At 34.7% G+C, this 72089-nt stretch overlaps 1 protein-coding gene across 3 annotated transcripts; it reads left to right on the plus strand.

The window, feature by feature from the left end:
• Positions 1–16284: 16284 nt before the first annotated feature.
• On the plus strand, positions 16285–47982 carry LOC149533059 (putative galacturonosyltransferase 13). Of its 3 annotated transcripts, XM_089803485.1 has the most exons (7): positions 16745–16884; positions 16976–17111; positions 17348–17403; positions 20848–21003; positions 46245–46832; positions 47072–47374; positions 47467–47982. In XM_089803485.1, the coding sequence occupies exons 4-7, from the start codon at positions 20851–20853 to the stop codon at positions 47749–47751; spliced, it is 1329 nt and encodes a 442-aa protein (XP_089659611.1). In that variant the 5' UTR covers positions 16745–16884; positions 16976–17111; positions 17348–17403; positions 20848–20850; the 3' UTR covers positions 47752–47982. The 3 variants fall into 3 exon arrangements, with proteins under 3 accessions (XP_089659609.1, XP_089659611.1, XP_089659610.1); XM_089803483.1 differs by having other exon boundaries at positions 16285–17111; XM_089803484.1 differs by having other exon boundaries at positions 16770–17111; positions 17245–17403.
• Positions 47983–72089: the final 24107 nt, after the last annotated feature.

The raw sequence follows: 72089 nt of genomic DNA on the forward strand, positions 1-72089 counted from the left end.
TTTAAACCATTCAAACATGTGGATGACAGATCATAAAATATGAGATATGTATTTTTAGCTTGTAGAGAGTATTCATGAACCAAGATTTAAGCACAAAACATGAATAAATCCTCTTTTGAATTACATATGGTAGATGACATAATCAATGCATTGCTCTCACTAATTATGTGCTCAACTAAATAAACTACAACTTTTGATTATATTAGAACTTAATGTTTTTTCAATTTTTTTTGTTGGTAATGAATCATTGCAAAGATAGAGTTATAAAAAACTTACACTAAAATACAATTATAACTTTGTTTTTGTTGGAGGTTTAGACTTGTGAGCATGGATGCTCAATAGTGACACAAATTTTGTGAGCAAACCAATCCAATGAGGGTCACCACAAAAGTTTTTTTTATCCAATAGGAGAGGACAAGTGCGCAAGTCAATCAACTAACCTCTTCAACCATGAGCCAAGGGTTGAGAGGTATTAATTCTATCAAATTTGTCTAAAACATGACCTGACATTATCTCTTATAATGTCAAAGCCTCACACTCAAAGAAACTTGATTGACATAGATTTATTTGAAACCATTCAACTTCTCGCCACCTTAAAAACAATAAGACCTAATTAATTATTTGAATTTCTTATATATTTCATGCATCATTTTGACTAAACTACATTTAAAGCTCTGTGTATATACCATCTATTATTCTAATTCTATTAGAGTTGTTTGAACTCTATAAAAGATATAATCAATGAATATCATTATTGGCATCACCAATTGTACTCGATCAATTAAGCTTTGACTCTTTCATTATCTCAAACTTAAAGCCACTAATGCCTAATTAATCGAGTTTTTTTATGCTTTTGCAACATTTTAACCAACCTGCATTTGAGGTCTTCCCACATGTATACATATATGTACTATCAACTGTAACTCCTAATTGAGATTCGTTGGAGAGGTAGCACATAGGCATATGAATTTCTTTCCATTATAATCTCATCGAAAAAGTAGATTAATCTCTTCATCAATGTATCTACATATCTTGTAGTACAATTATTGATTGATGCCTTGAGGTTTTTATGAGTGAAACCCAAGAAGGGAAGATGAACTTTAAAGATGTGTTGTATGCTCTATTCAATAGTAATTTTACTTAATTGGATGCTAGAGCCACTAGAATAGAAAATAATGAGGTAAAAGCACAAACCTGTGTCACCTTTTATAAATGAAAGTGATATCATAATTTAAACTTTTCAACTTTAACGACATAAAAGTGGCATTTGTGTTTAGAATTTGAAGATGATGTAAACTAATGAAATGTGTAAAATTGGATGAATTTTAGGTCTGTAATTTTTTTTTTTTAAATTGAGGGAAATTTTTATTTATTTATTATTTTTAAAAGTTTTTTTTTTTTTTGCTTTTAAATGCTAAAAATATAGAGTTATTTTCCCTATCAAACAAATATGTGCAAATGATCATATTTTGGTCTAATTATGGAATATGTTAGAGTTGACATGTATACCTAGTGCACCAAAAAAGAAAAATTGAAATTCTGCTAATATTTTTCAAGTTATAATTGGTCAAAGTCAAAATTATCAGAAATTGACAAATTTTTTTCTCCCGTCAAACTTTTTCCATCAAATCTACATATTTTTCTAAAACAAATTACATATTCTTGAAGAAGACTCTCTCCTCTAGTGCAACATTAAAAAATAATAATTTTTTAACATGATTGACAATTTTTTTTCTATTTTTGAACAGACATCTTCTTGTATCTTAAAATTCCTACTTGTAATATTTTCAAATTTTAACACATTATCCATAATCAAAATATTAAAAAAATTATATGATCATAATCTTGACTCCGAGACTTACAAAAGTATATTTTTAGTTTAAAAAAAAACTTCATCTTAGTAGGTTAAATTGGCCTTCAAAGTTAGATGTTTACAGAAGTTCTTATTTTGCTTGTGTGGCTGCCACTTAGGATGCCACATAGACAGTTACAGCTGAAAGGGTTTCAGCCGTAACCCCTGTGGGCCTATCAAACTGCCAGCGGTTAATTTGGTGGTTTCATATAAAATATATTTTTTTTTTTCAATAAATATAGAAAACAACGAAAAATAAAAGAGCGTCTTTGGAAGACAACGATTTTTGAAGCCATTTTCAACAACTATTTCGTGGATTTAATCAGAACTGTAAAGGATCAAATATTTTAAAGGTGTTTTTTCCTATCTACTTATTTTTATGTATTTATATTGAAGCATTAGCTAGTATTTAGTGAAATCTAAATTAAATTTTTTGTTCTATAGATTAAAGTATTCAATGGGTAGTAAAAGGAAAAGATCAAGGAAATATGATAGAATAAGAGATGACAAAATGAAAGGTTATACAAAACGTAACCAAAACCAACCTACTAAAATTCTTGAAGAGGATCAGATTCATGAAGAGAATGAAAGTAATGAAGAGGAAAAAATTGGCACTTCTCATGATTTAAAAAAATTAGAAGGCATAGCAAATTTGATGGATTTGGATGAGGAACTACTTTTAAACCAAATTCCATCTAAAGATATGATAAATGATAACACTATTAGAAAGCGTTATCAAAACTTGTGGGATGAATATTTCAAAGATAAAAGTATATTTGGACAAGCACAATTATTTGTCAAGTTATTTAGGAGAAAAGATATGAGACCTGTTTTGGAGTTGTTGGGTGTTGATAATAGGAAAAACCATGCGCATAATATTAATAAAACAATAGTTGAAAACTTACAAAATGCTTATAACAAAATTGACAACACAACTCGAGGAGGTGATTTGAGTAATGCACATAGAGCATTGATGACTACTATATCTAGTAGAAAATTGACACATAGAAAATAGGTACGTGCAATTTCTAATGTACTACATATATCTAGAAGAATTGTTCAGAGATACATCAAGAGGAGAAATATGCTAGATGATAATATTGAGAATAACTGGGTGAATATTTGTAGTGTTCCTCAGAAAGATAGAATTTCTAAAGATGTAAAAAGACAAGTTATTGAATTTTGGACCACACATTCTTGTGTTTCTTCCAACATATGTGATACTATACAAATTAAAGATCAAGAGACAGGGGCCAAAATTGAACATCCAAAACATTTCATAGATATAACTCAAAGTGAATTATTTCAAACATTCAAGCAAGAATTTTTAAATGTCAAAATATGTCAGAGAATGTTTGAGAGTTTGCGTCCTTCCTTTGTATGCATAAATAAGATGCGTGAAACGTGTTGTTGTCGAAATCATGTTGAATTTGGTCTACACTTGCAATAATATAAAAAAGTTATGGCAGTAATTGATCCTAATTTGGTCATCCCTAGCAGTACAACACAATTTGTGAAGTCCATATTATGTGATAAATTAGAAGATTCAGATGAGTTCAAAGTGAAATGCATCAAAAATCAGTGTGAAGATTATGGAGATTTATGCAAATTTTCAATGCAAATTAAGAATATTAATGAACCGACACCAGTTTCATGGATGAGATATGAATATGAGACATATCAAAATAAGACAGGAGATGAATCCAAAAAAATTGTATTGAAGGAGAGTGAATTGCGTTATGATGTGTTTATGACCAAGTTCTATCCATTGATATAACCACATATCCAACATTGTCATGGTGCACGATGGCAAACTAAATAGTTTTGTGATTCCAAAAATTGTTTTCCACCTGGTTGTATACTTTCAATTGTAGATTTTTTTGAGAATTAAACATTTGCACCTTAAATAGAGCTTCAAGGGCAATATTATCATTCTGAATAGGTTGCAATATTTGTGCAAGTGACCTATAGACATGCACAATTTGAGGTGGATGATATAGAAAGGTTGGATGAAAATGAATGCATCATCATCAAAGAGGTTCATTTCTATATTAGTGATGATAGAGTTCATGATAGGAGTTATGTGGTTCATTGTTTTGCAATATTCTCTGAAGATCTTAGAAATCATGGAATAAATGTTTCAGAGCACTAGATTTGGTCTGATGAATGTGTAGGTTAGTATACATGAACTTACACATTTATTTAATTTAATTTTAACTTATATTTATTTGTACATGCATATTTTGATTTGATACATATACACAGATAATTGTTTCTACTTATCATTTCATGTTCATAGGACAATTCAAATCTGCAAAAGCATTTAATTAGTTAGTAATGCAACATGTTAGAACCAATGTTAGGTTTTTATGGAATTTCTTTGAAAGTGGACATGGAAAAGGGGAGCATGATGGAGCAGGAGCATGTATAAAGCATGCGCTTTGACAACATGAACTTGCAGGTAAATATGCATTTATTGTGCATGTTTAATACTAGTAGCATATATTTTAAATTATATATATGCATGTTGTATGTACATACAAGGAATAGGATAGAGAGTGCAAATCAAATTGTTGAATGGTGCAAAGTTCATTTTGCTACTCGAGATACTAAATATAATAAGCATTACTTTTGGGAAGTGAAAGGTGAACTTTATGTTTATTTTTAATGTATTTTTTAAATTCTTGAGTTTTTTATTAAATATTTATTTTGAAATATGACAATTACTTTTCGTTAGAGAATCACCTCATGGCACAGATCCAATGAACAAGTCCTTCGATCCTTAGTGTTGATCACTTTCAGGTGTCAAGAAGATAGGACAATATAGCTGAAGCTTGAGGATGGGAATTACATCCCAGATTACATTAGCGATGATGGGCAAGATAGGATCTTGTTAAACTAGAGTCGACATAGCATTTTGGAGACGTCTTCTACCTAGGTGATGAACATGATGACTCAAATACTGAGTGATGTGATAGACTTGTAGAGATCCTTAACCAGTGTTTGAAGGCCATGGAAGGATGGACCTAAGAAGACCACAAAGATGTACCCTACGAATCTTTCAGAGATCGTCTTGTCAGGATGGCATGATCCCTTCTCACAGAAGAACGAGAGAATGACACATGGGATAGTAGGGTTCCTGAGACTATTCAATCTAATCATAAAGGAGGTGAGGTGTGGACCAACATTGATCAAAGGGATCATTCTCCAACATTCACTCCATCACCCATTATTTTCAGTCTGATAGGGATGAACATGACTCATATTGAAATTGATTCGGTTGACACATACCCAGACTTCACCAAATTCAACAACAATTTTCAAAGAGAGGAAATCATCAAGACTTGGGATGGACTCGAGTCAATACAGGTTGAGAACTCGCATTTTGGAGGTATTCCAATTATTTTTTATTTGGAAAGTGGCCAAGAAAAGTTGATCTCACAATCTAAGCAACAAAGAGGTTTGGAAATCTTGAATTTGTATGAACAAGTGGTGCGGGACTAGGAGTTCAACCCACCTACTCCTACAACATCACAAGATCGAGTTGATCATACAGACAAGTCAAAATGGAAATTGAACGAAGGCATAATCAAGACCTTCTTAGATGGTGATGTTGGGTTTCTTCAGGAGAGGAACCCCAACAAATTGAGCTAATTCACACCACCCTAAACCTCCCAGTGCAAGCAGGCAGCACAAGTGTTGGGACACCATCACTTGTGATGCACAACTAACCACCGAGGATATATAAATGGAGCAACGAGCTGATCTGTACACTTTGTCACTGAATAACCTCTAACCCTAGGCCTTTCTGTATAAAAGGGAAACATAGTCTTCACCATAGCGGTGGAGACCTCACCATCAATCTTTGTATACTTCGTAGTGCCAGTGACACTATGAGAAAGGGAAGAGTAAAATGTCTCAATACTAATATCATCAAATGGGTTGTACATAGAGATCGTCTTGATCATCTGGCACAACTCATCTCTAATAGAAATAATCTTCTCCCTATTAGCCCTGAGAGTGGTAGAAGCCAATAGTGAGGACAATAATGAAGAACAAACAGAGGCACTTGTTGATGCTATGGTTAGAGAATCACCACATCCTTTTGTGGCCACCTATGATGTGCAACTAACCACCGATGATATATAAATGGAGCAATGAGCTGATATGTACACTTTGTCACTGAATAACCTCTAACCTTAGGCCTATCTATATAAAAGGGAAACATAGTCTTCACCATAGCGGTGGAGACCTCACCATCAATCTGTGTATACTTCACAATGCCAGTGACACTGTGAGAAAGGGAAGAGTAAAATAATGAGGACAATAATGAAGAATGGATAGAGACACTTATTGATGCTACAGTTAGAGAATACTCAAATGTCTCAATACTAATATCATCAAATGGGTTGTACGTAGAGATCATCTCGATCATCTGGCACAACTCATCTCTAATATAAATAATCTTCTCCCTATTAGGGAGAGTGGTAGAAGCCAATAGTGTAGAATCAAGATAGTCGAGAGCACGAGATACCCTAGCAATAATATCTGCAAACAAACGTTGTCTCTCCTCAGAGGATGATGTCGGTCTACATGTTGTGCTTGACTCAACACTATGACCCCCTCCCTGAACACTAGCCTCCCCTGAGGACATAGGTGCTCCACCAATACCAAATGCCATAATAATATATGCAAAGATCTCTATCTATAAATGCAGAGTTAAAATATACATACATAAGTACATATAAAACTGAAAGTTAAATTTAATTTAAAACATGTATGTATATAAATATGTACAAAGTTGAATGTAACTAAAAATATGCACATGTTATTTAGTACATCTAGCTCATGTATGTGAACATCTAGCTCAAATATGCACATCTAGTTCATGTATGTGAACAAAAAATATGCATGTATGTTATTTAGTACATATAGGTTTACTATGTCAATGTTTTCTAAAATGTAACTATTTTTTAGCTACCTTGAGGTCTTAACAAGTTTTCAAAGTTTCATGTACATGTTATTATAGTTTCCAAGTTTTCTAAGTTTGAAGTTAGTTAAATCTTAAGTTTTCAAGTTTGAACAACTATAACTTATTATAGTTTAGTTCTACCTAATGTTTCAAGTTACATTTTAGTTATCTATATAGGTTTGTACTATGTTAATGTTTTATCAAGTGTAATTACTTTAGTTATCTAAGTCTCAACTTGAATTTTCTATGTTTGATCATGTAAAATCTACATTTTATGATTAGATGTACATATTTAATTAAAAAATACTATATAGTTTTTTTTTATCTTTAACATATCAAGATCTAACTATGTAAAAAAAATTAACTAGTCTAAATAATCAACTACTAAAAAACACTTAAAATATAGTTAATCTAATTACTAAAACACTTAAAAACAATTAATTTAATTAATGCTAACATGTAATAACTAAAAAACATTAAAAAAATAAAAAATAAAAAATAAAATATGCACATACTTGTTACGGCTAAAACACTCTAACCACTTGAAAATCGCAACAGTGAAATGACCGTCGACAAGCGATTTTTCAGTTTTTATAAATCCACTGGGGTTACAGCTGAAACCCTTTCGGTTGAAAGGGTTTCAGTTGTAATCCCCCCTACCACATCGGTGCAAAAATGTGCCACGTTTGGACATTCGTGCTCATTTCGGCCAAACCCCTTTCGGTCGTAACCCTATCAGATATCACAAATGATGACACAAGTTTGTGCTTTTACCCAATGGGAAGGAGAGACATGGGTTCAATGTACTTCAGAAGACCATTGTATTATCAAGCAAGCCAGCTGAGTGTGAGTACTATGATCTCATAACATTTGATCTTCCTTATGTTTTTTTCACTACAACCAAAAGGTGATTATCTATTCCTCCCTAAGCAAAGGGTTTTCCTCCATGGTGGAGGCTCTAAAGAAAAGCCTCTCAGAAGCTCTGGCCTATTTCTACCCACTTGCTTGGAGATTGTGTGCGAAATATGGGATTCTTATGATTGAATTCAATGATCCTAGAGTGGACTTCATTCAAGCTTCATGGAATGTTGTCACATTTGGTGATCTAGCAGGGGCAGACTCTACTTCTTTGATAGAGGACATTGTTCTTTTCAATGATATTATTAACTTATATGGGTTTTTCCTTCCAATGCTTGTAGTTCAGGTGAGATTCCTAGGAATGTTTGTGACCACAAAGCCATTAGGAAGAATGAAATTTTATAAAGAAAATAGTATTATAGGGAGTTGGAATATACATACTATTGTTTTTTTGTTACCATGCATTACCAAGGAGAACTCATGTAGGTTAGGATTCGTAGACTATTGTTGGAATTATAAGATGCGTAAATATTCAAGTTGATTGGGAATATGTTTGGGAGTATGTTACTTCTGATGTGATCATTGAAGCCAAGTCTTTGCTAGGTTCTATGTGAATATAGTGATTAATATTACTCTCCCTAACTTCATTACTTTATAATTATAACTTATAAACTAGGCTTTATGGCAATGTTGTAGTTCACTGTCAAAAGTATTCTAAATTGGGCCATGTCATAGTTGATTGTAAGGTATAGCTAGCTGATGCTCCAAAGTTGAAGGAGAAATTCCCTACTCCATCTTACAATGAAAGCCACAAGGGAGAATTATTTTAGAGTGAAGACTACACTTTTGCTAAAGAATTCTTAAAGCTAATTAACTCCATATTTGCTATTTAAAAAATGAGGCCTTTACAAAAACAAGATTTCTTGCATCTCTGTAAAAATTCAACATAAAAGGTAAACCATATTTTATTTATTTTTAACTCTCATAAAACCTTTCCTTGAGCAATTTAATTTCACACACACACACACACACACACACACACACACACACACACACACACACACACACACACACACACACACACACACACACACACACACACACACATCTATCACATAAGCCCATGAAGAAACAAAAAAAAAAAAACTATGTACCCTTCCTAAACCTTATAAGGCCTATACAAATTTAAAATTTTGAATATTATAATAATGTACCATACAAATGCAAACCCCATCTCCTTCTCGAATAAATTTGTAATATGTTCACATAGATTGTCCAATATAAATATACATTAAATAAATGATAGTTATATTTTAATTGTTGAACCTTAGGGCTTGACATGTCATGCACGAATCTTAAAAAAATAACAAGCAGTGGAATGGAGAAAATGAATAACTACATACAAACTCACACCAACATGGTATGAATAGAAATGAACAATGAATATAATATGATTTTAAAAATGACCAAAGATCACATGGATGTCTTTGTGATAATAAAAAGGTAGGGAGAAGAAGAAGATAAAGAAACAACAAAGCATGATGGAGATTTTCTAGGTTCGAGTCTCATCGGGGCCAATTTTTTAGGGAGACTAGGGTTTGAAATTTAACTTGGTCTTAGGTTCGAATCTCATGGGGGGCAAATTAGAGAAGGGGGTGGATTATTTTGATAGTGGAGATTAATTACAGAATCAGATCCTTCTGACAAAAATGACTTCTACCTTCTCAAATAGAAGTAAATGCATTAACAATAATAGAAGAAAATACAACAATAGTAGAGAACATAAACATAAACCAACATAAACCCTACAAGAGCAGAGTATATAAACAAATATAGAACATTTGAACGCTATATTAAGAATTAAAAATGACTCCAATGATCTACATTTTCAAATAGAAGAAACCCTACAAGAAGATTCATTCAATGCGATGAAATTTGACATACCCGAATGCTGCAAAAATAATTTTGTATTACAATTTTTGCAATACTCCCAGGTCAAAGAATGTCAGGAGGATGGTAAAGATTTGAACCTTATCATCGATCTTCAAGAGCTCACTGATCTTGGAGACGCCAAAGGAAATTGCAGATGGGAAATAGCCTTTTCTATCCAAATGATTTTTTTCACAGCTCTACGAGACTACTGGCACAAAATAAAAAAATTTAAAAAGTTAGTTGTCGATCATTGCACCACATATTGTCACCCAAATGTTGAAATAAAAAAAATTATGCATGGTCTAGTTAGTTAAACCAAGGTTTAATTGGCTGCGAGGTTAAAAATTACACGGTTACAATGCAAATGGTTGCTAGTTCACGATTGGAGTTGATGATGGTTACGATATCGTGGTTGGGGGTTAGTCCAGTTGGGATTTTCTGGTGACGACAACGTGGGATGTCACATCAAAGGTACTAACAAACATACAAACTACTGAATATACTTAAGGTACTAATTTTTATGTATGGGTATGTAACACTTAGGCATGAACGATTTGTCTGGAGCTTAGCTTGTCCCAAAAATAATCGAATCAAATAAATTTAACTATATACATATATACATGCACACACATATATATACATATACATACATACATACATACATATATATATATATATATATATATATATATATATATAATATGTATATACACATACACACACACATACAAATATATATATATATATATATATATATATATATATATATATATATATATATATATATATATATAGTTCAGTGTCTATTTGGGCAAATAAGTGTAACCCCCTATTATGGGTACACTGCAAAACCAACAACAATAATTACATTTCTTTAATCAAACATACATTGCACAAAAGATGACTTGTTTGTGTACTTTCTTGATATAATTTAGGTTTAGCATTGACATTTGTTTATCCTTTTGGGCTTTGCTAATCTAAATTGGATTATATTAAGAGTTATGTTTGGGAACCCCTCTTTCTCTTGTATTTTGAATGTTAGCGTGAAAGTGGTTAGTTGATGAATTCATCTCACATGGTTTGTATTGTTAAATTCATTAGCCTCTATTTTTTCCCTAAACAAAAGGAAAAGGGAGATATGATCTCCTTGGTTAAGACCTCTTGATATTTCAAAGAAGCCTTCATGGGAATCATTAAACTAAAGGAGACATCCTTGGTATAGATATTCATCCAAATATCAAATTAATCCATTATCTATAAAAACCAAAGGAATCTAAACATATACATAAGAACCTTCAATCAAATTTATCATAATCCTTTTTTATATCTAATTTAATAAGTACATTGGGTTACTTATTTTGTTGGACCGGGTCAATGGTTTCTTGGGAAATAATAAGCCTATCGTAAATAAACCTACTCGGGATAAAATATGTTTATTCTTCAACTATGATAAAGGGTAGAATAATTTTCAACCTATTTTCAAATGCTTTTGCCAACACCTTATATGTGCTATTGCATAATGAGATAAGTCTAACATTCTCCACATTTTCATTTTGTTGTTTTGGTATTAATACGATGAAATCATTATTAACCTCTCTTAATAAACTACAAGAGTTTCTCACATTCTCTAAGACTTTGTAACCTAAAAAATGCCAACATTTTTGAAATAAGCATGCTGGAAAACAATTAGGCTTTGGGTCATCATCTAAGTGGAGCATTTTGGGGCAATTAATATCTCCTCATTGATGAATTTATTATTTAATCTCTTATTTTTCTCACTAGTTATCAACTAAGTTATATTTTCAAGAATACTGTTATGAGCTCCCAAGTTAGATCCCTCTAGATTATTAAGAATATCTTTGTAGAAATTGGTTATGTTAATAATAATTTGGGTTGATCTTCTACAAATTGACCCGCTAGGTTTTTAATTTTAGTGATCCTTTCACTATCATATTTAACTTTTAGGTTATTGTAGAAGAATTTAGTGTTGTTATCCCCTTCTACGAACCAAGTCTCTCTCAATTTTTGTGTCCAAAAGATCTCCTCTTTAGCCCACACCTCTTCATATTTTTGCATTAGCTTTGTCTCCTTTGGATACCTAGCTTGATCCATTCCTACTATGAATACCTCTTCATTTAAATTTTTTGTTTATGTCTCTGTATCCTCTGTGGCAATAAAGATGTTGCCAACCTACTTCTTAGTCTAGCTTAATGATTTCCTCTTTATGTTTTTCAATTTGGTTGTAAATTGGAACAATTTTGATCCCTTCATCTCATCTTCCATCCAATGTTCTTCAACCATTTCAGAGAAGTTCTTGTTGTTCATCCACATTTTTTTGAATTTGTAATGACATATTTTGGGCTCGACTTCCTACATAATACCCAATTCTGTTGGATATTAATCAAAATCAAAGTAGGTAAGCACAATTGCTACAAGGTTGTGATTAAAATCAACTAATTAACCTTTAAACAAGAGTATATCCAACTTTTCAACTATCTAGCTAAACTAGCTAAACTTAGATATCTTATTATTCAAAACAAATTTCTACTTTTAAATTTTAAATGTTTTTAGGAATTTTCACAATTTCTCAATCTTATATATTTATATCTTATGGATGCAAATTTAATTTATTCTCTAATTAATTATTTTAATCACAAATTCTCATATTTAACTTTTTCACCTTTTCAATCATTATGAATACTTATACAAAAAAAAGATTTCAATATCATTAAAAACGTATAATCTATAACATCAGTACATAAGTTTTAAAATGAAAAATGTCAATAATGAAATGAAACAACACAATGAATTTAAACATGATACCAAATTAATTTAATCACAATATTATAAAACCATTCATTTATACTGAGTAATAAAACCTTAAAAACTCTAATAAAAAGTTTCCCATATTTTGCATTCTTTGATTAAAAAGAACAAAAACTTCCCATATAATATTCCACACTTAAAAATACCCTCTCTTGTGTCATGCCACTTGGGCCTCCTATGACATACAAAACAATGCAAACCTAAATCATTCCATGCATGAAAGCAAGAGGAATCTACTACCAATTATCAATCCCCTTTCAATGTCAAAACCTAAGGAAAGTGGTGGGACCTCTAATTGTCTAGAATACCATGTCCTCAATAATTTGCCTTGAAATTGTCTTAAAGTCATCAACATTCTCTATACATATTAAATATAATAAAGAAATTGCATTTAATTTTGTCCCACATTGCTAATTACCCACTCTCCATTTTTAGGCACCTTAAAGTCTTCCTGAATAACAAAAAATAATTGAAAAGGAACTTTACTAATTGGTCGACTTTAACTAGATAGGATTAAGTTTCTGTAACTATAGATGTATCAATTATATTGACTGTTGCCTATTAAGATTGTTGTTGATCACCAATCTTTTGATATTCCTTGATCTACACAATTATTGGAATGGTTTCCATCAATGCATCTTTGTTTGATTTAGGAGCTTGCTCCTTCTTTGCTAGCTCAGTAGACACAATCCTAACTAACTCTTGATCAACACTAGTCACATCTGGCAATGTATTTTCAAGAATTTCATCTTTTATGGTGATAACTTTTGTCTGTTTCCCGCTCTCCTTAGCAATCTTATGAATTGTCTCAAACAACTATTCAACATCATCATAGATGTCTTCCTTATTGTCTAACTCCACTTCTCCTTCATCCTTCTCTTCCCTTTCTTCTTGCTCCTCATCTCCAAGCATAAGACCAAAATCATTCTTTCATACTATTTTACTTTCTTATACAACCTCTTCAATTTTATTTTTCGAAATTTTATATGCCCTTCACTTTGGCACAAACTTCCTAGGATAATCTTTCATGTCTATTGACATACGATTTTTGTCTAAATTAGGCATAACTTAGGCTAATATAGCCTCTCTCATCTATTTTTTAGTAGTTAAGGCCCATTTCCACTTTGCATCTATCTTATTATACAACTCTTTTGGTAACTCTTGGCCTAGCTCAATTGGCGTATACTTAAAATTCACCATCATGTCAATAACAACTTATTATACTTTCTCTTTATGTACCGTTCTAAAGTTTCATATTTAATGTATTGAAATCTTGCTAAACTTCTCAAGTTCTCACATACCTTATCAATATCCTAGGGTTCTTTCCTTGGCACAATTTGAAATTGACTCAAGTTATCAGACTCAGTCCATTCATCCTCATTATCATCAAGCTGAACAACCAATTTTCTCCTCAGGTTCTTCTTCTCTTGGCCTTGCTCGACCCCTGTTGCATATGATGTCCTCTTCCAAGGACTTTTGGCCTTAATTAGTCTCGTGATCTTTAGAATTTCTTTTCTCATTGGCTCGGTAGCTGTAGGACTTGTTGCCTTATATCTCTTCCTTGTGATCCTCTATGGTGTGGTTATGGGCTTAGTTGCCACTTTCTTCAAGCTTTTCTTCACTTTAGGCTCAACCACAACAATTTTTTTCCTTTGGTTACCTTAGGCTTGGAAACAACTAATTATTTTCCTTTTCCTTCATCTTCTTCATCATCACCTTCGTCATTGTTGAGATCTTATCCTTTACCTTCAGTTATCTACAGTGGTGCCTCTTTAAGTTTTCCTTCCAAATCTTGGATATCTTTTTCCTTTTTTTGTCCATCTTGAGGACCTTATTTTGCATCATCATTTTGATTTTGGTTGTCTCATATGTGTCAAAGGGTTTGACATTCTTCATAATACAATATACATAAGAACCTTCAATCAAATTTATCATAATCCTTTTTTATATCTAATTTAATAAGTACATTGGGTTTCTTATTTTTCTGGATTGAGTGAGTAGTTTCTTGGGCAATAATAAGCCTATCATAAATAAACCTACTCAGGATAAAATCTTTTTATTCTTCAACTATGATAAAGAGTAGAAGAATTTTCAAAATATTTGTGAATGCTTTTGCAACACCTTATATGTGTTATTGCATAATGGGATAGGTCTAACATTCTCCACATTTTCATACTTCTCATTTTTTGGTATTAATACAATGAAATCATTAGTAACCTCCCTTAACAACCTACAAGAGTTTCTCACATTCTCTAAGATTTCCCAGCCTAAAAAAAGCCAACATTTTTGAATTAAGAATGCTAGAAAACAATTAGGCTTTGGGTCCTCATCTGGGTGAAGCATTTTTGGGGCAGTTAATATCTCCTCATTGGTGAATTTACTATTTAATCTCTTATTTTTCTCACCAGTTATCAACTTAGGTATATTTTCAAGAATATTGTGTAGAGCCCTCAAGTTAAACCCCTTTAGATTATTGAGAATATCTTTGTAGAAATTGGTTATATTAACAATAATTTAGGTTGATCTTCTACAAATTGACCCGTTAGGTTTTTAATTTTAGTGATCCTTCCGATATTGTTTCAAAATTTTGTGTTTTTATGGAAGAATTTAGTGTTCTTATCCCCTTCTACGAACCAAGTCTCTCTGGATTTCTATGTCCAAAAGATCTCTTCTTTAGCCAACACCTTTGCATATTTTTGCATTAGCTCTGTCTCCTTTGGATACCTAGCTTGATCCATTCCTAATATGAATCCCTCTTCATTTAAAATTTTGGTTTATGTCTCTGTATCCTCTTTGGCAACATAGATGTTCCCAACCTGCTTCTTAGTCTAGCTTAACGATTTTGTCTTTATGTTTTTCAATTTGGTTGTAAATTGGAACAATTTTGATCTCTTCATCTCATCTTCCATCCACCATGCTTCAACCATTTTAAAGAAATTCTTGTTGTTCATCCACATTTTTTCAAATTTGAAATGACATCTTTTGGGTCCGACTTCTTATATAATACCCAGTTTCGTTGGATATTAATCAGAACCAGAGTAGGGAAGGACAATTGCTATAAGGTTATGACTAAAATCAACTAATTTACCTTTAAACAAGAATATATCCAACTTTTCAACTATCTAGCTAAACTTAGATCTCTTATTATTCAAAATAAAATTCTAGTTTTAAGTTTTAAATGATTTTAGAATTTTTCACAATTTCTCATTCTTATATATTTATATTTTATATGTTATAGATGTAAATTTAATTTATTGTCTAATTAATTATTTTAATCACAATTTCTTATATTTAACCTTTTCACCCTTTCAATCATTATGAATACTTATACATAAAAATGATTTCAATATCATTAAAATCACACCTTTTCACCCTTTCAATCATTATGAATACTTATACATAAAAATGATTTCAATATCATTAAAATCATATAGTCTATAACATTGATACATAAGTTTTTAAATGCAAGATGTCAATAATGAAATGAAACAACGTAAAGTATCTAAAATTGATACCAAATTAATTTAATCAAAATATTATAAAACCCTTCATTTGTTAGTGACTAATAAAACTTAAAAAACATTAATAAAAAGCTTCCCATATTTTTCATTGTTTAATTGTAAAGAACAAAAACTTCTATATTTATTCCACACATAAAAATACTCTCTCGTGTCATGCACTTGGCCTCGTATGACATGCAAAACAATGCAAACCTAGATCATTCCATGCATAAGCAAGAGGAATCTACTACCAATTATCAATCCCCGTTCAATGTCAAAACCTAAGGAAAGTGGTGGGACCTCCGCTTGTCTATAATACCATGTCCTCAATAATTTGCCTTGACATTGTCTTAAAGACATCAACATTCTCTATACATATTAAATATAATAAAGAAATTGCATTTAATTTTGTCCCACATTGCTGATTACCCACTCTCCATTTTTAGGCTTCAAAAAACTTAAGTCTGCCTGATAACCAAAAAAAATTGAAAAGGGACTTTACTAATTGGCCGTCTTTAACCGGATAGAATTTAGTATACGCAGTGTACAAATGTTCCAATCACGGGGGAGGAAATTCATTCCGTCGATTCAAGAACCTAGATAATCTCGACCTATTTCCTTAAATAATCCGTTTTTGTTACCCAAAGCTATTTCCTTGAATAATTGCAGATTCCAAATTCTTTCCCTGTTATTCATTTGACCCGATTCATTTTCCTACCAGATCTTCGACTAGTTTTACAAATTTAGCCTTTGATTTTGACTTGACATCACTAAAAAGTTTTACTCACTGGATCCAATTTCCAAACCTTGGAGTGGAGCAGGGAGATTTGATCCAATGCTTGTGTGGGTATTGTTGAGATTAATGAAATGGCATATTCACTGGCCAGATCTGCAGCAGAGAATAAGTAGCTCTGCAGCTGGATCGGAGGGTCCAACTGGCCTAGGTGCGAGTCTTACAAGATGCTGGTACAAGTGTCTCCTAACATGACTCGCATCACCATTTCTACTAACAATGGTTTCTTTGATCTTATGAAGTTTAAGGTCGCTGCACGCTATCTGTCCTATAGGACCTTGTTATATATCGTGTTGTTTTTGGCATTTCTGCTGCCATTTCTGTTCAGTCTTACTGCTGTCATCACTTTGGAGGATGTTGAGAACTGCACGTCTCTGGGTGAGTACTCTCTTTCTTGTTTTTGGCTATTTGGGTTTTGTGGGTTTTGACACTACTGATTTTCATTGATTGCTCACGTCATATTTTATTGTTATTCTTAACGGAGAGTATGTGTACCCATTGTGTTTCACAGGCATTTTGAATGTTAATATGCTCAGTTTCGATGACCTTGCCTTACGATTTTTTTTTGTGCGGAGGCATTCATTTTGGTGTTGGGGTTTATTCTTGTGGTACAGATTGCTTGGGGAAAAGGCTGGGACCGAGGCTTTTGCGGAGGGCAGATGCTTCACCTGTGAGTCACGCCATCTATCCTATTAACTGAACTGGCTTCAAACGTACAATAGTTCAGCATAATGAGTTGCTTACATATGTAGACTATTATTCTAGTTGGTTAAAAGAAAAAGGGACGCTTCAGGGGCAGCCTGGACGAACCTGAGCTCACCCTTCGGTATGATGACAAAGACGACTAATGTGGGTGTGAGAGAATGACATTTGTAGCATGACAAATCCTGCCAATCGCGTGATGGTGTTTTATAAGCATGTGGAGTTTCGGCGATGCAAAACTTTCACATTTCTGTTTTGGGATCAACAGCATACACTATATAATATTGATTTCATTTCTTTATCGGCCCATTTATTCATGGGTAGTCATTCTTTCAGTGACCCATCTTTGATGAACTGGAACGGTCTCCCTGACATTCTTGATTGATCACGGAACTTGGTTTGTGTTGCCTGTTTTGGATTGTGATTTGGTTTATCCGGACTTCTGCAATCAATGGTTGATATAATGGCACGGAAATTACTAGATTATTGAACATTTAAAATTAACTCCAGCAATGCACTCTGTTTTATGCATCAAGTCCGGGGACGAGAGAGCTTGTTGGACAAGTTGATTCTATATTCTAGTTGGGATAATCCAAATGACTAGTGATTTGTCTTCTCATCAAGCTTCGAGGGCACCGAGCCCAGTTGATGTGTCAAGGATACATGCTTCTTGTGATCATCAAGATTATATCATCCTTTATTTTTTTAATCGAACTCAAAACCATAGTCACCAGGACAATACCTTCATTTTTTGCGACTATATTTCTATATATTTTAGCCATAGTCTTATTCAGCTTTCTCCGTACTTCAAATGAAACTTCATCTTTATACCTTTATGATTTATCCTGTGCTTCCAGTTGGCCATGGTTGAACGTTACGGTTGCTTTTGCTGATCGGTATCGAATAGTCAGATTTTACACGGAGTCATTTACCTCAGAAAACATCAATTTCAAGCCAGAAATATATGAACTTAACTTTAAATGCTTTAACCTCAATGTTTCTTCATTCCTATTCCCTCTTTTAGATATATTAGATGCAGGTTCTATGGGGGTCCATGCTGAAGGATAAAACGTAACTACAAATAGGCTAAAAAGCCTAAACCGCCCAATAAGGCAGAGAAGATGCAATATCATATCCAAAACAGAACGAAAAACAGACAACAAAAAATAGCCAGCACGAAATTGCTTGGGAGCTTGGTTTTCTTATGAGATATCAGATACATCTGACAGGAAGCTTTATTTCCAGATAATAGATTTCATATAACAAACAGCAGTCCAATCATCCTCCAGGATAATTGCTTCGGAATAAAAAATTACATCCATAGGTCCTCTTCCGTATGATCTGAAGGATGAAACACACCCTGAAAGGTTAGCTCAGTGGATACAGTAACTGCATCTGTAGAAACTAGAAACCATACAAAGTACAAACAGAAGAAGAGAGTGCAGACAGATCATCATCCATAGCCCTAACGATATTGTCTGTAAAGGCAACATTTTGATGAAACAAATAAACTATATGCCGCCTCATGATCTGTGAAGCAGGGACTTTGAGAGATGCTGGCATAGCAGCCAAAGAGGAAGCAATAGTCAGCCTCTGAATACCTTTGCATAATGGGGTGATACCCTCAGGAAGCCGTCCTAAGACACCCATTAAGGAAGCAAGAGGAGAGTTATCAACAATCTGATGATAAACATCTTGCATACTTCCAGTAGGATGGCATGCCAGGAAACTCAGGCTTCATACCCATGCAAGATTCCAATAAATGACCAAGCCCAAAACAATCACAGCATAAAAAAGCGAGCCTCTCATAATCTAGCTGCCGTTTCCCAATTCAGTTCTCCACATTGAGTCTAATATCAGCTGGAAGGACCTCAGAAGTAACCATCTCAACCAGAACGTAAGCATAGGTTTGATGAGACTGAGCAAATGTTTCAGAAGAGATTGAAAAAAACTTTCTGAAAGAGGTACTCTCCAAACAAGGAGGCAGTCAAAAATTCACAGGGAGGTTAGGTAATCTAATATAGATCAGTAACACAGAGAAGGCTCTGTCAGACGACTAAATTTTGGGCACTGTGGCTTCACAAAGGGACAGGCCCTTCCATAGAACAAGAACACACTAAAAAAATGCATTCCCTACCTGCCACTGTTTCACAAACTATTCTGAAAAAGCCTTGAGCACACAGATGGATAACAACTACATTATGAGAAAGGGACACCCACGAATGCAATTCTGGCAAACTAGGCTAAAATTTATGAAATCTGCAAATCAACCCCATCTTTGCATGATGTTCAGGTTCTTCCATACTAACATGCCTTCCTTCCAATGCACGAATATTCTCTGAGGTTTATAGCAGCAGACCCTTTGGTTGAGATTAAAATTTCAAAGCATGAGCAATAGCACCATTAGACAATGAGTCACCCTCTGAATCCTGACAGAGCATATACCACCACTGGAGAGTTTACAGGTTTTATAGCATCTGCGCCCAAATCTGTAACCACATTATAGAGATTAAGGGAGGACTGAATACCAACAAATGATAGACCTAAGTGAACCGCATGCAAAAGCTTTTTACTGGAAACTGTACCTGTTCATCAAGTAGAAATAACAGCTGCTATTACACTCCAGATGTATCTCAGAAGGGTTTCTCACAGGACGGGTAGCGAGCCCCCACAGAAATTGCTTTATTTTCCTTTATTTATGTTATAAATGTGAAGAATCATCTCTGCAGTCATGTAAACTATAAGTTTCTCTTTTGAGCTTGTGATTTTGTAATTCCAATGTAATTTCAATACTTCTCCCAACTGAGGTAAATTTGCCTGAATCAACTCAATTTTTTTAGGCAGAACGAGTGGTGTAAGCTCTTTAAAATGTCATTATTGAGCATCAAGCTAACTATGTTGACATTGGAGTTAATAATTATGTGTAATGATTAGCAGCAGGTACTGAAACAAATATTTACTCCTCGACAATGTAGTCAACTGCTACAACTTGACACATTTTTGAGAGATCTAGCTAGTCTGTCCGAGAAGATGATAGGTTATGTTACAAACATACAAGTCCATGCCGAGTTTTTCATATTTTGTCTTGTGTCAGGACAAATCTTATACCTTGGCCTGTCAATTCTTACACTTTTGGCTTCTAGCTTCATATTCCCTAGGTCAATTGCGCTGTTTAGACTTTGGAGAGCTTCATTTTATTCATCTATCTTAATATCTAGAGTTAAGTGCAGTTGAATTCATTTTTTCATGCTTTAAATTTAAATGATCGTTTGTTCTATTGCAGTTTATTCTCAGTTGTGATTGTGGGTCTGGAAAAAGATATGTTATGTAATATATCTTGTGCTATATATTTATGTTAATCATGGAAGTATCCCATTTATTAAAATTTGAAGACGAGACATGTCTGGTGCAGAAAATGGCTGCAGATGTGTTTGGTGTCCTTCTGCAAGCAAGCAGTAAAGCACTTCCAAAAGGAATGACCATTCCAGAGTCATTCAATGATCTTGTTGCTGAAATGAGAACTCAACATTACAATGCCAAGACATTTGCCATAAAGCTGAAGGCCATGGTATGCCTTCAAAATTGATTTTGGACCATCCCTCTTGATTGTCATATGTTATGTTTCATTACCATTTTTGGGTTCGGAAGAACAATAGGATTTGAATATGTACAATATATAAATTAATCCAAAACACTCAACTGACATATTAGTTCTATATTTATAATTTAACCAGTGCCCTTAATAAAAAGATGAAAATATAATTGAAATCTTTCTATAAGTGTTATTGCAATGCTATGCACTTCCGTTAATGCTAGTTCTTCATAAATTACATTTTATCAAGTTGTTAAGTATTGTGTATGATTTCTTTACATACATGATCTGTCAATAACTTGCAGACCAAAAGACATGGTAAATCCCTCTATTAGAGATTTATTTATTCTTTGATATTTTAATGTAACACGTATCATTGTGAGTGGGAGACTACTATACAGTGCCTTACTTTATATTAATGGCCTTTTCTTCCTCAAGTGGCTATTATAAATGTTTTTTCTCCTCTTCAACTTCAACAAAAGCCACCCAACATATATGCATCTGCTTGTTCTTGTTTAGGGGAAAGATATATGTAGAACCCAACATGTATGCATCTGCAATCCCTCAAGATTGTACTTTGTTGGAAATTTACAATTGTGAGTACAATTTTACTTAAAATTGATTAAGCTTGAATAAAATTAATGTTGGAATATTTTTTAAGTTTTTTTTAATGGAGCTGATATTCTACTATGACACAAAGATAAAAATATCTAAGAATAACAACAACAGGGCCATTTACATGAAGATCATAACCTGGAATCCAGTGTAGGAAATCCAATGGAGTCTCAAATGCTCAAATTATTCTTTTTCTTTTGGCTAAAAGAAGTACAAAGAGCCCAAATAGAGCATATATGGCATTCTTCCTACTGTCATGCTCAGCTAGCTGATTTGTCAACCAACAAATTTTATTCATGCAGCCATCGAAACTCTCTTATTCTCTCATACTCTTTTGCTTTGTGAGTTTTGATTTATTACCAATATTGCACATTACTTGTTTGCTTATGTGTGCTAATAGACTAACAATTGTTGAGGAACATGAAAAGTTACATGTGCTAAAAGACTAACAATTGTTGAGGAACATGAAAAGTTACCTTTCCTCTTATTACTCGGCTTTCTTGTATAGAAAAAGGAAAATGACCATAGACAGTTTGATGAAATTATTATTAAACAGATGAAACTGCCATCATACTAACAGAACTGCTATTGCTTATCCATGACCGCCACTATACTGTTTGACAGTGGCCTGACAATAACACAATGGTGTATGTGTTCCAAGGCCTGCTTGCACTTCTACTAAGAGACCTAGCTTGTCTCTTCTAGGAACCTAGTCTCCTCTAGGTCCTAGTGGTAGATAAATACCTGCATTTGAAGAAGTGCCCTTGGCTTTTTGACAAATAACACAACTTTCCACATACCTTCTAACATCAAGATTCATCCTTGGCCAATAATAGAACCTTGAAACAAGTTCTTGGGTCTTAGTGATCTCAAAATGACCACTCAAAGCACCATTATGCTTTTCCTGTATCAAATCCTCTCTAATAGAGCCTCTAGGGACACATAACTGATTCCCTTTAAACTCATTTTGCAAAGTATATTCAGCATATCTACTATGAAAATGATTCTTGTATTCAGCACATACCTTGTAAATGTCTGCAAAATCCTCATCATCACTGTATAGATCCTCAAAGTGATCTATCCCCATGCTCTTCAACTGAATTTCTTGAATTGTGAGAGCTCTTCTAGACAATGCATCTGCCACTTTATTGAGGACACCGTTCTTGCACTTGATATTAAAAGTATACCCTTGTAGGTATTCAACTTCTCTTGTGAATTCAAGAAACTAAGTGCTTGATTGTCTGAATACACAATGAATTCCTTTGGGAGCAAATAGTGCCTCCATTTCCTTAGAGCTTGCACCAAGGCATACATCTCAAGGTCATATGAAAAGTACTTCTTCTTGGCTTCGCTTAACTTTTCTGAATGAAAAGCTACTGGTTTTCCCTCTTGGCTTAGAACAACCCCAATTGCTACATTGCTAGCATCACACTCGATAGTGAAAAGCTTTTCAAAGCTTGGCAACACTAAAACTAGTTGTGTAGCTACCTTCTCCTTCAATAACTCAAAGCTCTTGTTAGCATGCTCATTCCATACAAACTTGGTTTTCATTCCCCCCTTGATAGTATCTAACATAGGAGCACAAATTGCACTAAACTGCCTTATGAATTTCCTATAGTATTGTGCAAGGCCATGAAAAGTCCTTACCTCTGTTGCTGATGTTGGAGTAGGCCAATTTATGATAGCCTCTACTTTGCTCTCATCCATTTTTAGTTTGCCATGTGATAAGACAAACCCAAGGTACACTTGCTCTGTTTTGATGAACTCACACTTCTCCAAGTTGATGATCAACTTCTCATCATGTAGCTTCTTGAAAACAATGTCAAGATGTTCTAGGTGCTCACTCCTTGCATTGCTATAGATTAGTATATCATCTAGATATACAACTACAAATTTGCCTATGTAGTCTTTGAGAACTTCATTTATGAGCCTCATGGATACGGAGGGAGCATTGGATAATCCAAATGGCATGACAAGCTATTCATACTGCCCTTCGTTGGTCTTGAAGGCTGTTTTCCACTCATCTCCTTCATGTATCCTTATTTGGTGATAGCCACTCTTCAAGTCTATCTTGCTGTGGTATTTAGCTTCACTTAGGCAATCCATTAGGTCTTCAATCCTAGGGATAGGGAACCTATACCTTATGGTTATCCTATTGATAGCCCATTGAATCAGTGCAAAGCCTCCAAGTTCCTCCTTTCTTAGGTGCAAGTACGGTGTGTACAGCACATTGATTAATGCTCTTTCTAATTAGGCCTTGGTTTAGGAGTTCTTGTATTTGTCTTGCTATTTCCTCACTTTGTTGAGGGGTTATCTTGTAGGCTGCTTTGTTAGGTAGGGTATCTCCTGGGATAAGGTCTATCCTATGGCTTATGGCTCTTTTAGGGGGTAAGGTTGATGGTTGTCCATCACTTACAATACCTTGGTAAGTTTGCAACATTTCTTGAATCTCTTTAGGTAACTCTGCCTTCTTAGTCTCCTTGCCTTCATCTCCCTCCTTTTGTCTTAACACCAATGCAAAGCCTACACCTTCACTTTCTTCCATGGTTTGTAGGAACTCCTTTTCACTCACCATAAGTACATTTGGACCTGTTGTCTTTACTTCAGCATCCAACAGTGACTGAATTTTAAAAGTCACATTGTCTTTTTTAAAAGTATAGGAGTTATTTCCTCCATCATGGATAGCTTGGTGATCAAATTGCCATGGCCTACCTAGGAGCAAGTGACATGCATCCATAGGTAACACATCACACAAAACTTTATCCTTGTACCTTCCAATTGAGAACTCCACCCATGCTTGTTCATTTACTAGCACATGTTGGCCTTTATTTAGCCATGTGACCTTATAAGGATTGGTGTGGGGTATTCTTGTCAATTTCAGTTTGCTGACTGCTTCCTCTGACACAATATTGTCAGTAGATCCTGAGTCAATGATGACTCATACGCACCTTGCCCATCATCTTGCACTTTATTCTAAACAAGGACCTCCTTTGCTTGGCTCTTCTTTCACTGGCTCCTTGATCAAAGTTCTCCTCATCATGAGGTTCTCCCGTTCTTCTGAATTCAATGGTATCTCAGCATGCTTCACTGCTGTATTAGACTCATCTTGGACTAGGTTAGTTCTTTTGTCACTCCCTTTTGATGAACCACCTTTCTCTGTACATCTATAGGCAGGGTGCCCCATTTGATTGCAATGCTAGCTCTTCATATTGGCAAAATAATTGCCCCTTCCTCCTTGTCCATTACTCCTTCCTCTAGAATTAGAGTTTCTTCCTCTACCACCTCTACTTGAGCTTCCTTCTTGCGTTTCACTGAATTTTATCTCACCTTGAGCCCTTGAATTTGAACTTCTTCCACCATAGCTACCTCTTTGCCCTCTACTATCCTTGGTCTTAGCTTTACCTTTAGACGTTTCTTGTTTCCTCTTGCTTTGTCTTGGACTTCACCCAAAAGTTGCTCCATTTGAGCTAATATTACTCTTAGCGACTTGTTATCTTCTTCCTGTTCCTCAACCTTCTTGGCTGACTCAACGTTAGTCACCATGGTTGTGTCTTCTATTTCTCCACTTGGTGTATTTTCTCCCACTGATTTAGTAGACTGCAACATCCACCACAAGTCTGATCAAAACTAAGCTCTGATACCAATATGGTGTATGTGTGCCAAGGCTTGCTTGCACTTCTACCAAGAAACCTAGCTTGTCTCTTCTAGGGACCTAGTCTCCTATAGGTCCTAATTGGCTTAGGTGATTAACTAAGTCCAATTCCAACTCTTCCCAAAGAGTTCTCAATCCTTGTGCTTAACCTTGAAAGACTAACACCTTTAGATAGTACAATCCTTCACCTTCACTTAGAAAGCTCTAAGTGCTACTTTCTCACCAACTCCTTTCTTCATTGCAGGGGTATCCATCAACATGAGAACATTCCATTTGCTTCCACTTGAATCCATTTGGAAAGATCTTCAAGTCTTTTTCCCATCGATTTCAAGATTTGGTCTCTAAGAAGCCTATTTAGGCCTAGTTCCAATTAGCCCTTGAAAATGACTAATTCCACTTTTGCCAAAACTTTCCAAACAACTTGGAAAACCAATCGCAAACTCAAATACCCTTTTGGATTCTCTAAAAGATTTTGTAGGTTTTAAGGTCTGACAACCTCCGTACACTGGCTTCCTATGAACTAGGGTAAATAGGGCTAATAGACCTAGTTTTTAGGGCTGACTGTAATCTTGTAGAAAACTTGTTCAAAACTTGGTCTGATGGATTGGTATGGGCTCAATCTTCTTAGCACATTAAGATATGATGAAATCCCACCTAGAACTGTGCCTTTGCCGTACAGCACCTCTTTACCCTGCTATAAATCTTCTCTTTCTATTATCCTAAACCTCTAACCGGCTCTGTCTGCTTGCCTAGGGCTTAGTAGTAAACATAGCTCCCCAAACTTCCATGACTCCTAATCCTAAATATATATACACTAATGACTCCCCTAACATTTCCATCTACCCTTGGGTGTTTCCCATGGCTAGATTTCATGGGGGAGCCATAAATGTACAGATTGGTCAGCACAGAACCAGTAAGGTCTCTAAAACAAAAACAATTTATTCAACACTCTATAACTACTCAAATCAACTTGCTTATCAAATGAGAAACTTTCTAAACTAATCAGAGAACACTATCCAATCGTCAGATTGAGTCTTTCACTGTCACTGCTAAAACTCCAGAAATTGCTGAAAATGCTGTTGCAGAGCTATATTTCACACTCAAACCTATTACAATAATCACTCTCCTTCCTTGAGATTCGAGTCTGAGGTAGTATTTGATGCCATCTCCATCATTCTAGGGCCTGTTGGTTGATCTCCCACTTTTTATCCATAAGGTAATCCAAGGTAACTAAGTTGCATGCAACATTTGCAATAATTTGTCATGACAACTTCTTGACAACATTTCGCATCTTCCTTAATTGCCATCATCCTAATTCTTAGGATTACTAACCTCCAACATTTCGAGGATCCAAGTCCATTTATGACCCTATGGCATCTTTACAACATCATAATGTGTTCAGAACACATTTAAGACCCTAACCTCACCTTAAGCTTCTAACACTAAGAAAATTAATCATCAGCAACTAACATTGGCTATTTGTGTGATCTTAGTCCTAATGACTAACTCACTTAGCCCACATAGCAAATGACCTTCTTAGGTCTTAAAACAACCTAATCTATGCCCTTGACTTGGGTAGAGTAAAAAACAAGCCAAAATACTAGACATGGAGAGGTTAGCCTAGGTGTGGTCCTACACCACACAACTGGCACCCTATTGTTTTGGGTGGTTGGTTGTCACTGTGCAAAGAACTCTCAATTTTATCTTTGGTTAAGTTGAATTTGCAGTTCTCTGATGAAGGGATTTCCTTTTTATGATTTGTTATGGATCTTAGCACTGCTTTCCTCAGTGTTTCCTTTGGTTTCCAAGAGCTTAATAGTTTAGTAGATGTGGGAAGTTCCCTAGATCCCTTCCACTTCCTTCTTGAGTTATCCTATTTGCCGTTTCTCTTGATGCTCATCTGCCAAGAATCTTAAAGTTGGATTTAATATCTCTGATCTTCTTCTGCAGCACTGCCTTCTCTTTTAACTCTTCTTGATTGTGTAAGACCAAGTCTTCAATTTGGGGTGGTAGTTGTCTTTCCTCATCTTCGTCCAATATGAATCATATTGACATAAGTTTTCACAATTGATTTTGAGTACATCATTACGAATGAAGGTAACTTAACCGTGAAATCTTTTTCTCCAACATAATCCAAGATGGTAAGTGTCCTATATCATAGCGGTTTGAGCTTTCTAGCTTGTCCTTGGATTCTCTCTTTGTTAACAACAGGTTCCCTTGTCTGCCTCTAAGGATGTATGTTCTTGATGGTGCTGGCCATATATAGCAAACTCTCCAAGTACTCTCTGAGTTGCCAAGTTCTCACTGTTTTATTTTTGCTGGGTGAGTTTTCACAATTTTAACTCCTGTGATTTTATAGATGCAAAAAAATTGTGGGCGAAAAAGTTGAAAGAAGTAAAACACTAGTTGAAATGTGTTTTTCACATGTTCTTCTTGCTATAAAACCATGCATTTCTCTTTCGATATTTTAATTTCTAAAACAATACATTTTTTATGTGAATTCCACAAAAGATATATGCCTCTTTTAGAGAATTTAATTTTTAGTGTTCTCTAAGTTAAGTTCTGGCCAAGTTGGAAATTTTGGGCTTGCAGAGAACTCTCCGAATCTGAGTCCGGGAACTGTGGTGCTGGCAATGCCTAGCTTTATACTTCTTGAGACTTCTCTGACTGTTATTAGAATATAAGATTGATTAGTTTATCCTCACAATGAATTTTGTTGCCCTTGTGTAATATCCCCAAATAGGGTTAGTACTGTAGTATCAGATCTGAAAGTCTTGGCAGCCTATTTGGGTTGGTTATATGCATGGAAAGGGTAGCCATAACTTGGACAAACAAAACGGCGCTGCAATCAACCAACATCCACAAGTGGAGGGAAAGAACTAGTTTGCAGATATGCTAAGATAATTGCAGAACACCAATCTTTATTTGAGTCAAATGGCTTAGCACAATGAATGGAAGAAATCTGGTGCATATATAGAGAGATGAAAGTAGCAAAGCTACAGAAAACAATGAACATTCTACTAGCAAACCTTTGGGTTCATCACAATCCATAACTATCATGCCTACCTTTATACAAAAGGACGAGCCTACACAAGAGGAACCCATGGAGGACAGCAAAATTATGGGATCCAGAAAAGGTTCGGCGTCTATCATTACAGCTAGAGCTTGGATTAAAAAATTGGACACTTGACTTAAATCAGATGGAGGAGATTGAGGCAATCAAAATTTCTATTCTTTACCTTGAAGGAGTTGAACATCAATGGTGGTATCATGGTTTAGTGACACAGGGTCATAGTGTGATAAATTCTTATGATCAGTTTTGCACTACATTGATAGAGCAGTTTGAGCACAATGATTCAAAGGAACACTCTAGAGAGTTGGCTTTGCCGACAATACTAACCCTTGATTGCTGGCAAGTCGGATAAATTCCCAAATTGCCTTACCTTTATAGTAGCGTAAAGCATCAGAACAATTGCCAATCACTAACAATACAACATTGTTGTGCTAACTTCTAGGTAACCGGCGAGTTGGAGTAATAATTAAACCTAGGTGTTGTGAGGTTTTCACACCATCGCCCCATTGCAAATGGGTTACCCTCTTTTTGCTTTGGCAGGAGGAGTAGTAGTTTTAGGTGGTCTTGGTAGTAATTTTCAAGTCTCCAAGTCGAAGAGATGAGTTTGAGCAACTTTGACTCATTGGGTAGTCAAGTCAGTCAAGGGTGTGAGCAAGAGCTATGCTAAGCTAGTCAAGGATATAGAGTTGAAATCAATGGATTGGTGATGAAATGATTTAAAACCTTTTGAAAATCCTTGTTCTAGTTTTAATTTCATCTTAGAAATTTAGGAAGGGTTGTCAGAGGTAACATTGTTAGAGGTGTGTTGAATCCTAAAATTTGGCTAAGTTTGGTATTATTTTGGAAACTCACAAAATCTAAAATCTTTATTACAACTTCTATGGATCTAAAATCTATCTCAAACATCTTGGTAGTATTTATAATACAACTTTAAGTATAAGGAAAAACTCTTATATTTAAATGTAAATATTTTATATAAATTATCTCACCCTTCTAATCGATGAGATTGAAGTGACAAGTTGGGAGTTAACTTGCAAAATGAAAAATCTTGAGAGTAGGTCAGATTATGACCACCTCTCAAGATTCCCAACCCAAAACTTCGCCCAAGTCTAGATGGTTTCCAAGTGATTACAAGGCGAGTTTCAAGTGTGAAATAATGGAAAGAACAAGTGAAGAGAAGCAAAATGATGGTTTTGGGTAGTCAAGTAGCAAAAGTAAAGTAATCTTGAGAATAGGTTCGATTTTGACATGATCTTAGGATTCAAAACCTTGACTATCATCAAATTTTCGCTCTTTCCCAAGACAAGATCCCAAGTTCCAACACACCATGAATATCTGCCCATGTATTTCATCTCTAAATCGATGAAAAGGGCCAAATCCAGATGGTAAAAGATGAAAATCAGTCAAAGACTTGGACAGAGATGAACAAACCTTGTAGGAGGGCATGGATGAAATTAGGTATCAGTGAGTTTCAGTCAACCAAATTGCAAATCAGATTAAACATACATGGAAATCAACCTAGAAAGCCATATTCAAGTGTAAAATGTAAATGTGGGGGGTCGAATTCACAAAGTGGAAAACTAAGTGAAAAGATAAATTATCTTAAGGGGCAATGTTGGTGTGCATTTTGTTCCTTCTTATTGTTGACTTCACTCAGTTTTAATGATGTAATATGCGGGTTATCACAAAGGGACTTACTCTATTCATTCAATGGATATCAACTTTAACTTCTTCCAGTTAGTTCCGACCAATCAACTTACAAAGGAAAAGGTCTAGAGGTGTAATCTACTCCTAGATTGTAAAAAATTGTGGATGTCTTTGTGACTCCACTAGACTTAGTTTAGCCATCGACATCAACCAAGCTAGTGCATTCTCCTAAGGTAAATGTAATATGTTCAAACTACCACCATTCCATTAACAACATCCATTGTCGAATATCAATTTGCAAGCAATAATCAAAGTTAAGTTCATAAAAATGCCATTCAACCATGTACGGCAAATTTACAATCAGCAAGCAACTAGTGGTTTGGTGTAAGCGAGTTCACCAAAGATGCATCCAGAGTACCTTCCATTCATCTAGTTCTACTTCAACTTAACATGAAATGGAATCTACTCCAATTGAGGAATTGGAGAAACCATGCAATACCCCAAAGCAACACAAGTAATCCACCATGAAGACCAACAATGAATCAACAATTACTTTGATAGCATTATGCCAACAACTTCAATGAGTCTCCTCTCCTACTCTCTAGTCTATTCTCCTCTCTAATCTTTTAAATGTCTAACCCTTTACAAATGAGAAGGCCTTGTCCTTTTATATAATTCAATTACAAAGAAGGGCCAAGATTGATCCACTACAAACCCTAATTAGGGTTGCCACAGTATCATCCAATGACATGAAGACACCACCTTGTGGGCCAACAAGAAAATTATGATGCTTTTGAGATCCAATGAGAAAATTGTACACGTGGTATAATATGATTGAATATGCTTGAACATGTCTAACTGATTTTTTTTGATTAGTTGAAGACAAGTGGGTGCCACCTCAACTTCCTTGTCTTGTAGACTTGATCAATTCTTTGGTGATGAGAAAACATCTCTTGATACTCAATTTTTTCAAGCCTTCACTTGTGATGGCATATTCCTAAATGTTTCATCTTCTCAAAATTTTGTCCATATTCGTTTTTCAAAATCTTCTTCTTGCACTTGTTGATTTTTTAAATCTTGATTTTCTTGGCCATAATTTTCTTTGCGATAAAATCTTTGTGTGGCTGAAACTTTCAAAGTATGCTTGGATTTTTGGAGGAAATTTGAGTTGATGATAATTTTCTCACTTGTAGGCTTGTAAATTTGTTCTTTCTCTTTCTTTCTCTATCTTGATCTTAATCTTTGAATTTGCATTTTCAACTTGGAGCTTCACTTTTCTTGTCATATCTTCTCGCTTAAAGTTTTGAATTTTTCTTGTAGTATCTATTTTTGTTGGCATGAAGGTTGAGGATTTGCATATTATCCATGTTCCGATCTTCCAAATTGCTCCAATGAATGAGTCTCGATTCAACCTTCCCTCCTTCATTGTTATCTCGCAAAAACAAAAGAGAAATTGCATTAAGCTCACAAAATTGATAAGAAATAATCGAAATGAAGGAAATCTGAAAGCTTGCATGATGTGAGGTTACATCTAACTTGTTTTAAATCCACCTTTTCTCCAAGTAGACCAACTTGATCAGGGATTCATGTCAAAATATGGAGGCAAAATGCATTTTATCATGATTTTTCTTCCCAGATTTGTTCCTTTTCAACACACCTCAATTCCAATTTCTTTGTTTCTCGCTCAGATTTCTTTCTTTTTGCAAATTTTAAGTTTGAATTTTGATATATAATGGCCTCAACTTCTGATTTGAAATGAATTTTCTCTATGTTTTGGGTCTAATAAGGCTTCGTGTTTCTATATATGCCCAAATTTGGCCTCTTTTCAGCACCTTATATCTGCGATTTTCATGGAAAATCACAGATGTTTTGCGTTACATGGACCCTAAAATTCACCCCTCTTAATGATAAAATCACTGCTAAACAAGAAGAAATCACTGCCTTTCATAGTCAATTCACTGCCTAGAGGAGAGGTAAATATGCTCAAGTCTGGTGAAAGAGTGAAATGATCCCTGTTTTTATATAGACTATCTCTAAGGTGAAGGGGCATGTGTGTCGATTTTGGCCAACTTGCTCCATTTGAATTGATCTTTTTACTCCATGGATAGGCCGACTTGCTCAAGGATGAAAAGTGAGTTTTAATCCACCAAATTATGTGTTATGCAATCTTCTTTTAACTCCCTCCATCGATTAGATCTTGACCCCAATAACTGTGGGTGGAAATCTTATGGAAGTCAAGATTAGGAATCTCTATGAGGTGGTGGATTCCGCCCCTTAGTCGAGATTATAATCTTGACCTTTTTTGGTGAACTTAAACTCTCCAATTTTGTCCTCAAATATCCTTTAGTAAAGGCAACATGTAATTTTTCCACTGTCAAATTGCTATATTGTTACATCATGGCAGAGTTTAAGATGTTTTCAGGATTAAGAACTCCTGACTAGGGGTTGGATTCTGCCCCTTATTAGGATTAGTTCACTTTTGTTGATAGAATTCAAATGGCCATTTTATCTCCCAACCTCCACTAGGATTGGTCTTCATTTTGTTTCTTGTAATCTGCATTTGAGACATTCTTCAAGCCATTTTAATCTGATTTTTGCTCATTCTTTGCTCAAGATTTCATTCTTGTTCATCAAACTTCACCACCATTTCTACCATAGACTTCATTTTTTCAATTTTGAGCACTTGGGAGCTTGGGATTCATATCAATATTTCACCAAATTTGGATGGAAATCCTATAGGTGTTGAGATTTTCATCTAGTGTTGTGGCGGAATTTTCATTTAGGTTGATATTTTGAATCCTAAAATGGGGTAGGCTTCCAACCTCCTCTTGGGAGCATCCCTTGTTTCATTTAGTTTTACCAACTCCCTTCCAACTCTATGTTTCCATTTGCCTATTTTCCACCTCAATTTTAATAGATCTGCATTTTTTTTGGAGTTGTAAAATTTTCCCTTGTTGCCTTGAAACATCAACTCAATCTCACATTTGAGTCACTCCCATCTTAATTGCTTGGCACTAGCCTAGACTCTGAGGCGAAATATAAGGGCAAGTCAAGATACGATCCAAGAGAAGGGGTTGAATATGATGTCCCTTGAGATTGAGAATCCTTAGAGGTGGTTACCGACGACCTCCCTGGATTACTTTACTTTTGCAAGTTGAGCTCCCAAGATCATCATTTTGTTGCTTTTCACTCGCTCCCCTTAACTCTTTTCATCATTTCGTACTCGAAACATGCTCTGTAATCACACGGAAACCCTCTATACTTGAGTGGAATTTTGGGGGTTGTTGAGATTGTCAATCTTGAGGCATGGTCTATAGAGGTTTTTTATTTTGAAAGTTAAAACCCAATTTCGCAAATCGTTTTCTTCAGCTCGAAGGGTGAAGTGATATATTTTTAAGTATAAGAAATTCCTTTCTTACGCTTTAAGTCATAGTTTGGAGACTCAGACTCTGAGAGTACTCAACAAATTCAAATTTTTTGACTTGGTAAAAACTCGGTAAAAACATGGCAAAAACTCAACAAGTTAGAGAGCACTAGACAATAAAAAAAATTTAAAACATTTTTTTGGCACATTTCAATTAAAAATGTTTTTTGAAATTAAAATTTAACATCTTAATAGAGAAAATGCATGGTTTTATAACAAAAAGGACATGTGAAACTAACTTTCTTACTTACATTGACTATTTTATCCATGTTTTTCTTGTGCCTATAAATGCACGGGAGTTAAAACTTGTAAAAACTTGTGGTGCAAAAGAAATAGAGAGGAATCAACAACTCGGAGAGTACTTGCAGAGTTTGCAAACTGTGCTTTAAGTTATATACTATATAAATACTGGCATGATATTTGAGACAGGCTTTAGGTTTATAGGAGTTATAATAAAGATTTTAGATTTTGGTTGTTTCTGAACAATTTCAAACTTAGCCAAATTTTAGGATTCACTATGCCTCCAATAGTGTTACCTCACACAACCTTTCCTAGCCTTCTATGATGAGATTGAATTTGGAACAAGGATTTTCAAAAGATTCTAACTCATTCCATCACAAATCCCTTGATTTCAAGTCCACCTCCTTGAATGGCTTAGCTTAGCTCTTGCTCACACCCTTGACAAACTTGACTATCTAGCAAGCCAAAATTGCTCAAACTCATCTCTAAGACTAGGAGACTAAAAAAATGCCACCAAAGCCACTTAAGACCACTACTCCGATTGCCAAAGCAAAAAGAGGGGGATCCCCATTTGCAATGGGTTGATGGTGTGAAAACTTCACAATAGGTGGAATTTGTCCCTTTGTCAAGATTTCCAATCCTAGCACATCCCAAAATTCTGTCTCTTAGAATAAAAAAGTTTCAAGTGACAAAGTGGGGGGGGTGGGGGGTGTGGGGGGGGGCGCGGTAATTCAAATGCAAGTTGAACCAAGGATAACTCAACAAGAAATGACAATTTTACAACTTCAGACCCATGACAAAATTAGATCAAAATCAAAGTATGCGATGGAAATCAGCAGAGCAAGTCATGAAATTCAAAGGATTTGTGAAGTTTGAATCGATGGCGAAGGACTGAAATCTTGAACACCTAGTGGATAAAAGTTATAATAAGTGGGCTTCCAATGAGTCAAACTCAAAATGCTATTGAGAAACTCCAAGGAGCAATCCTTGAAGGAAGTTTGGAAGGACAAATTGAAGTGGAAGAATGCTTTAAAATCAGTGAGAAAAATCAGAAATAATCCTGAACAAGGGGTGAAATCCGACCCTAGTTAGGATTCTTATTCCCAAGACTCTCTGAATTTCCGCCATGATATGTTAAGTCAGCAAATGTGGTTTGAGGGAGTCAGATGGACAAGCTACCTAATGCAAATGGAAGCAAAAGAAAAGTTCATAATCCTGGCTAAGGGCCAAAGCCCGCCCCCTTGTTGAGACTCATAATCTCGACTCATATAAACCTCTGCCCCTTTTGAAAATCTGGGCACTTGCAAGGAAAATCAATTTCTGCCCAATTGGAGATCAATCAAAAACAATGGAATTCAATTTGTTTAATTTGACAAGGGGCTGAAACACTTGAGGTCAACATGATTGATCTATATGGCTGAAAAGGTAAAATATTCAACTTGAATTTTTCAACAAATAAGTCAGCCTCCTCATGAACATTAGATTGATATATTTAAAATGATTTGATTGGTCAAGCATAGAGGCAAGTTGGCCCGGCCTAGTGTCATGACTCTTGGCCTTGAGTGAACTATTTGAGGGGTGCTTCAGTTTCATTTTCACCACTCAAACCATCATTCTCAAGCAGATCAAACTTGCCAAAGGAGAGCAGCGAATTACCTAAGGAAGGGCAGTGATTTATTGACTAAGGGGAGGCGATTTCAAAATAGTTTAGAGGGAGAAAGTCACCGATTTTCCCAGAAATCAGAGGTGTAGGGTGCTGAAGAAAAAAATCTAGGCAGATGTACAAACACCAAGCCTTATTAGACCAAAAAATTAAAGAAAATTCATTTCAAATCAGAAGATGAGGCCATTCTATATCAAAATTAGAACTTAGAAATTGCAAAAAGAAAGAAATCCAGGCTAGAGAAACAAAAAAAATCAAAATTGAAGGGGAAGAAATGTGGGTAATGGATTCATGATAAAAATGCATTTTGCCTCCTTATTTTGATGGGAACTCTTGATCAAGTTGGTTTACTAGGAGAAAAGGTTGATTGAAGGAAAATCTAGATGTAATCTCGTATCATGCAAGCTTTTAGATTTCCTTCATTTAGTTTATAGTACTTATCAATTTTGTGAGCACAATGCAATTTCTCTTTTGTTTTTGTGAGCTAACTATGAAGGAGAGAAGGTTGAATCGAGATTCACCCATGGAACAATTTGCAAGGTCAGAACATGGATGGTATGCAAATCCTCAATCGTCATGCCAACAAAATGGATGATACGAGATCAAGTTCAAAATTTCAAGTAAGAAGATAGCTCAAGGACAAGAAAGATGTTCAAAGTTGAAAATGTAAATTCAAGCCAGGATCAAGATGGAGTCCAAGAAAGCAAAGAACAAGAAGAAAGAAAAATCAGTGAAAATTATCAACTTTAATTTCCTCCAGAAATCCAAGTTCATTTTGAAGGATCCAGCTACATGAAAAATTTCATCACTTCAAGAAGATCATGGCCAAGGCATCAATGAGACATCAAGTTTGCAAGTACAAGCAAGTTGAAGATCATGGCAATCAGAAAATCTCGAACGAGATGGAGAAAATTTAAAAAGATGAAGCAATTCAGGAATATGCTATCACAATCAGAGGGTTGATAATAGAGTATTAAGAGATGTTTTCTCATCACAAAAGGATATTGTTCAAGTCTACAAGATCAGGATGCTGAGGTGGTGTGCACATGTCTTCAACCAATCAGAAAATTCCAGTTACACATGTCCAAGCACATTCAATCACCTAATTCCAAGTGTACATATACTCTCATGAGCTCTCAAAAGCATTATAATTTTATTATTGGCCCATAGGGTGGTGCTTTAACGTAATTTAATGATAGTGCTGACAACACTAATCAGGATTTGTAATGGATTAATCTTGGCCCTTCATTTTAATTAAACAACTATAAATGACTGGGGCCATCTCATTTGTAAGGGGGCTAGAAATTAGATTCATTAGAGAGGAGATTAAGATTAAAATAGAGTAGGAAGAGACTTGTTGAAATTCTTGCCATAATGCTATCAAACTATTGTTAGTTCATTATTGGTCTCATGGTGGATTACATGTGTTGTTTTGAAGTATTGCATGGTTTCTACATTTCCTCACTCAGATTAGGTTTCATTTCATGTTAGTAGAAATTAGTGTTTACTTGAATGGAAGTGATTTTGGATGCATATTTGGTGAACTCGACTTGACCAAACCAATAGCTGCTTGTTGATTGTAAGTTTGCCTTGCATGGTCGAATAACATATGTATGAACTTAACTTCGATTATTGCTTGGACATTTATCTGCATCGATGGATGGTGTTAGTGGAATGGTGATAGTTTGAACATCTTACATTTAGCTTAGGAAATTGCACTAGCTTGGTTGATGTTGATGGCTAAACTAAGTCTAGTAGAGTCACAAAGACATCCACAATTTCTTACATTCCAGGAGAAGGTTAGCTTTCTAAGCCCTTATCCTTTGCATGTCATCTGGTTGAAGAAGTTGAAGTCAATTTGATATCCATTGAATGAACACCGTAAGTCCCTTTGTGATAACCAACATATCAAATCATTAAAACTGAGTGAGAGTTGAAAATAAGAAGGGAACCTTGGAGTTGTTTTATTGGATCACACAATCTATCTACATTGTTTAGCATATGAGCATCCTTATTCAAGAGAGTTCGAAATTTGGTATTTCATCTGAGGATATCAAGACTTCAGTTTTATGTTGCAGTGGAACAAAACATGCATCAACACTAGGCTCTGCTGATTGGAGAATGAGTTCATACCACCCACCAACCCTCTGACTATATTGTGTGGCACATCTTTCAGAGCAAAATCTCTACATTTCCTAGGCAAGTACAACTTTTAAAATAGCAAGTGTAATGAAATAAATTTTCTGAGGTGGTAACACGATTTTACAGATTAAAACCTACTATTATTTGCTGCTGAAATTTAATGAGCTTAAAGCCCTGACTGCAAAGAAAGGTGGTGCCACATTTGAACTCAATCTTTTTCATAACAAGAGCTAGAGAATTTTTCAGAATAGAGCTTCCTGCAAATAATGAAATTTGGAATGAAGAACCAATGTTCATTGTGCAACTCAACTTGAATTGGCCTCAGGTAGAACAAGTTAGCATTGTCTCTCTGCTCCTCTCAGTTGAGTGGAAAGAGAAAACCAGTTATGCAGAATATTGCAGGGTGACCTTTGTCTTTGTAGAAGAAGAAAGCCACTCCAAACTCCACAATCTTTTTATAGAAATTCAGCTCAATGTAGGTAGAGATTCCACGCCCAGGACAAGGTAACTTTTTCTTGTTTTGAGATGCAAGGAATCTATTTGTAAGTAGTGGCAGTAACGGCAAATGTTGACCACTATAAGTGTTTTCGTTTCAAGTCCTTATCTTAGCACTGGTTACTTTCAATGACTTATGAAAACAAACGGTCTCATTTTTGTATATATAGGCTTTTTGAAAGGCTTAAAAAAGAGTAAGGAGAGAGATATCTAAAAGGAAATATGGGATATAGCCACTTTTGTACTAAGCATACCGGACTTTGTGTCATTTTGTTTTGGTATCTTTGAAGCATGAATACAAATAATTCAAAACCATACCTTTGTTTATATTATTTCTTGACTGCAAATTAGCTTTTGAGCTATGGTGGTTGTTCAATTTGGTTATAAATGTGTTTATTTTGGTTCTACAATGTTTATTTACCTGGGATCAAACTGTTAAATCTTGTTTTTATTCATAAATTGTATCATGAAGTAATCTTTGTGTTATTTTACCTTTCTTTTTCCTTTGTTCACAAATCCAGTTCTTATCTGCAGTATGCCAATGCTTAGATGTTAGTTAACCTTTCCTGGTTTCTGGTAAAAAGCATACCTCGAAAACCCCAGTTACATTATAAGAGGGAGTTGTACCTCCAAAATTCAGAGGAAAGTTGTACCTGCTTTTAGGAATTATTTAGGAAAGGCAAATTTTACAACTAACAAATGGTCATGTAAGTCGGTCATTATCCAAAAAAAGTATTTTGTCTTTTTTCAATTGTTTCAGTTGTAGACAGATCTTCTATTATCTCTTACTTAATCAGTAGTCCACTCCTTTGTTTAATATCGATTTTCATTTCAGGCTAAGTATTTATTACCTCAATTTTGTTGGATTGACTCCTTTTTTTATCCTCTTATGCTCCCCAGATAGGCTGGTTATTGCTTTGTAAGTTGTGACGTTACACATGACACAAGGGTTGTTTTTCTTGACACATGCAAGATTTGCTTCAAGTGAATAAGACGTTCCTCCCATTTAGCAATGAAAACCAAAATTTCTTATTAATGGCATGGCACTTAAATATCACGACACATGCATCTATAAATTACCTCCAGATATCATTTATCAGCCTCATAAATGTGTCAAATGCATCCTGTAAACCTAAAAGAAATACCAGCAACTCATGATAACCTTGTTTTGTATTGAAGGTTATTTTTCATATAACCTTTTTCTAACAAATTTGATACTTTTTGAACTTGAGATCCAACTTATAATTGGCATGCTGAAATTGGTTCCAAAATCATTAATCTGTGGCAACAGATACATGTTTTTTGATGGTCATCTCGTAGAAGGTTCTCTAATCTATTTACATTTGTCAAGAGCCATGATTTCTGTACTGTGGGAATGGGTAACTTATGGGGAAGGGCTTGGGTGTACAACCCTTCTCTAATAACTCATGGAATTGTCTCTTTGTCTTATTGCTCTTTGGTAGAGACTTTTTTTTTTTGATCCAGTTTCAGAAGAGGAGTTTCAAACAGCAAATTAGTCTCATGCTTCACTTTTCTCTTTGGCAGCAAACCTTTGGGATGTTGAACTTGAACCACTTATTGCGAAGGCTGCAATGGTTCTTCCAATTTTCTTATGTGAATGTCAGTGTCTTCCACCTCATAGATATATTCTGAAACTTGAGAAAAGTCACGGGTCTTCACTGATGAGGATATTACCCTATCATGTGTGTTCATATTGGGGGGTTTAAAATGGACAAAAACAGTGCCGTACATTGCCTATATTGGGGAGGAGTAGGGGGTTTGTGGGCAGAGGTGGGGGCTTAAGATGGTTTATAGAGGAAAAGGGGTGTGTGGGGCATTGGAAGGGGGTGATAAAAAGGAGTTTGGGGCAATATATGCTACAAATACACGTGATATGGCCCAGCTTCACAATTTGAAGCCCCCTGTGAGAACTTTTTCCATCTATTCATCTTTTCATATCCCAACTTACTGGAAATGGGCATGGATTGTCAGAAATCGGCAAACCAAGTTTTCATACAAATGAGAATGTGATTATCAACAAGTGCATTTTCTTGGTCTTATCTACTTCATTGTGTGACAAATTAGTAGCAGTGCAGTGCAATTTCTTGTCTATATTCAAAATTCTCTATGCTCACCACTTTTCCATCAATTAAGGGGACCATGAACTTTAAAAGCCAATTTTGATATGATTATATAAGTGCAATAAATGATTGAAATGCGCCATTTGTAGCAGTATGCTTTGTATCTCCACATTGCTTTTGTGCTTTTCTTGCCAAATTAGCAGCAAGGCAGTCCAATCTATCAACTACATTTGTATTTTCTCTATATCCATTGCTTTTCAATCAACTAACCATGGACTTCTTGAAGCCCGCTTTGGTATGTTCGTTTGGATGCAACATTAAACACTTGGCAGTTGCATGACTATCTCTAACATAATGGCTAAAATGATTCTTCAATACTTACACACATGTAAGTAGGTGCACTTGTCTTACCTTGCCACTTACCTTCATAGGGCTTGTTTGACTGATTTTGTTGATTCTTAGGCTGATTTGCCGGCTGATTTCAATTAGATGATTCACTTTTATTCATTCATCTTCAATGTAGCTTACGAGGGAACATGTTTCATCAAAATCTTGAGGGTTGTTGTAGATAATCTAGGTTGCCGGTTCGTGGTTCGGTTCTGGGTTCGGGTTCGAGAACCGGTTCGCTGGTTCGACGAAATTTTGGAAAGGGGTTTGGGTTCGTTTGGGTTCGTTAGTACAAAAACATGTAAAAATTAAAAAAAAAATATATATATATATATACATTTTTATGAAGCATGAGTTAAAATTAGAATGTAGCATAGTACCATAAACACATTTAAAACTTTAAAACAGCATAAACAATAACATATCAATGTATCATGGTGAGCATACCATCATATAGTAACATAGTTCAATCAACTTCAACATCAAAGATGAAAGATTCAAAACATTTAAAATGGTGTCATTGTTTCACGTTCAATGTTTAACAGTAACTAATAGAATGAAAATCTATTAAGATTCTGAATTTCTAGTTCTAAGTTCTTCATTCTTCATCTTCATCTTCTTCATATTCATCTCCTTCTTCTTCATCTTCTTCTTCATCTCCTCCTTCGCCTATGCTATTACTTGCACCAAGGCCAATGGGATTAGCAGCAGAATCAACAATGGTATTGACATCAAAGTCATCAAAATCATCAATTGTAAGCGCAGCAGTGGAAGCATCCAAGTCCGCAATCTCTGCATCTACATCCCACTTCTTCGTCTCCCCTTCTTTGTATTCTTGACTCTTGTGCGAAAGAAGGCGCAAGTTGTTATGCACAAATACCAGGTTCTCGGCTCTTTTTGATTGCAACCTATTGCGCTTCACCAAGTGGATGAAAGAATAGGTGCTCCAATTTCTTTCTGATGCAGAAGAACTAGCAACCTATAAAGACAACATAAGGTAGGCAATTAAAAAGGAATTAATTCAATCTTATTAAAAAATTCTTTTGAAGATAAAGTGAGCTAATTAAAAAATAAAATAAAACTTACTTGTGATATAACTTTGATTGCAAGGGGCTGCAATGTTTGGAATTTTTGGCCATGGAGGTACCACCAACCATGAGCATGCTTCTTGAACCGATGACGAAGAGCATCATTACTTAGACCTGTAGCATTGACAAATGCTATGAACTCATCCATAATTAGATCTCTTATATCATCATCAGGAAATATTCTTCTAAATGCTGCCTGGTACCCCTCAGACACTTCCATATCTCTATATGGTGGCAACCTTCCTGGTAGATCACAATATTGTGAGCTATAGTATTTGGGGGTCAAGGCATAGGCAAGCAAATGTAATGGAGTGGTCATTTTGTTCCATCTTTCATTAATAATTTTTTGCACTTGTTTGAAAAAGGTCTCTTGCGGATCTTGCTCCTGCTCATTTATAACTTGCCTGATCTTCTCAATCATTGAGTCTATGCCATCATAGATCTCTCCAAGGCAAGGCCTATCCATGTCAGTGTACCTAAGCATGCTCATAATGGGCTCGGTGATCTTAAGGAGATATTCCACACGTTCCCACCATGAGTCAGCCAATAGCCTATCCTTTATTTTGTTTGCCCTTTCAGTGTTCTTTTGCTTCCATACACCCCAATTGTTGTTGATTACCATACCTTAAGTGCATCTTTCACTTGCACAAGTCGTCTTAAGACGATTATATGTGATGCAAAACGGGTCTCAGCAACCTGTGACATAAATTAGAGCAAAAAACAACTATTAGATACATATTTTAGAAAACTAAGAAAAGTATACACATTGGCAATTGCACAAGTAAAATATGAAAAATCAGAAATTGTCAAATATTAAAAATTAAATTACTAATTTGAGTTCAAATTCATTTACCTTCAATAGCTCCAATTTTGAGTAGTTCCTGAAAAGAGATTGAGTCATGTGGTGGTTTGTGACAAACATTTGTATGTCCTCAGCCTCTTCATACATTGTTTTGATCCACTCAATTTGGTTCCCAATCTTTTTTAGCATAAGATTGAGTGAATGGACTGCACAAGGTGTCCAAAAGATATGTGGATATCGTGATTCAACCAACAAACCTGCTGCTCTACAATTCTTTGCGTTGTCCGTTATGACTTGGACAACGTTTCTTGCTCCCACTTGTTCAATGGCCTCAATTAAGATATCAGCAATAAATGGCCCATCTTTTACTTTGCCCTCACAATCCACCGCTTTCAGAAACATTGCCCCTTTAGGGGACACCGCAAGGACATTGATCAAGGGACGGTTCCTAGAATCCTTCCAGCCATCTGAAACAATTGTCACCCCTGTCTCAACCCATGAGTCCCTTATGGGCTTCAATTGATTTTCAACCCGTTGGACCTCATCATCCAACAAGGTGGTGCGAACTTTCTCATACCCGGGGCCACAATACCCTTTTGGAGCTTCATTGGCACCCCTCAACATGTCCTTCCAAAACGGAGAGCGGACAACATTAAAAGACAAACCATTTATATAGAGGCATCTTCCCACCTTAATGTCAGCAATTTCCCGGGCCTTGTTTTGAAAAGAAGTTTCTATTGGCCCCTTTCTTTTGTGTACAATGGGGATAGATTCAGTGTCAGTGTCCATTGTAGTATTGAAGAAGGGGTGGTCTTGTACAATAACATCTGAGGGGGCCTGCATTCCCTTAGCTTTTTTACTTTTATTGCTACTACTACCGAGTTCTATTGCCCTACGTCCTTCTCTCTCTTCTGCTGCCTCATGCTCTTCAATATATTTTAACACGGTGTGATTTAGTATAGGGACACCATTTTTGCCAGGGCATTTCTTGACTCCTCTTCCAGCATAACCACATAGATGGCCTACCACACGATAATAAGAACTATTTCTTTCTACATCACATCCTCGACATCTCCAACGGAATGCACCACCTCCTGGAATGGGTTTTATAATGTCTACATACTTCCATAGAGGAGAATTGGAGTTGGTTTCCATTCTTTGTTTGGTGTTGCCTATTGATGAAGAGGTAGATGACATTAATTTCGAACCTTTCCCTATGGCAAGAAATTACTAATTAGATATATGTTCATAATCTATATGCAAGAAAATGACGAATTTTGAAATAATGGAAAAGATTCAAGAACTTAGAACATATGAAGATTGAAAGAGAAATGAATTTTTTTTGGAAAAACTAGAACAAAACAATAGTAAATAGAATAAGATCTTACCTCTTGGTCCTTTTCCAGCCATTGCAAGTTTGCAAATGTGTATAAATGATGCACAAATACTTCAAGAACACCAACAAGTATTGCTTCAAACTCCTCCTTGCACAACCGGATGCTTGCTCAAAAACTTATGTGCTCTCCTTCAAGGCAAAACAACCTATTTAGAAACATCAAATGACTATGAGAGAGCAAAAAACCAATTCATAACACCTTTTTAGGGTAAGTGGACTCCAAAAATTATAAAAAAATGCAAATAAGTCACTTTATTTCCGCGTCCGTGGGCGGGTTCTTGGTTGGGTTCAAACCTGGTTCGATTTTCCCAGCCTGGTCCGCCCGGGTTCGAACCAGGATTCGAAAATCGAACCCTGGTCGAACCGGACCAGAATCTCGAACCGGTTCGAACCAGTTCGAGGTCCGGAGGGCGGGGAGGGGTACCCGTGTAACTTAGTAGATAATCCTTTCTCTTATGAATGGGTTCAGTCCTTGCACGTCTTTTAGTATTATTTCACCTTCCTCCAAGTCCAAGTTCATTAACATGGCTCTTTCATAATTTTTTTTGGTATATGGTAGCAGTCTTTGGCTATTGCCTTGAGCAATGCAAATTCACCAACCTTCACTCTCTTAATCAGTGAAAAGATGTTACTGACCTTTATTTGCTCAGTTTTGTGTTCAATAAGATAGGAATTACTTGTCCTTCAAAAACTTTGATTTATAGTCCTATAATGATATTAGTAGTATGTCTATCATAATTTTTTTACCTTACCTTTGCCCTTGTCTAGATTGGGCTTCTCCTCACCATCCATGAACCTATCCTCAGTCTTTCGTTTTCTTCATGTGACTTCTCTTCTTCTTCCCAAAGTTTCTTGGCATTAGCATGTACTAACTTATCCATGGATACATGATTTTTAGCAGAGATTTTTTGTTGTGTGATGAGGCTTTCTTGGTCTTGACTCTTAACATCAAGTTTTCTTCAACGAAGCAACTCTTCTTCCAGGACTTTTTGTATGTTTATTATCTCTTGATTCCACCTCCTTAAAGAAAACTTAGATTCCCAATTTCGTATTTCCTCTTTCTTGGTTTGCCAATGTTATATAACTAAGACACAACTATCCACGATACTAAAGATTACATTGTTCAGAAACAAATATGATTAGTACCTTTATCTTCTATATTTTCTTAAGATTTAATGCATGTTTGAAATTTGCAGATTTGATTTTTCTACTTGAATTGGACATCAGATTGAATAGGTTTGAATGCAACAAAGTGTTCTTAAGTTGTTGGAAATGAAACAGTATTGTTAGTACATGAAATTGAAATGAAAGCTGAAAAGCTCAAGAGCAACCACAGCACAATCGACATGAATATTACAATTTGGAGACCCATTGTGGGGATACAAGTGGCAAGTACTTAAGATCCATTTTCCTTTGGCTAAATGTGGCTACAAAGAATATAATGGTTAGAGCATATGCAAGATTCTTTCTACGGGTACATTTATTTGGCTACCCTTTTCATGAACAACTTGCTCCAAGCAACAGAACTTTCTAGTCTCATTTCCCACACCGTTTCTTATATGGACTTCTGACTCTTCTATATTGCCCTTTCATGCATTAAGAGAATTTCAATATTCTTTGTTGGCACCATGTCTTATTGTGTGAAAGGCACAAAACTGCCATGGCCATCAAGGCAAAAATGATAACACCACTAATGAAACTGCCATGACACTTATAGATCCTCCACAACATATCTATCATAACATAACTGTGATTTGCGCTGTTCCTCCTATTCGTCACTGTAAACACTTAAAAACATTCTCTATGTCAGTTTTGTTTCTGATAAGTTCCTGGCTATTTGATGTAGTGTTCTGATTTATATGGATCGTTATGGACTAATTTGTAATTTGTACTCAACTAAACCTAGTTGTTTTGTCTAGATTTCTTACTCTTAACCATTCAATGTCAATAAATATTTTATGATATTAGAAAGCTTAGGGGGACATGTATTACAAGCAATTGCATCAGGTCAGTCATCATAGATTATCCAAATATGGAGCAGTCAACTACGTTTCTTAATTTGGGTTCAAGGTGCTTAGAAATTGAATAATTTATGAAAGTTCCAGAGGTCTTCAACATTGAACTAAGTAGTGTTAAGACCCCACACTAAAAAATGTTTACGTAACTTTAGCTTGATTAGTCTGCATCTCCGTATCGACCTTTATTTTGGATTTGTTGCATTGCCAAAAAATCGTTGGATTATTATTATCGCTGGTTGTTATATTTCCAGCTGTCCTATTGATCACAACTTTGCACAGTATTCTGGAATCTGAACTGTTTAATGATGACTTAAATGCATCTTCTCTCTTCTCAAAATAATTGCTATTAGATGTGGTTTTTCAAAAAAAATTATGGTGAATTGTTGCCTTTTGGGGACTTAACATAGTTCTTTTTAACTAGTCACAGTCAAAGCAACATTTTCTACAACTAAATATGATTGCAATTATGATTAAATTCAAAGCTTTTTTTCTAGGTGGAGCATTTGGAAGAGAAATCTCGTTCGGCAAAGCTACAGGAGAATTTGTATAAGCACATTGCTTCAACCAGCATCCCAAAAGGCATGAGTTGTCTCTGTTTGAAGTTGGCAGATGAGTATTCTTCCAAGGCTCATGCTCGGAGACAGCTACCATCCCCCGAACTAGTGACTTATCTTACAGACAATTCATATTATCACTTTGTTCTGTCAACTGATAATGTTCTTGCAGCATCTGTTGTGGTGTCATCAACTGTGAAAAATTTCGCAAAACCAGAAATGGTAGTTTTTCATCTTATTACAGATAAAAAGACATATGCAGCCATGCATGCGTGGTTTGCTTTTCATCCTCTATCTCCTGCCATTATTGAAGTCAAAAGTGTACATCAATTTGAATGGTTGACCAAGAAGAATGTAACTGTTTTGGAAACTTTGGAAACACATCATAACATTCAAAGATACTACCACGGGGATCATTTTATTGATACAAATTTTACTGATTCGCCCAGAATTATAGCTTCAAAGCTAGAATCACGCAGCCCAAAGTATATATCCATTCTTAACCATCTACGCATCTATCTTCCGGAGGTAATCAATTATTAGATCTGATGAGAAATCAAATTACGTATTAGATCTTGTGAAGACCTCAGAAGATCAGAATCCAGAATGTATTCTTGATGTAAAAACATTAGATTGGATATCATCATTATCTCTAAGCATTTAATTATTTGTTATATTCTTCTTCACGATTATTTAATAAATGAAACTAATTCAATAATCTTATTAATTTTTCTAACTTCTTATGTCATATGGGCCCTTCTATACAGCTTTTCCCAGATCTTCACAAGGTTGTCTTCCTGGATGATGACATTGTAATCCAGCGAGATTTGTCCCCACTGTGGGATATAGACCTTCTTGGCAAGGTCAATGGAGCAGTTGAGACGTGCAGAGGTAATGACCCCTGGGTTATGTCAAAGAGGTTCAGGACATATTTCAATTTTTCTCATCCTCTTATAGCAGAGAAATTTGATCCAGAGCAGTGTGCGTGGGCCTATGGTATGAACATTTTTGACTTGCAAGCCTGGAGAAAGACAAACATCAGAGAAACTTATCATTATTGGCTCAAAGAAGTAAGACAATTTTTGTTCCTATCTCATTTTGTGTATGGATTTAGGATGGTGCCAATATATAATACCGAAATTTGCTCTACTTGCTTTTGCAGAATATAGATTCCAATTTATCTCTCTGGCGTTTTGGAACATTACCACCTTCGCTGATTGCATTTTGTGGCTATGTTCATCCAATTGATCCTTCATGGCATATGTTGGGACTGGGCTATCAATTTGATACCAAAATTGCAGATGTGAAAAAAGCTGCTGTCATTCACTACAATGGCCAATCAAAACCATGGCTGGACATTGCTATTCCCAAACTGAGGCCTTTCTGGACAAAATATGTGAATTACTCTAGTGATTTCATTAGAGAGTGTAACATTATGGACTACTAGATTCTGCTGTTCCATTCAATCTATTCTTTCTTTTGCATGGTGGGCAGGCCGCAACTGGTCTGATGAGCCAATGAAATATCACCAAGCCTTTTATTAATCCTTTAACTTTAGCATCCATGAAATTTGAGGATGTAATTCAATCTATTCATTCATACTTATACTGTTATAGGAATAAGAGTGTCTTATGTTATTGCAATCAATCAAAATAAGACAAGATCTTATTGCTCCGAATTCCATATATTCCAGCTTATGTTCTAACCAATTCTTCATTGAACCTCAATACGTCCAATTGTTTACAACCAATGATCTTTGTTGGTGACATTAGAAATAACTTCACCTTCATACAGATGGCCACATATGCATATATATGATAACATTCATATTAAATGTAAAACAATACAAATCAGAGGGAAGTACAGTTATGGGCACTAATGAGGTATTGCTTTAACTATACATTGGACAGGAATTTGGTTAGCATCCATTTAACAGACGCTTTTGTTTGAAGGCTTCATATAATTACGACCAAGTTTTTAATGGCACAGAAAAGCAGAGATAATTGGAGGATACACCATAATTTCTTACTGATATTCATTGATCCAAATCACATATTTATACAATGGGTTTAGCAATTGAATCCAACTATTCTGATTGACTACCTGCTAACAACTAATCTCCAAAATTGTCTATTAACACTAGCAACAATCTTTATTATACATTTTCACGTATAACGAAAGTTGTAAAAAGACAAGAAATAAAATGTTCATCAGTTTATCCCATTTCTTCCCCATAATGAATACTGAGAACAACACCATGTAAACTCTTAAGTGTTTGAAAGTGATCACAAGCAATAGGCCTTTTGAAAATATCAGCAACTTAAGTTGTAGCGGAACAATATACAAGTTCAACCGAGTCTTGTTGAACCAACTCACAAATGCAGTGTTGGATGTCAATGTGCTTAGTCCTACAAAGGAACATTGGTTTTTAATTCATCTGAATGGTACTCTGATTGTCACACAAAAAAATGTGGGACCATCTTGAAGATGTTGTAGGTCCTGTAACATCCTCAACCAAATAGCTAACAAAGCAAGGCGACGTCTATCTAGCCAAATTTTTGCACCGGATGTGACATTTTTCTTGTTTTATTAATTAATTTAGAAATCACAGAAACACGGTTCTGGGAGTTTTAAATTAATTATTAAATCAAACAAACAGTCACATCAGGTGCATTTCTTCGGCTATTTAGCCACGGAGTGGTAGCTCTGTATTCAACCTTTGTAGTAGAAAGATATACAGTGAGTTGCTTCTTCGATGCTAAAAAATGAATTTTAAAGCAAGACATAATGTATAATCGAAAGTAGACTTCCGGTAATTCATAAAGCTTGCCCAACTAGAATCGGTGTGTCCAACCAACTCATCCTCCTTGTAATGCTGAAAATGGATACTATAATGTATTTTTCCTCTAAGATGCCTGAGAATCCTTTTCTCAGCACCTCGATATTTCTATTTTTTGACATGAAGAGAGCAAGCTTACTGCAAATGTAATATCAGGTTTAGTAGTGGTCAAATAGAGGAAACATCCAAACATCTATAGAGAGTGGGACTCAGCATAAATAGAAACATTAAAATTGAACTTAGCACCAACTGCCATTGGTGTGAACACGAGATTGTGATCCTTGCATAAAGAATGTCTAAAGAAGATCTGAAACATGCTTTTGTTGTGACGAAAAAATAGCATTTGTATGTTGCCAAACTTTAAGTCCAAGAAAGCAATGCATCTTTCCTAATTCAATTTTGTCAGACTTTGAAACCATAGTTGCTCTAAAGTTCAGGAAACAAAGAGGAATTATTTCAACTGTATGTGTTATATCATACTAAATTCTTATGAAATCCTTACTTAAGGTAAGGATCAATTAGGGTCCGTTTGGCAGCAGGAATATGAATGGAATAGGCATATGTAAATTCTTAAAATTTCAAATTCTTCGTTTGGGTGCACCAAATCGGAATTCTGTAGGAATACGTATTCCAATTTTGGCCCAAAAATAAGCATTTGCAATTCCACCTAAATAGGTGGAACTGGAATATGTATTCCTATCCTAGTTTTATTTATTTTAGAAAACATAAATTATTGGGTCCATAAATTCCCCATCAGATTTTGACTAAACCAATCAAGAATAGGAATACATATTCTTATTTTCTATTCTAGAATACATATTTGTATTCCCATATTCTTATTCCCACAGCCAAACAGACTGAAATACCCATGAATTGGGTAAAATTATAGACAACACAAAGCCTTCTTCAACTTGTAAAAAGATTATATGGCAGGATCTTCAAATCCTCGAGGTTGAATTAACATAAACTTGCCATCGATATAATAATTCAAAGATGTATTTTTAGAATATATTTAATCAAATTTCATTCCACTTCGTGCGGCTAGAAATAAGACTAATCTAACAGATTCGATCACGGTGACGAGCAAAACCTTGGTGCATGCATTAGCTTCTTGCTGAGTGCACCCTTTTGCACCTAATCTAGCCTTATCGATAGTCAAATTTATATTTGATTTTATATATCCATTTCTACTAGCATCCCTTGCTAGTACGCAATTTGACCAACTCCCAAGTCTCATTTCACTCAATGGATGTTATTCCATTCTTCTTGGCTACATTCATCCTTTGCATTGGCATCTTCAAAATATTTTGGTTAATTCTTTTGCATATCACGAGTCATGAGAGCATAGCTAACTTTTGTATGGGACTTCGTAGTCATCTAATCATAATTAGTATCCAACATGAGTGGTGGCAAACAAATTTTCCGGAATCTTGTTCAATATATTTAGTATCTCCTAGTTTCCATATTTGAGGATTAAAGTTCTACATTATTCACATCGTTGAGAAAAGGGCTAGAGTTAAAATTAATCTCAACATCCTTAGCATTTTCATCTAGAATATATTGTATTATTTCATCAAACAACATCTCTACTTATTATTAATCTTAGTATTAGGATCGTCTAACCTGTAAGCTTTGATTATTGAATGATAATTAATAAAAATGCATTTAACATTGTTTTCATCAAAGTTCATAATTTTTACCTTAAGATTATATGCTCGAGTGACATGACCATACACCATTAAATGAGTAACAAATAGTGTAAAGCTAGACCAAGCTTGTTCAAGAGTCATGCTTCTAGCCATTTCAAGAATAATTATATTTTCTCTCTCAACAACTTCATTTTGCTATGGAGTGTTGGAAGCCAAAAAAAGTTCTCTTTGAATCCCATGTTCTTTATAGAAATTGGAAAATGTATTGGACCTATATTTTGTCCTATTAGTTCATTCAATGATCTTAATAAATTGAACTCTTTGTTTTTTAACTCAACAAACTTATCATGAATAAATTTTTATTTACTTGGATTTATTTAGTGATTGTTGTCATACGACCACATAAAACGATATAACTAACTTTAGCAAGTTTTTCCATCCTTTTTAGACGAAGATATCAAAAAAAGCATTTAATATTTTTTCAAAGAAACAAATTTTCACAAATTTTCTCGATTATTCTTAAGAAAATGGCAATCCTTTTACCACATGTTTTCGTTGAAGGAAAAGAAAAACATCAAAATTGAGATGCTCATACTTTTCACGCCATATCTATCATAGTTTTCTCTATCATAGCTTGAGGCTTTTCTCAGTGACTCCTCACTTCCGGGTGATGGTTGTCATCTACACCAGGTATTGATCTCCATCCTTCTCTTTGTTGATGATGTGGTTCTTGCCTCTTCTCCTGAAGATCTTCATAGGCTTTTGGATAGACTTGCATCTTTGTGTGACATGAGACGGTCGTGAACCTTGAGAAGACTCATGTTATGGTCTTCAACGGTCTGAAGAGCTCACATCTCCATTTTCATTTGTAGGGTTAGGAAGTTGAGATTACATCATCTTACACATACCTTGGGGTTAAGTTTTCCAGATCTCGTTTAAGCTTCAGACCAACCATTCAGCCTTGAATTAGTAAAGGGTTGGATTCCCTTGCCATGCTCAAGAGATAGTGCTTTAGACACCACTTTCAGGACACATTGTCTACGCTATCCCTCCTAGATTCCTTAGTAAGACCCATAGTGCTCTATAGTTCGGTGGTTTGGGGTCCTTCCCTTTTAGACTTGGATTGGGCCATGATCGAGCATACCCAGACTCTGCTCCTCCGTTGGATTATCAGATGTCATAGATCTACCCCCCACAATATTATTTTGGTTGAGTTTGGAGCTCACCCATTCAGGCTTGCAACCATTTTTGACCTGATTTGGTTTATCCACCGTCTTCGTGGCTTTGCAGACTCAACTGAAGGCCAACATAGATACCCTTACTTAGCTTACTGCTCCTCAGTTGCTATTGTAGACTCTGATCCAGCCACTAGAGCTTGTTGTCGGTATGGTCAGGCTACTATCTTGCAGAGTTCAGTTGGGATCGACATTGATCGTCTCCCTCCCTACCAGTTCTTATTGGATGCTCGTGCTCATCTACTCCTCTGTCGGCAGGGGTTGAACTGGCATGGCAGACTTGACATTCACAGGTAGTATATCATATGGACCTAGGTGGATCCTCCAAGGGGACTACATCTGAGGATGGCTTTCTACACCGAGCACTTCTTAGATATTCGAGATGGGATTATTGTATGCCCTAAGTACTTACACAGATACTGGACACACGTCGTGCATATCTCCTTTGGCTCCTTTAGGGTGGGCTCACACAGACTCTGGATCCAGGTTGATCACCATATTGCTAGAGAGGATTGGGTGTGTAGACTTTGTATCTTAGCAGAGGCAGAATTTGAGATCAATTTCCTTTCCAGATGCCCCATATACTATGAGATTAGAGGGATATTTTATTGTCTATTTAGAGATTGCAGATCCCTCTTGGATTTTTTCAGGTACACAGATCAATGTTGCATTGCACTTTATCTTCGTGAGTCCTTACAACGTTGTGACCATACTTTACAGCTATCATTTCCCAGGAGACAAACCCAAGCACAGCTTATTACGACCTTCTTCTCACCCTTAGCTCCGGCTCGGGGTGTGAAGCAACTATACAGTTTCCCTAACATGGGCCATTCTAGATTTGTGAGACCCCGCAGGGGATCTCTTCACCAACGACACTGCTCGTAGCACTCAACTTCATCGGAGGGCTTTTGATAGCCGCACATATCAATCATTGTTGGACTTTTTCCCTGTGAGGACATATACCTAATCTTTTCCATGATGTCTTCTGCTTTCTTCTCCTTTTGTTGTACATTTTCTTTTTTTTTGGACACTGTTTGGTGCTCCATTTGTCTGCTTTCTTCTTGGTGTAAGCTTCCAGTCCCATAGACCCATGTTGTGGTTTTTTGTTGGACATTAATAAAATTATCTTATCTATCTTATCTTATCTAGTACACAAGACATCCTTGCTTGAAAAAAAAATGATGGAGATTTTATTTTATTTTTTCATTTGTGCTTGTGCGCCCATTGAACATTTTTGTGAGTTATCTTTGATTATACAATTATTTGTGGCAAATGCAATGATGACTATGCTTAAGCCTACGACCAACTGATAACAAATTCTTTTAGAGTGAAAACATGAAAAATATATTAAAAAATATGCTTAATTCTACCACTCTCGATAGTTAATTCAACGGTTCCTTTTCCTTTTGATCATTATCTCATTTTGATTTTTCTTTTTTCATAAAATAATATTTAGAAAACATCGTAGAATGCTCAAGCCATTTTTTATTTCAAAGGGTAACGAATAATTCAATTTAATTTTATAGTAGTGAATTGTTTCCAATACTTTTCAATTTAATAATGTTAAGAGTTAAATAAATTTTGCCATTCGCAAAGATCACCTACAACCAAAACATTGTATCACATAAAAGAAAAATACTAATATGCTATTAAACCTTGAAAACACCATTGATAGAGGAATGGATAATAATAAGAATATCTAATGAACTATACTTCATAAAAGAAACGATAGATAAGGATTATATTATATCATGGATGTGTCTTAATCATTTTAATTAAGATAAAATTACATCTCTTATGTAAGCTCACACATGCTTGTCTATATAGGTTAGATGATCTATCTTTTTACTCAAACACTAAGTTTAACTCAAGGAGTGGATAAAATGTATTGATGATGAATACATGTATATGTCTTAGCTACAAAATTTGATGATGTATCCTTGTGCAAAAAAAGTAAGTATTCCATAATTGAAGATAAAGGGGAAAATGTCAAAGAAGAAACTTAATCTCTAAAAGAGATATGAAATAAATGCATAGTAGTGAAGGGTGAAAATGAGGAATCAATATGAAGCCCAAGGATTACTTTTATCACATAAATACATTGATTATCCCCCTAATAAGAGTGAAAATATTACAATATGAATGCCTCCCAAAAAATAGCAATTCTTGCACAAATGATGATAGCTTGGTGGTAGGATATGATCTGTTATCTACAAGAAAAATATGTTCTCTCGAGAAGAAGCAAATTTGCTAGTGATCTTAGAATCTATTTCATGATTTTGATCAATAAAGAATTTGAATCCAAATATGTGTCTCTAAAAATTGCTCAAATGCCTACTCGGCAAAATTAGATGATGCCTATCCAAGAATTTGTGATGGGGATGTTATCAAAGAGACGGATATCCTCAAATGGATCCTCTAAAATGACTATATAAAACTCCACACACTAGGATTAAGTGCCTAATAGATAAGAATTTCATGTAGCTATACTTGGAAGATAATGGAAGTCCTATTCCACTAAATTGATAGGAGAAATGGATGAGGTGGTATTAACCTTATTAGCAACAACAAAATATGGAGATGTGATCTCAATAGGAGTTGGAGAAAGAAGAAAAGAATTACCATCAAAACATGCGTGACCTATAATATACTCAAGCTTCTCTAGAGTATCATAAGCAAAGAGCATATGAAACCACTGAGATGAATTCATCATACAAACAAAAAAGTTTAGGTTCCAAAGCTTCAATTCTATTATAAAAGAGATCATCTACAACCACTCATATGAGTTCATCTAGATCATAAAAGCTTTTGTACCACTTAAATGATTTCATCTACAACCAAAATGCCCTATCATAAAAAGAGAGAAAAAGTAATTTCTAATAGCTTGGTACATTGGCCCCTCCTCTACTATTTGGCAATTGTGGTTGGAAAGAGATCACAATAATTTTCAAGATGATGTTTCTCATCAAGTACGATAGAAAATTATCATAATGTTGTTTGGACTTTGTTAGCGAAGTGTGTTCTCTCAGAATGTGTGTATCTAAGTAATCTACCCACTATTTAGAGCTTGGATATTTTGGGAGGTGAAATATCCTAAATATTAAGCGGTACAACTTTGTTCCTTAGCTAGGTCCCATTTTAGTGTCTAAGGCTTCCATGCATCATTAGCCTTTTTATAGTGCATTTAATGAATAGATATTTAAATATTTTCCCTCTCTTTGGTTGATTTAAATGTGGTCCCTTAATTTAGGTGTCTCCCTTTAATTATTTTATTCATTTATCATGTCTTGCATACATATAGCCTATTCCTTTATGGGTGGCATTTTGTATTTTGTTTCAAATTCAAACCTTGATTTCATGTGTATTTTGGGTATCCCCATGCTCTAATTGACTCAATTTTATTTTGAGCCTAAATTGGTTAGAACTAGGTGCCTCGTAAGGCACGAGATGAGATATGTTGCCTTGTACTTGAAGATGCACCCCTTTCGCATAAAGGTGGCCCACATTTAAGTGGGAGAAAGATCTTGGATTTTTAACACTATATTCAAATTCTTATCGAACCTCTTTGAACTTTGTGCTCCAAAATGGTTTGAAGGGGTATAAAAGAAAGCTTACCTCCCTCATTTTGGATCAATTATCCATCATCCATTTCTCCATCCATCTATTATCAATCTCTCAATCAAATAATCTGCTATTAAGCATTCAATAGATAATTCCTAATCAATCTTCAAGAATTAATTCACATTGTTATTCAATAATCAAACATGGAAGACAAGTAGTAAAGTCTAGATCCAAGAGTTAGTGAAGGCATCCCTAGTCTTCCTATGCTAGATCCAAGTTCAAGACAATAATTGCAATAATCTTCAAGAGAAATTGAACACTTGTGGCCACTACACGCGTTCCCGCCCATGGGCGACTATCTGTTGCTGTCGTAGGCGTTGGTTTTGTTACTGCTACAGTCGAGCTGGGAGTAGTTCTTGCCTACGCTGGTTTGGGGATAGCTAGTGATGTGGTGGATGCCATTGGTGGTGGGACAGCGGCTGCTTCGTCCTTGCTCCCTGCTATGCCAGTTAGGGTTTCTGGCCCTCTTCCTGTTGTTACTATGGGTGCAGTTGTTCCTACTGATGCCTCTTCTACTCGGGTTGCTGGTTGCTCTGCTATCTCCTATGCAGATGTGGTAGCCTTTGAAGCTGGTATTGCTCCAACTTTAAGGATGGGGTTTTGTCAAGTTGTGGTTAAACGGGAGGCTGTGCTTGTTCCTGTTAGTAACCCGCTATTGCTTCACCTTGATGCTAACATTGTTGATGAAGTCAACACATCTGCTAATGATTTCTCTGCTATGGCTGCTCTCTGTCACTTTAGGGGTTTCTGGCCCTCTCTTGTAGAGTTGCATGCTTGGATACTCAAAGTTTGGGAACCACTCGTCTCAGATTAGTTTAGATCTACCCTATTGCCAGGGATTTTTTTATCGTAAAATTTGCTAATGTTGAGGATAGGGCTGCTATCCTTTGTCATGGATTCTCTTGGGAGGAACAGTTCCCCCTGATGGCCAAACCTTTGTATCCGACTTTTGACCCTACTACGAAATCCTTCAATAAGATTCCTCTTTGGGTTCATTTGTTGAATCTTCCCCTTCATCTTTGGTAGGACTTGGTTTTGGAGGCTATGAGGGATGGCCTTGGGGATTTCTTGATGGTTGATTCTGTTTCATCCAATATCTTTAAGACAACGTATGCTCGCATTCTTGCGGAGATGGATATCTCTAAAGGGCTCCTTGCTAAGATTAAGTTGCCTTCTCCTAGTGGTTCTTGGATCCAACTTCTGGATTATGAAGGTATCCCTTTCAGATGTAGGAAGTGTCACGACACTGGTCATCTTGCTGCTCAATGCTCTTTCGCTAAGGTCAGATTGAGGAATTCTCTGTCTTGGTGGTCAGGGGCTTCAGATGATCATTATACAATTCATAAAGCTGCATCAGTTGAGGAGGGTTTGATTAGTCCTTCGCATAATGATCTCTCTTTGGATGAGGTTTCCGTTGATATCTTGGATGTTGTACTTGGGGTCCCTTCTACGGTTTGGCCTCAATGTGTTGTTGATGTTCTGTCTTTTGTTGACTCGGTGGTTCTTGACTCTTTGCCTACTTTCAGTCAGCTTTCTGCTACTATCCCTTCTGTCTAGAACTTTTCTCCTCGCTCTTCGGCTAGGGGGGTTCTGGGGGTTTGCGGGGATTGGCAGAGCATGACAGGGAAGGTGGAGGATGGTTGGACTATAGTTAAAAGGAAAAAAGTGAAATCCTCCATTCCCTTGTTTGATATGGCTTTAAGATCTCAAAAGAAAGGACCAAAATGTAAATCTTGATGGTCTATTTGTGCCCTAGGTTGTTTTCCCTCTTGTTCGGATTTTTGCGTGTCCCTTTAAGTTTGTCAAGTGGTTTTCCACAGTTGTATTTGGTTTTCATTGCTATATCTTTCTTGTCCCTTTGTACAAGGTTTCAGGTCCTTTCAAAACCTATTTTTACTTAATCAAAACATCTTACTAATCCTCTTCTACTAACATCACACTTCTCATCTTATGAAATTTCAAAGTTGATTCCTAAACAAGGGTTTGAGCAAGAAAAATACCCTTTTACCCAACATTTTCCCTATTTTCTACATGTAGGTAATAAGTGGCACAATTGTAGATAAATAAAAAGGTAAATTGACAAAGAATTGTAGGTGGCATAAGTTTTATAAAATCTGTTGGGTCTAAGGTGCCTCCCAAGGTCTCATATGAGTCTAGTTGCCTTATACACTCTAGATTGCTCTATTTATACAATTCCATATTGAAATTAGGATTCACATGTTAGTCTCTATTTTGGATTTCCAGATTTGGTATTAGAGTTGGGTTTACTGTACATACACATTTATCCTATTCTTGCATTCTTCACTTTCCAATTTACATAACCATTGTCAACTCCTCAACAAAAATGAAATAAAATTGTGTCCACTCATTATTGAACCTTCTTAAGCCTAGTAGATCATACTCCTAATGTGTGAGAACACTTGTGGTGTAAGCTTCCTAGTTTGACCTTCCATCCTAGTGAAAACCCCTCATGCCACATTTTGGTGAGCTTGACATTCTTACATTTTGATTTTGATTTGGTGTCTAGATTGGATTTGTAAGTTACATTTTATGCTTTTAGAAAACTTGTCATATATTGCTTCTTAATTTGATGATTGGATTTGCATACATTAGATTATATGCGCAATCATGATTTAACTTATTAATAATGAATATTGTTTTGCATAAACTTGATGTATGCTTGCATAATATTCATTTACAATAATGCATTATTTATCTTCATTCAATGTCTTAGCAATTTATGTTATATATACATTTCACTTTTTTATTTCTTTGTGTACGTGTTTCATAACCTTGAGTCAATTGGACATAGCTGATGCTGACAAAAGTAAAGGTGAGACTGTTGGACATAAGTAAAGTTGATGCAGAACATGGTCATAATTGAGTTGTAAAGTATATGTAGAAGAGTTATACCAGTTTTTATATTGTCATTGATGTCAAGCTATTTGATTATACTAATTCATGTCAGTTGTAATCATCAGAAGGTTGTGATGTTGGACAAAGAAGTTGAAGACAAAGTGTGAAGATGAGAATGAAGAAGTGATGTTAAGTATGTGAACCTATTTGGGCAACTGATGAATCAGTCTATGATAGTACGTACAATATTGGTTTGATTTTTTTACATGATTTCATGAAGTGTTAAGATGATGTACAAGCAAGTTAGTTTGGTCAGTAAAAGAAGGAATGAAGTTGGAGAGTAAAAAGATAAGGTACATCGAGCTAGGGATAGTGGTTAGTAAACTAAGAGAATGAAAGGTGAAATAAGGACAATTTTGACCAAGCAAGACAAGTGTTAACCAAGCAAGTCTAATGTTAACCAAGTGCAGTATTAACTAATTATAAAGAAGGTCAGCGAAAGATGAACATCATTCAGTAAACGAAGAACAATTTGTGAAAGATTGATTGAGGGATGATATCAAGTGAAGATTGAGACTATTCTAGAAGATTCTAAGATAAGGACGAAGTTTGTTAGCAAGATCAATGACTGAAATAACTAAGACAAGACCTTATGGTGAAGATTTGAGAAGTGTTTTGAGATCCAAGAAAAGGTACTAGTTCCAAGGAGGAGTTATAGTTGGCATGATTCAAAAATAATTTAACCTAGCGCTAGATTCAATGAACCTAAGATTGTGTGGATGAGAGGATATCATGGAAATCTTAATTCATGAGATGAAGCAAAAAAAAATAGTCTATTTAAGGAAGAGACAAGAAGGTAAATGTTGTTGGTCTAGTTAAGAGAAAAGTGGATTCAAAGTTGCTAAAAGAGATCCTATCAAGCATATCAAAGTGAAAAGTTGAGGAGAAGAGAAGTGTTGATGTGACGACCAGTAAGTGAGTAGAGATATTGAGCAGAATGAGGATCTAAAAGAGCAAAGTGAGTTGCATTTTTATCAAATCATTTGATTGTTACTCTCTAACAATTGTAGCAAAAAATCTCCTAAATGTGTAGACTTGACGGTCTTTTTATTTGTATATCCTTATTGTAAGGTGACATTCCATTGAATGTTTACAATTACTTTAGACATGCCATGCATAGAAGGGTGACAAGGTTTAGATGATCTTTGGTGAAAATCCCCTAATAGGGTCACACCTAGCAATGTGTTTGTAACCTTTAACATGGTTGGCTCTTAACCAAGCTCACTTCAGAAGATTGAAATTATTTTGGGTGACTAGTTTCAGGTGGTTTTTACCCTAATCGATTTTCCACATTAGAAATCATGGTGTTCATATGTGCATGGATGTTTTGCATCTTATTTTCTTTTACATGTTGAAAATGTTTTTATTTCTATAAGTCAATTAATATGGATGATATTTGGTACTGAAAGAAAACTTGTTCGATGCATAAGAAAGATTAAGTTCGCTGTGATTACTGAGTTGGTTTACTGATAAGTTAAAGTTGTTAAAAGTGTTGTGAATTCTTTAAAAGGGCTTGAGGATAACTAATTTAGCCCCCCTCTTAGCTATCTAACAATTGGTATTAGAGCACCAATGGTTAAAGGAACAAGTTTGAAAGACTTAAGCTAAAGATCCAAAGATGTATGAGAGAGAGGTACCAAAGCTGAACAAGGAGAACTTTCCATCATGGAAAATAAGAGAGAGGATGTACTTGTATGGTATTGGAGACTCTACATTGTATTACCTAGACAATCAATACATTGCACCACCCCAAGGTCCTATGACTATTGTGCAAATGAGAGAAAAGAAAGAACACAACTCGTTGATGATAGAGATTGCTTCTTCCTCGACAGATGTTGAATTTGATGAAATCAAAGATTGTACTATTGCTAAGGAGATGTGGGACAAACTGAAAATAGCTCATGGAGGAGATCATAATGTGTTGAGAGAAAAGGCTAAAAGCTTAAGAGGCAAGCTTGATGACATGAAGATGAAAGAAGGAGAAAACATTGTGCAATATAGTAACTGAATCAAGGAAGTTGTTAATGCTATCAGAGGACTCAGTGGAGTCATAAGTGTTGAAGTTGTGGTAAGCAAAGTTCTAAGAATAGTCTTACCTATCTATGCTATTTGAGTTTTTTCTATTTAGGAGTTGAGATCTATGTTGACTCTACAACACCCCCAAGATCAAATGAAAGACCAAGGAAACTTCCCCAAGAGATTGGCAAGACAATTGCATGAAGATGCAAGAATGCTATTATTGATAATAGACTTGATTGACATCCAATGGATTGATTTGAAATGTACATAATAGGCATCCTTATATAGGAGAGGTGATAAGAGATAATGATAAGGAGAAGATAAACTATCACCCACACAAGGTGGAATCACATGTCCAACAAAGGTGGATCATCCTCCATTATGCAATGAAGTATGTGTGATGATGAGGATGATAATGTGATAAGTACACTAAAGGTGGAATGAGATAAAAATTATGACCACCTAGAGTGGAATTCTCCTACACCATGTGTTTAATTGAGGTGGAAACTCCTAAGTGTCTCAATCACAAACTACTATGCAATGCATTATCCTAAGTAAGCTTAAGTAAGTGTAATTAGTGAATATTTAATTACACCAACAATCTTGATGCTTTGGTTGGTAGAATGATTACTTTTGAGTGGTATAATTTTGATAATTGTGTGTTATCTAAAGTTGAATATGCTTTCAAGTCATCCCTAACTATTGGAAGTTCAATGAAAGAGAAGAAAACTGATCAAATTAAGAATGATAATGATTATGAGCCTGATGGTGATGACTTAGAAGATCTTGAAGCATTTCTTAATAATAGCCTATTGAGAGGCAAAGGAAAGTATAAAGGTAAACTACCTTTGATTTATTTTAAATGTAACAAGGTCGATCACATTTAATGTTTAATTAATACTAAATCAAATATACAACAAATCCACATAAAAGAATAATCATAAGTACAAATCCATAAATAATATATAATTATAGGATGCCACTTGGCAATAATTAGAATGCACAATCATCCATTGTACAAGTCACTGGGTATGAAAGGCTGAAATAATATACAACATAAAATAGATTACATCATCTCGTAAGATCTATGAAATCAAATCCAATACAATACGGTACAACCATCCATCATAGTATATAAGAAACAAAATAAAAGAGAGTACAAAACAGGGAACTCCACGACATCGAACTATCATATCTCAATGGTAAAAGTAAAAAGCACTACCACCCGACCTTGTGAAACCCAAAATGTTCCACTCCCACCATGCTGAGGAGATAGTCTCAAGTCCCAAACATGATATCAAACTCCAAGATCAAAACCAACATCTAGGTCAAGGAAAACCTAAAAACAATCTAACTCAAAGGTGCCAAGATATAAATGACATCTAAACCCAAAGGCAACAATGACATGTAGGAAACCTACTATGTAAGTGGGAAAGTGTCATCACATGAGCCAACTCTAAGGTTACCCAAGTAGTCTTGTAATACTCTGGCCCTCTAGTGTCTTTATGCAGCATCAGTATCCTTTCGTATAGACAAGGCATACTAAAAAAGGAAGGTCGCAACCAAGCATCCTCCATACTCGGGCATCCTAGCTTGTACTAGCACTAGAGGCATGGGTGAGAAAAAATAATGACTCTTATTAATTCATTTTACTCTCATTTAATGTAGTGTTATCACTTATCAAAATAACCTACAATGGGTTACCCATCAACCTCTTTAGGCTCTCAACCTCTATTGCAAGCCACTTCCCAACATGACATATAGATAACCTACCCTAAGCTCAGTAAAAGAAGTAGGTCTCATATGACCATAAATCACTCATCAGTTCTTAAATAAGCAACTGAAAAAATATTGACAACATTACTGATCATAATCACATATTTCACCAATACAGTCATCCTAACAGGAGTGATCCAAAATCAAATACACATATACAAAATCATGACATCACCTAAAAACAATAACTCATAATCACCTTAGTCCTATACAAGCAACTGGGAGGCAAACCAAAGATAATTGATCGAAGACTCAAAGGTTATATTAGGAAAGAAACATCATTCACCTCAATTCTGTACAAGAGCAACTGAAAGCAATAACAAAACATCTGGTCAACTCAGCATAGAGCACACATGACACATCACCATGGTTGGGTATAAAAGATTGCAACCAAAATAATCCATACCATCATCACATAACAAAACTCCCAAGCCTCTAGTAAACATCCTGACTAGTCAAATCTAAGTCAACCCTGAAACCCAACATTAGTAAATCACACATTTCATACAATACATACAATGTAACTTTCTCAATACATTTGGTTTTAAACACACAAAGGTTTAATTTTCACTATGGTTTCAAGCTTTCATTTTCATTTCCAAATATTATAGTTTATACTGTTTTTGATCTCAAACAGGAATTTAGTTTCCATTTCTCTAGTTGTCAGATTCACTAAGGTTTCCGAGTTCACTAAAATCTTAGACAATTCAACAATTCATATAAAGTTGTTTAAACATTGTTTCATAGTTCAATTTGTTATCAAAACATAAAATTTGATATACAATTAGGTTTTCAGTTCTCGTCTTTTCAAAGTATTATACTTGTTAAGGTTTTTGAATAATCAAAAGATATAATCAATCTCCCAAAATAATAGAAATTATTTCCATAAAGACATCATCAAGTAAAATCAGAGTTTACTTTAAAATAATTATTTTCCAAATTTCAATTATCAATTTACTTTTCAAATCTGTTATAATACTCATAAATCATTTTCATATCTAAATTATTCTGTTAGGTAAAATTCGAGTTTACCAAACAATCAATTTCCCAATTTATAATTATCCATTTACTTCACAAACATATTGTAATAGCAAATTAATTATAATAATTATTTATTTAAAAATAACTCATATTAAATTATTAATAAACCATTATTAATTTATTAATAAAGTAATAATTAATAATGTAATAATATTTAATAACAATATATTTAATAATTATTAATATTAAATATTATAAAATTAACTATATTAAAATCACATATTTTAAAGATATTAAATAAAATTAAAATAATTTAATTTTAAAAAAAAAACTTTAAAACAAAACTTACCATTTTACTTTTAAAGTCTGTGGGTTGTTCTGTTATCGCGACTACTCTGTCGATGCAGCAGCAGAGTACTGCCTACGACAATACCTGGTGCTACGAAAACAAAGTTTATCGTGCGACAAGCTACGGCTGCTGGCAATACTCTTGCTGCCGTGCGGGAGGGTAAGGAAAAGAAGGTAAGGTGGGGGGAGTGGGGGTAATGGTCGACTTCCCCATTTATTTTAATTTTAATTTAATTCCTTTTTAATATATGTTTTATTTAATAGAAACATAAAACATGAAACCCACCCTTCCAAAACACAATTCACGATTTTAAATAAATATTGTATGTGATAAAAATTATTGTTTTTTTTTTTTAAATTTTCAAATATAAACCTGGTCTAGAAACCCGGATCAAACAGTCAAAATCTATAAAACAAAATTGGCTTTTCAAAATCCACATCCCGATTTTACCAATCAAATTACGAATTTCTAAAACTTTCCAGATAAGGGTTTCAATCCTTCCATTCATTTACAGATGTCTTTAAAAATGAAGAACAATATAACACAAACCAAAGTTTCTAATTTCCAATTTGTATACAGATGTTTCTGAAAACAATGAACAACCAAATTCACACATAAGGGTTTCAAATAATCAAATTGCTTACAGAGGTTTCCTAAAATGAAGAACATTAAATATGCAAATAAGGGTTTCAACCTAAAGGAATTCTGAAAATTGGAACACACCAAACACAAAGAAGACATAAAATCGAAGAATGAGCAACTACTGCACAAACCCACAAGACCCGGCCTGAATCTAATGCTAAAATGACGAACGCACAAAACATGCAAGAATTTCCTTCCTTTCAAAAACCCTTTTTTCCTCCAATATTGCTCCTCCAAAACTCGGTTCTTGCAAAATGAGCTCTTAAATCTCTAATAAAGAGTTCTCCCCTAAATTTAGGGCTTTGATTGTTCAATCACGTAGGAAGAATCATTGATCTTTATCTTTTATTATTTTATTACATTTTAAATATTCATGCACAACCTTTTTGCCATTTAATTAAAATATCTTTATTAGTTCCTGCCAAAGGCAGGTAACTAACGGAACCATTAAGTCCTAAATTTTATTTAAATAGATCAATGGAGCCTTTAAATTTAGACAAATACTTTAGATGTCTTAAGACTTCTTATTTTCATCATATTTTCGTTAATTTAAATAAAATCATTTATTTTGATTTCTATTGGCTAAGAACCAAAAAGGAAATGAATAAAATAAATTTTATTCACAAAAAGAAATGGGAAATATTGTCAGTGTTGTCGAGAGGCAAGACCATCATTATGGCATTAACTATATTATTTAAAAAAAAATCTAAAAAAGATTATCTATGTTGTTCGGAGCAAAGATCATCATTATGGCATTTAATACATTTGCAGTCATTAAATTGAAGATTTACATATGTATTATGAAAAACTTGTGCATCTTTTGCAAGGTGATTAGTGGATGTAGGCGATCAAGACACATATTGAGTGCATAGTTTTGAGTTTACAGTTCTCCCAGAGTCTTCTTGGTTGCTAAACCCTCTGTTTGGTAGGAGTTTTTGATTCAGTGAAGAGTTTGGTAGATGTTGTTTTTTTGTGACTTAATGTTTACATTCCTCTAATTTTGTGTTGCATTCTACAATGCAGAGAGCATTAGGATTGTTGTTTCTAATTTTGCTAATATGAAACTGCACAATTTGTAAAAGTTTGTTCTAGAGTGATCTAACGAAAAATCTTGAGAAATTTGTCCAAATCTTTCTATATAGGTTTTCTTCCATAATTTTCTAAAAAAAATCTTTACCATTTTGTGACAACTGTAGCTTTTCTCCCATATTTTTTCCCTAAAATAAAATTTGTCAAGGATTTTGCTAGAAAATTATTGTGGAAAATTATCAGCCTGGTATTGTAAATTGTTAGGTTGATTTGTTTTGTTTTTGACATGAAATGCAAATCCTCCTAAGAAATTTTGTCTACTTCTACGGTTTCTAAATACATTTTGGTGCCACAAATTGTGTTGCTCAAATACAACAAGGATTGCACTATTCTTAGGGCATGATTGATGGTGTTTACACTCAGAACCATACTGCACGACAAATGCTTCAAAGCTTTCCTTTCTTTTCATCCAAATGTCTCAAAGTTCTTTCCTTTCCTTCTAGCTCTTTCTAAGCCCTTGCCTTGCCCTCCAAACGTTTGATTGCTACTGCCTTTCTTTATAGATGTGTCAAACCTCTTATTGTGCTTTCCTAATGTTTGTTTACTTTTGTCTTCCAATACAGAGTTATAAATCATTTTGTCATTATGATAATTCTACCTTGATAACAATTTTTTTTTTGTCTTCGGATAAGTATTCACAATTCTGCCTTTTCTACTAGTTTTTCTTACTCTCAAGGTAGTTTTACTTCAATACTTTTGGTAGTGCAGTAAGTTTTAATCCATCCCGAAAATGCTTTTTACTAGAATATTTAATCTCTCCAATTTATAAGTAACTTTTCTTGTAGTTAGTTTGAGAAAATGGTAAATATTGTGTCCCTTTGGTATAATATTAGCGTAGGCTTGTGAGTCATTTTCAGATTTCTCTTAGGGGAATTTTGTAGGATTTGAGCAAATATGCAAATCAAATCCACGAAGCCCAAGAATACCTACATGTACAAAACCTGTCACGGAGAAGAAAAAGACAAGAAGAGGCAAGGGTTTGATATGAAAACATGCAAATTGTATATTCAAATGAAGAAGAGATTGAAGAGGTTATTAATTACAAAGAGAACAATCCTTATAAAAGGAGATCGAAACCTGAAAAATGGTAACCTAATAAGTTACAAAGGGTAACCTAAAGGTGAAAGCTATTTAATAATTACAAAATAATTATTAAATAGAGAAAGCTAAAAAATGCATAAAGCAAAATCTTAAGAAGGGAGAAAAGGTGATTTAATAAATGAAATGAAATTATTACCCCCGCCCACCCTCCTTAAGATGAGCAATAATGTAGCTACAAACAATGCAGAAATAGCAAGGAAGTACAATGCAATGTTGAAAGCAAACTTGGGTCTTGAAAACAAGGCCTGATGAGGTACCCAATCACAACAAAATCTCTGTGAAATGGACCAATAGAGAAAACCTAGTGGGAAAAACTCTACTTCAAAAAGAGATAGTTGAAAACCTAGTGAAGGACTGCAGAAGCCTCCAACTAGAGGAATGTTCCAGAAAATAGGAACAAAGAGTGATCATGAAGAAAACTGTTGAAGCATGAAGAAGCTGCAGATTCTGTCAAAAGGAAACTATTGTTCTGTAGAACCTCCTCTGAAATAGAAGGTTGCAACCAAAGTAGGAATGAAAAGAAGAGTGTCTATATGGTAGATGATCCATCTCACTGAAATGCATAGGTATCCAGCCACTGCAATCACCTAGTACATAGGATCAAATGCTAAATACATAGCTCACTCCAATGAACCAAGGAAGCATTAGAAACAACAAAAGAACCCCCCCCCCCCCCACCCAATGTAGACAAGGGTGAGGTGATAGGAAACTGAGAAAGTGGGCCAAAAATCTCCTGCAAAATAGAAACAACCAAGAATGTTGAGAGTGAGGAAGAGATACAAACACCTATAAAGGCACGTGTCATCGACACAACATGGGGATAATGTCATGGAAGGGACACTCACTTGACAAAGGAAGAGGGCACTAAATGAAAAACAACTATCCCCCCATGACACTTTATAATATAGTGCGAGTACAATAAATCACAATGATGAAAAAAATCTTGAAAAGCAAGGAGTGACACTTTATCTTAGTGCGTTTGCATAAAAATGCTTACAAATGATATCAACAATGATCAGAAAGGACAAAGAGCTGATACAATAGATAATACAACCCAAACGAAGAGATCCCATGCCATGAAAATGATCCCCAGACCTGAAACATCCGAGATATCCACCATAGAGAAAAAAAGAAAAAGACATGATAGAAAGAGCACGTAACAGAATCTGGAAGAAATCACAACATTTCTACAAAGTAGACAGAACCAACTTTCTAAAAAATAATGTTTTCGAAAATGGAGATGGGATGCTCAAGATATGCCCTCCAGAGTGAAAATAGAAGATTCAGCTTTGACTACCAAACTAGGAAACCAAACTACATCGAAACCAAAAAATACCTACACCAATGTCTCCATCTTAGAATCAACTTTCTGGTGCATTTTTTGGATCGAAAAAATATGTCTATATGCTCAAGTTACTGAGAAAAAATTGATAGGGCCCTTGGAAATGCATTAAAAATATATTTTTTAATAAAAAATTAAAAATAGTTTTATTTTTAAAAAAAATCCTACATCGTCGGCAGAGTGGCGGCTGGGCGGTGGAGTTGCTTATGGGAGGTCGATGGGCGGACTGCTAGCGAAACCGCTGGGCGGACCGCTAAGCAGTGACCACCAGCGATGACTGTACTGGCATTGCTAGCGGTTAATTAACCACCGTGGCGTTAAAATGCCATTTAAAAAATAAAAAAATTGCAAATTTTTCAAAAAGTATACCTCGTAACGCGTGCTAGAGGCCGTACGGCCCAGTCGGGCAATTTTTTTTGCCTCCTAGATCAACGTTGTCCAAAACGGACAAACTTTATATGGAAACATGGGTTTTGACGCCTTCTGAATCCATCTGTGAAGTCCATTTAGCCTCAAACTAGTCCAAAAATTGGTGACCCCTCTATTTTCTCAGGAAATACCCAAAAAATTCCAAATCTGATCTGTCAAACCCTTGTTCTCCCTTTTTCTCAAAATATCGAACAAGCTACAGTAGATTTGGCTCTGATACCATGTAGGATTTGAGTAAATATGCAAATCAAATCCACGAAGTCCAAAAATACCTGCATGCAGAAAACTTGTCATGGAGAAGAAAAAGACAAGAAGAAGCAAAGGTATGATCTGAAAACACACAAATTGTATATTTAGATGAAGAAGAGATTGAAGAGGTTATTAATTACAAAGAGATCCTTATAAAGGAGATCAAAACACGAAAAAGGGTAACCTAATAAGTTACACAGGGTAACCTAAAGGTGAAAGCTATTTAATAATTACAAAATAATTATTAAATAGAGAAAGCTAAAAAATGGATAAAGCGAAATCTCAAGAAGGGAGAAAAGGTAATTTAATAAATGAAATTAAATTATCCTTTTTCTCTAACAAATTTCAGGTCAGGATTCTAACTCTTTTTGTGCTTGGGGCAATATATACATTGTTACCTAGATTTTTCTCTTTAAAGAATGTTTTGTGTTTGCTTTGGTAGTTGTTTTTTCGTTGGAGATAATTTTAGCCGAGAAAAAAATATTTTTGTTCTTCGTCAAGATGAACTTAGGTTTTCATGTACTTTTGCATGAGAAAAAATTCAATTTAGACATGTAATTTTTTTTCTTGGGATAATATTTGCTGAGTTGTAAATATTTTTGTTTTTGAGACAAATTTAAGTCAGAGTCCTCAATAGTTTTGTCTTGGGGGTCATTCTACATCAGATTGCAAGTATTGTTGTGCTAGGATAATTTAGGTCAGGCATAGGGAATAATCTTCCCAAACAGTAGGTTTGTCTATCCTGTAAATGCTTTTTGCTGAGACTTGTGATAAATTTTGGTTTTCAAGAGCATAAAACTGACTTTGATTTGTAGTTTATATTTTTTTCCTCATAACTTTGCTTGGCCGTAGAGAGGGATTTTATCCACATTTTGTTTATGTTCAAAACATTTAATTGGGTAGTTTTCTAAGTTTCACACAGTCAAAATCTGATGCTTCAGTCGAACAGTCTTGCAGGGAGCCATATTTGTGTCATCGTGGGTTGCATGTCGTACACTATTTTCAACGCCATAAGTGAGTGAATTTGATCTCACTTTTTATTTTCTCCAACATAAGCACAAAAACTACTTTTAGCAAAGAGGCCTTCTATTCACAATGTAATAGAAAACTAAAGGACCCTTACATTCAAATCCCATCATACATTCAAAAGCGACATGACATTGGAAAGGAAGCTTGAGTTTAACTTTGTTCATATTAAATTTATATTTAATTTTGCTTTCTATTTATTTTTATTTCAATTATGTCATGCAATTAGTAATGATTAATTAAATATTAATTTATAAATTTTACTTTATAATAAATTTATTTGTAATTAGCAATGGTTAAATAGATATTAATAATTTAAATTCATTTTTTTACAATTCATAAATTGTAGAAAACGTTTATGGATTATATCACTGTTTTTAAAATTTTATTAGAGAAAGAAAGAAAATCAATTTTAGATCATTTAAAATTATATAGAATAATTATTTAATCATGTCAAATAAAAGTTGTGATTTGTTTCAGAATTTTTTTATCTTCTATATTTAAAATATAAAATAATATATATGTCCTAAAATAATTTTTCAAATATTTATTCTTTACTTTGTTAAATTCTAAGAATAAATAATTATTAAATAAAATTATTGATTGTAATTTTATTTTAAATAATACTATAAAAACTATTTATTACATTTTAAAAAATAATACATTATATATTGTATTAGAGTTAAAATAAAAATGACAAATAAAACAAAAATTAAATATTAAAATGTCTAAACAAATAACAAATTTCAAAAGAAGGGCAAACATTGAAGCCATTAATTTTCAAAGTTTTAATTTTTTTAATATATATATTTTTCAATTGATTTTACTAATGTCTAATATTAATTGCATTTTAAATTTGTTTTCACATATCAACTCTGATAAATTCAACAATGAGTTTTAGTTTTATTGCTAATTTTGTAATTATTATATCTAATTTATTTAGTATGTTGATTTTGTTCAAGGGAGTCATGTAGTTCATCTTGTTTGATAATGTCATAGCTTTTGTTCATTTGAAAGGAATCACAAGTTATTACAACTTTTAATGTGGACTTATTAATTATGAATATGAGAAATCTTTGAACAAATTAAATATTTTATACAAGAATGCATCAATGTCATAAGTGTTTAATCAATTTATCTTTCATACTATGTCATAGCACTTAGTAATCCATTTCAAAGATATAACAACATATTCTGGCTTTTAATATTTTTATTAAGCTACAACAGTAATACAACTATACAAATAATTGCTAGATATGTACTTATATTTCTCTCTAAAGATGTGTGATTCTCTATTTATAAAACACTCAATGTACTATTTTCTTTGATCTTGATAATTGAACTTCAAATTTTTCTCATTCTACCACAAAATATCTTCAAAAAATGTATGTTGGCTGAACTTTATCCAAATTTTATGATCACCAAACTCAAATTCGAATTTCAACCTTGTGATTTAGGTGCTATGTATACTCTGTTCTTAGACTTATAAATATTATTGCTTTGGATGAAGAAATTTTGCTTCAGGCTTGGTTATATTTTTGGATTGTTCCTTTAAAAAAGTGGTTTTATCTCATTGACTAGATGTGTTTTTCCTGGTATCAATTTTAGCTCAAACTTGTAAATATTTCTTTATTGTATTTTAATTTTACTTTGAATTAAGCTAGGGTTAACTAGACTTAGTCTTCCACTACTAAAACATTTTACCTCTACCTATACAGGCTCCAATTCATACAACTAAAAAGGACTTTCTCAGAATCCAGAATACTGCTCCAAAGACTCATCTAACCAATATTGTGCAATAGGTACAAAATATTCACTATACTTCCTCTTGATCTACTCTTTAAATTTGGAACTTTAAGGCATCTCTAACTCTTGTATTGCTAGATAAGCTAGTGCCTCCAACATCTTTTATTAGTGGTGCAAGTTATAGTTGACTGTTGGCAACAAACACATCATCTCAACATTAATTACTACTCCAAACACTAGTAAGATCAATATTCTGATACAGGTATGCAAGATTTAGAATTGTTACTTTTCAATATACTATCTTAGTCTATTCAAAAGAAGCAATAGATTAATTTTCCTTACCTTCTATAAATCTTGCTCCAGTAGATCTTAAGTGGGTTCTTCTTGCAAAACATTTAGAACAAAATATTTTTGGCCCTTAGTAATCAGATACGACGTATAATAAGAATAATAAATCCCTTCTTCAATGGAGGAAGTGGCAAACTACAAATGGGCCCTGAAAGATGACAAAACAAACCAGGTCCCTATAAAAGCACCAAACATTATAGATGTAAACAAATACAAAACCACAATTCAACTCCATCCAACTGAAATCAATAACACAATTAGAAAACAAGACCTATACAGATTAAACACATTTAGATATAATATTGGAGATTGCTTATTTGACTCCTTTGAATTTTTACTAAACAAAAGGTACACATCAATCGAGTTACGCAAAGGAACTATTGCTTACTTTGTGGTGTGTCTAGAAAGACACGAAATAGAAGCAATTG

The sequence above is a fragment of the Cupressus sempervirens genome, chromosome 10 (genome assembly GCF_028749045.1).
Source record: "Cupressus sempervirens isolate cs-2001-9-10 chromosome 10, ASM2874904v1, whole genome shotgun sequence".
Taxonomy (NCBI): domain Eukaryota; kingdom Viridiplantae; phylum Streptophyta; class Pinopsida; order Cupressales; family Cupressaceae; genus Cupressus; species Cupressus sempervirens.

What these genes read in the sequence shown, in the direction of transcription:
- LOC149533059 (XM_089803483.1), top strand. Translation starts at nt 16,901, where the DNA reads ATGCTGGTACAAGTGTCTCCTAACATGACTCGCATCACCATTTCTACT. An exon ending in TGAGAACTGCACGTCTCTGG is followed by an intron (nt 17,112 to 17,347) that starts GTGAGTACTCTC and finishes CTTGTGGTACAG; the next exon opens with ATTGCTTGGGGAAAAGGCTG. An exon ending in TACGCATCTATCTTCCGGAG is followed by an intron (nt 46,833 to 47,071) that starts GTAATCAATTAT and finishes CCTTCTATACAG; the next exon opens with CTTTTCCCAGATCTTCACAA.